General features: G+C 44.1%; 2 long non-coding RNA genes and 1 other non-coding gene across 4 annotated transcripts; 2 read left to right on the top strand and 1 right to left on the bottom strand.

Annotated features, from left to right (window-relative positions):
* Positions 1–20969: 20969 nt before the first annotated feature.
* Positions 20970–21887, top strand: LOC123331145. The gene is made up of 2 exons (XR_006547632.2): positions 20970–21105; positions 21582–21887. It is a non-coding gene; the product is annotated as an uncharacterized LOC123331145 (long non-coding RNA).
* Positions 21044–47465, bottom strand: LOC112581397. 2 transcript variants are annotated; one of them, XR_006547631.2, is made up of 7 exons: positions 45020–47465; positions 44455–44548; positions 40539–40635; positions 30925–30992; positions 25954–26039; positions 25540–25687; positions 21044–21180 (listed from the first exon to the last, which is right to left on the bottom strand). It is a non-coding gene; the product is annotated as an uncharacterized LOC112581397 (long non-coding RNA). The 2 variants fall into 2 exon arrangements; XR_006547630.1 differs by lacking the exon at positions 45020–47465 and having other exon boundaries at positions 44455–44993.
* TRNAG-CCC lies at positions 44897–44969 on the top strand. The gene has a single exon. It is a non-coding gene; the product is annotated as a tRNA-Gly (tRNA).
* Positions 47466–72089: the final 24624 nt, after the last annotated feature.

Below are 72089 nucleotides of genomic sequence, written 5' to 3' on the forward strand. Positions count from 1 at the left end.
CTTTTTGCTTTGCTTTGTATGTTGCTCTTGAGAAGTCTGATGCTAGTCTAATTCTCTTGCCCTTGAAAGTCTTTTTGCCTCGAAACACTGAGGATTTTTTTTTTTTAATCCTTGAAGTCTGATAAGTTCACTGTTATTTCTTGGAATCTACCATTCTGGGTGATTTTTCCAAGGTCCCCAGTAGGATTTATCAACATGTAGATTCAGGCCTTTTTTTCCCTAAAATATTATCTTGGATTACAGTTTAAAGATTAGATTTGCTTTGCCTGTCTTCTATTTCAACCACTTTCTCCATGATCCCCTTTACATCTTCGGTATCTTATTTTCATTTTCTTGATCATTTTTCTGCCTGTCTTCAATGACCCATTATTAAATATTCTCCCAAACCACTTCCCACAGAGGATTGTGGTGCAACCTAGGGAGATGGCTCTGGCAGAATTTAGGGTTGATTTTTATACTGACAGATTATTTGAAGTTTGTTGTTTTTCTGTCCACTGCTTACTTCCTAAAGGTATCTGTTACCTGCGGTTTTACTTGTTCTTCTTATTGATCTGCATACTTTTTTGGAGGATATATGCAGTGATTTGGATTTATGCCTCTGCCATTTTTCTTGGGTTACCTAGAATTCTCAATATCATCTTCTAACTCCTTGAAGAGTTATTTTAAATCCCAGATCTGATATATTAACTATCTGAATCTCCTGTGGGCCTGTTTCTACTGTCCATTGCTTCTTTTATTTTTGGTCATATCGTCTTATTTCTTGTATCCTAGTAATTATTTTTAAGCACTAGACATGTGCTTAAAGAGGATTTACCTTTGCTCCTGGTAGGGAGTTAAGAGGCACTCTCAATTCCAGATCATCTTAATCCAAAAAGAGATTATGAGAATTTGACATGGTTTCAGCTGATATGCTGACTGATCTATTTCTTGTTTATTCTTACTCCCAGGATGTAGTTCATGCCAAAGTCTTGGAGTTTAGCAGAATCTTTTTCTGAGAGAATCTGAATTCCCATTTTATTCCTTCTAGTTAGTGAGTCTACTGAGCTCTAGGTTCTACCTTCAAATAAATGTCTCTGCTATTCTGTCCAGTCTTCTAGTTTGGCCTCAGAGGAAGTGCTGGGTGAATCAACCTACTCTGTGCATGCGTGTTCAGTCGCTTTGGTAGTGCCTGACTCTTTGCAACCCCATGGACTGTAGCCCGCCAGGCTCCTCTGTCCATGGGATTCTCCAGTCAAGAATACTAGAGTGGGTTGCCATGCCCTCCTCCACAACCTACTCTACCATTGTCAAAATACTATGGCATTTTCCTTGTTTCTTCAAGGAATCAAATTAAGACAAGAATCAAAGATAAACCTCCAATTACTAGATAAATAAGTACAGACAAATAATGTACAGTCCAGGTTTGATACGGGATGCTAGGGGCTGGTACACTGGGATGACCCGGAGGGATGGTACTGGGAGGGAGGTGGGAGGGGGGTTCAGGATGGGGAACACATGTACGCCCGTGGCGGATTCATGTTGATGTGTGGCAGAACCAATACAATATTGTAAAGTAATTAGCCTCCAATTAAAATAAATAAATAAAAAAAAGACAAGAATCAAAGTAAGATAAACCTCCAATTACTAGATAAATAAGTGCAGACAAATAATGTACAGCATGATGACACAGTTAACACTGCTGTGATACATACAAAATTTAAGAAAATAAATCCCTGGAGATCTCAACACAAGGAAAAATATTTTATGCACTTTCTCTTTTTACTGTATCTTTATGAGATGATGGATGCTAACTAAATTTATTGAGGTCATCATTTCACAATACATGTAAGTCAAATCATTATTCTATATACCTTAAACTTCTGCAAGTGATGTGTCAATTATATCTCAATAAAGCTAGAAAAAATATATGTATTAACAATAAAAAATAAGTAAGACCAGTTCTGTGAATTTGTCCATCCTGCCTGTCATCCTTCTCTTGTAAATGAACACAGGGCGTCAGGAAATCAAAACACTGCCACCAACTGCAAGTGAACACCACTATCCTTCGTCCGTTGTGCGGACACGGCTGCCCTTTAAAACAGCAAAAGAAAACACACTGATTGCATTACTTTTCTAGGGTTGCTGTAACAAATTACCACAAACCAGGTAGGTCAAAACAACAGAAATTCATTCCCTTAGTTACAGACGTAAGAAGTCCAAAGTCAAGATAAATAATGGAAGGGTCACGGTGTGGCAAAGCCTCTCGAGGAGAATCCGTCCTTGTCTCTTCCAGCTTCTGACAGCCTCTGGCAGACCCTGGCTGGGGCCACATCAGTTCAATCTCTGCCTTCTTCACATGACCTTCTTCCCCATATCTCTAAAGTCTTATGTTTTTGTCCCTCATCTCCCTTTCCTTTCTCTTCTGAGGTCACTGGTCATTGGACATCGAGTCCACTCTAAATTCAGGATGGTCTTCCCTTAAGATTCTGAACATTTGCAAAGACCCTATTTCCCCATAAGGTCGCCCTCACAGGTACCGGGGGTTAGGACTTACATTTATCTCTGGGGGACACAAATCAACCTATGACACTGATCACATCCTATATGGCAACTGCTGTGACCAACCATTTATATGGATTAATCCATTTTTCATTCACAGCAACACTATGAATAGATGCTATTCTTTTGCCTATTTACAAATGAAGAAATTAAAATTATGCTAGAAGCTAAGTAGCTTGGCTCAAGATTCCACATCTCATGATTTAAAGATTTGGAATTCAGACCCAGGCAGGCATAACCCCATGATATTATACCATGTCCTTTAGGCATCAGACTTTGAGGAGCTACTAAATCCAAGGGGTAAGGACAGAGGACACCCAGTTCTCATTCTGGAAACTGTGGACAAAAGATTGTAAAAGGGATCAGAGGAGGGGAACTTCTTCCCCATTCCTCCTCCACTTCCTCTATTCTGTCTCCAAACATCTTATGGCTGCTATTGGTCTCTAGGTCCCAAATATGGTGTGCTGTCAACTTTAGGGGCCCACACATACTTTAGTGGTTGTTGCTTAGATGCTCAGTCATGTCCAACTCTTTGTGACCCCATGGACTGCAGCATGCCAGGCTCCTCTGTCCTTCACCATCTCCAGGAGTTTGCTCAAACTCATGTTCATTGAATTGATGATGCCATCAAACCATCTCCGACTTGCTTTTATTGTAAAGCTCCAATAGGTACACAATACTGGTCTGTTAAAGCACAGGCTATTTAGAGTATAGCTGGCACGTAAGACAGTGATCCTACAGGAACTTTAGAGCAAACACTGAGGCACATCTGGCCACCGCAGGCAATAGAGGTGGGAGCCGTCAGGTCCTAAAGAAGCAGAGGAGCTGTGTTCTCTGCTACTCCCCTGTGGGCCTCAGTCTCTCCTCTTCCCTCTGTCCATTACCGACCATCCCCACCCGCAACTCCCTCCTGATGCTAGCTCCCTCTTTGGCTTACATGGCGAAGCCTGCCATGGCCTCACCTCCTCCATGGCCCCCTACCCAAACCCTGGTTTTTTTTTTTTAGCTCAGGTTATTGGGAAAGAGAGTCTGTGGCCCAGTTCCTTTCCCTACATCATAATGAGAGGGTAACAGGCAGGAAGGCCAGGGGTCTCCAAACAGAGAAAATAGGCTGCAAGTGACAGACATTTTTTTATCTCTCCCTTAAACAGGCAGGAAGGAACAAACTCTCTATTGAAATATTTTTTCCTTAAACTATGTTAATAAAACTATGCATTTGCTTTGGAATTTGCCTTTCTTCAAAACGGTTCCACCTAAGACTTTTTTTTTCTTTTCTCAAACCTTGGGCTGATAATAGCTCAACAAACCAGTATTCATATCAATTATTTTATGATTGTTTATGACACACCTCATGCCAACCTATCTCAAAAACGCATATTATGGGAGAGGGGCCTGGTGAAACAAACCTCTCAGCCTTGAGGTGTCTCTTATCTGATTAATAGCTTTCTAACAGACATAAAGCAGCTTGCTAAAACTAGCAAGGGGGGCACTCTCTGTCCCCCTTCTGATGTCTGTGTCAGAAGCTTTCTCTGTCTCTTTTCACACTTTAATAAAACTCTGCTACACAAAAGCTCTTCAGTAGTGATCAAGCCTGGTCCCTGGCCCCAAAGCTAAATCTTCTTCTTCGGAGATCACAAATCCAACATCAATATCACACCAGAGTCATGGAGAGTATGTAAACTGGTGGCTTTAAGCTATGCATCCATTCCGCCTTAGCAGAAGAGGGGCCTATGACGAGGGGTGACATGTCCCATGAGGCTAGCGAGGCAGGTGTCCTCACAGGTACTATGGGTGTGGGAGTCTTTCCAAGGAAGAGCCCTCTCAGTATATCCACCCCATACGCTCACCCACACCCCACGCATGGACATACAACCACATTTCACCCACCATGATGCTCCCTTCAGGCTGACACAAGTTTGGGTGAGGGACTTAAACTCCTGCCCTGTGAGTGTCTAAGGACCCCCAACCCATTGCATTTCTGGCCAAAACCCCAGGCTGGGCTGAGTCCCGCTGCTGCACACGTGACAGCCCGCCCTGACTCAAGCCCAGGATTGGTTCACTCTGGTCCTTGTTGCCAGTTCCTGTCCTGTGCATAGTTCTGCATGGAGCTTGTATTACTTTCTGTTTTTGCTGTAACAAATTATCACAGTCTTAGGGGCTTGCTGCTGCTGCTGCTGCTAAGTCGCTTCAGTCGTGTCCAACTCTGTGCGACCCCATAGACGGCAGCCCACCAGGCTCCCCCGTCCCTGGGATTCTCCAGGCAAGAACACTGGAGTGGGTTGCCATTCCCTTTAAATTTAGTGGCTTAAAACAATACAAATGTATTATCTTTTAAAAAAAAAATTTATTTATTTAGCTGCTCCAGGTTTTAGTTGAGGCCTGCAGGGTCTTTAGTTGTGGTCTGTGGGATCTAGATCCCTGACCAGGGATTAGATCCAGGCTCCCTGTATGGGGAGCTCAGACTTTTAGCCACTGGACGACCAGGGAGTTCCTCAAATGTATTATTTTACAATTCTGAGAATTTGAAGTCTAACACAGCTCTCAGTGGGTCAAAATCAAGGTATCAGCAGGACTACATTCCTTTCTGAAGACTCTAGAGGGGAATCCATTTCCTTGTTCTTTCCAGCTTCTGGAAGTTACCCTCACTCACTGGCTTGTGCCCCCTTCCTTCACCTTCAAAGTCAGTAAAAGAGGTCGAATCCTTCTTACATCACATCACTCTCACATTCTGCCACTCTCTCTCACTTTTAAGCACCCTTGTGATTATATTAGGCCCACTAGGATAATTCATAATACTCTCCCAATTTTAAGGTCAGCAAATTAGCAGCCTTAACTCCATCAACCTTATTATCCTTGCCATACAACAGAGCATAGTCACAGCTTCCTGGGGTGAGAAAGTGCACATCTTTGGGGGTGCATTATTCTGCCTGACACAGAGGTCAACTAACATTTCATTGCGTGCATGCATATGTGGTCGCTCAGTCATGTCTGACTCTTCAGGACCCCATGGACCATAGCCCCCCAGGATCCAACATTTCATAAGGTCCTATTATATATAAGGAACAGTATTGGGGCCTCATTGTGCCCCCAAAGTCAGTCAAAATTGAGCAGAGAGGCCATGGACCACTAGATGATATAGAACAATACAGAAATACATACACCTTTACTTCCACAACACACATGCACATACTCACACACGCACACACACACAAAGCCAGGAATCAGGAATTCAGTACACAATGTATCCAGAGTTTAGGGAGGGAGAGTAAAGACCAGCCTTAAGGAGACTGTGTTACCTGGACTTTGTGACCTGGAACTCGGTGACTTTAAAAAAATGAGTTTTGGTAGAGCAATTCTGAAGGTAATAAATGGAACAGAGACAGGGATTGAAAAGGAGGCAAGAAAACCAAGGTCTGGTGGGTAACACTTACAGTCCAGAAGTTTACCAGACTAAGAAAGAAACGGCTGTAGCAAGATTCTCTTTATCCCCATTGTTTGTTCCTTTCGACCTTTCCAAGATCATGGCTCCACGACATATGTAAGCTGGAACCTGGGAAGGCTGCAGGACGACAGGCTCGCTGGAACCTAAGCATGGCAGCAGAAGGCAGCACCTGGCTGTCAGGCGACCACTGACCCTCCCACAAGGTAAGGTACCTGATGCTTGCCTTAATCACATCTGCGGCAAGGCCCTAAGTTGTACAGATATGAGTCAGGGTCCTGTCAGCTGATGGCTGCTCAAAATGAAGAGAATTTAAAGAAGGGACTATTTACAGACAGGAGAGTTAAGGGAACTGAGACGCACAGAGAAGAACCAAGGGACATAGAGGAGATGCATTAAATCCTCAAGCCTCAAAGGGCAAGGGGCGGGGGCTGTTAACAGAACCCAGTGAGAGCTGCAGCCATGGCAGAAGGTCTGCTTGATGGGAGCTGAGCTGCTAGGCTGTGGCAGGGACAGAGAGTAAATATCTCCACCACATTTCCTTCTCATCCTCTAATCTGCTGCTGGTGCCACCCACTGACCAATATCATCAGAAGCCAAAGAATAAGATAACACCCAGCAGACACAGCCTATAGAAGTCATCAGAAGTCAGACTTTGAGGGCACAGAATGGGAGGGAAGGGTGGAGCCAAAAAAATGGAAACAGTGGCAGATTTTACTTTCTTGGGATCCAAAATCACTGCAGATGGTGACTGTTCAGTTCAGTCGCTCAGTCATGTCCGACTCTTTGCAACCCCAAGAACTGCAGCATGCCAGGCCTCCCTGTCCATCACCAACTCCTGGAGTTTATTCAAACTCATGCCCATTGAGTCAGTGATGCCATCCAACCATCTCATCCTCTGTCATCCCCTTCTCCTATCGCCTTCAATCTTTCCCAGCATTAGGGTTTTTTCCAATGAGTCAATTCTTCCCATCAGGTGGCCAAAGTATTGGAGATTTAGCTTCAGCATCAGTCCTTCCAATGAATATTCAGGACTGATTTCCTTCAGGATTGACTGGTTGATCTTGCTGTCCAAGGGACTCTCAAGAGTCTTCTCCAACACCACAGTTCAAAGCATCAATTCTTCGGCGCTCAGCTTTCTTTATAGTCCAACTCTCACATCCATACATGACTACTGGAAAAACCATAGTTTTGACTAGACAGACCTTTATTGGCAAAGTAATGTCTCTGCTTTTTAATATGCTATCTAGGTTGGTCATAACTTTTCTTCCAAGGGGCAAGCACCTTTTAATTTCAAGGCTGTAATCACCATTTGCAGTGATTTTAGAGCCCCCCAAAATAAAGTCTGCCACTGTTTCCACTGTCTCTCCATCTATTTGCCATGAAGTGATGGGACCAGATGCCATGATCTTAGCTTTCTGAATGTTGAGCTTTAAGCCAACTTTTTCACTCTCCTTTCACTTTCATCAAGAGGCTCTTTAGTTCTTCATTTTCTGCCATAAGAGTGCTGTCATCTGCATATCTGAAGTTATTGATATTTCTCCCCGCAATCCTGATTCCAGCTTGTGCTTCTTCAAGCCCAGCGTTTCTCATGATGTACTCTGCATATAAGTTAAATAAGCAGGGTGACAATATACAGCCTGACATACTCCTTTCCCTATTTGGAACCAGCCAGTTATTCCATGTTTGGTTGTAACTGTTGCTTCTTGACCTCTATACTGGTTTCTTAGGAGACAGGAAAGGTTATCTGGTATTCCAATTTCTTTAAGAATTTTCCAGTTTGTTGTGATCCACACAATCAAAGGCTTTAGCACAGTCAGTGAAGCAGAAATAGATGTTTTTCTGGAATTCTCTTCACAGTTCACACACTGTTGAAATGGCGACTGTAGCCACAAAATTAAAAGATGCTTGTTCCTTGGAGGAAAAGGTATGACAAACTTAGACAGCGCATTAAAAACCAGAAACATCACTTTGCTGACAAAGGTCAAAGCTACGGTTTTTCCAGTAGTCATGTATGGATGTGAGCGTTGGACCATAAAGAAGGCTGAGTGTCAAAGAATTGATACTTTGAAACTACGGAGCTGGAGAAGACTCTTGAGAGTCCCTTGGACAGCAAGAAGATCACATCAGTCAATCCTAAAGGAAATCAACACTGACTATTCATTGGAAAGACTGACGCTGAAGCTCCAATACTTTGGCCACCTGGTGGAAAGAGCAAACTCAGAGGAAAGGACTCTGATGCTGGGAAAGATTGAAGGCAGGAGGAGAAGGAAGAGACAGAGAATGAATGAGATGGTTGGATGGCATCATCAACTCAATGGAAATGAACTTGGGCAAACTCCAGGAGATCGTGAGCGACCAAGAGGCCTGACGCATGTGCTGCAGTCCAAGGGGCTGCAAAGAGTTGGACACAACTTAGTGACTGCTAAGTCGCTGTAACAACAACAGCTGATACACCCTATAGAAGTGGTCAGAAGCCGTGCTTTGAGGGTGCAGAATGGGAGGGAAGGGGGGAGCCAACAAAATCCCCAGCCCCTACCCACCCTTGGGTTACTCCTATTTCCCATCACTCTAGAAATAAACGGATTTGGCCAAGCTCTTTGAGGGGATGGCATTGCAGAAAGTTTCCATCAGTGACAGTAGAACCCAGGGCTCCCGGAGAGCAGTGGAAGGAAGTTCCAAGAGCAAAGGGAAAGAAAGGCAACAGGAAGGGAGAAAAGGCGGCCTGCGTGGAGGTAAGAGAGGAGCCTCGTGGAGGAAGCTCTTGGCTGTCAAATTATCCTCTGCTGAGCTCTGAGCCTTTGTTTAAAACTTGGTGTGTGGAGCCATTTACCCACCTTGAGCTCTTTCCACAGCTCCGTATCTGTCATTATTTTGGAGCTCATAGAGCCATCTATGGTGCTCTTGGGCCCATTCTCGGTGATATTAAAGCACTTTTTAATTGCCACATTTTCTGCAGCAGAGAAAGCCTAATCTGAAGGCAGCTTTAAAACCAACAGCAATCAGCAGAGATCCATCAATTAGCGTTTGGTATTAAGCAAGGCGGAACATTTGCCAAGGCGCCAAGGGCCTTTCCACACCTGAACATTCTACCAGGTTCATTCTCTCCTTTTTGAATATTTGGAGCTCTTGACTCAGAGTCTTGACTGACAGGTTTTCTTGGCTGCCAAAAGAATAACCAATTTTCTCCCATAACTCTTTTCTAACTCAAAAGGTACAGTGCCAACAAAGTTCTTAACTCTGGTACATACATTTTTTTTTTAAGGGAAAAGTATCTGCTTCAAACCACTAATTATAATTTATTATAACAACACTTCCCTGGAAGCAGGGTTCTTGCTATAATTAACTGCTGAGGAGTAGGATGGAGCAACTGTTTACTGAGTTTCAATCGACTTGTTCAGAATTTGTCACCCCCTTGAAACTTAGCTCACAATCAGATTTAAATTCAAAATGTTAAGGAAGCACTGGCAACTTCACACTTTGTCAAGCACTAAGAGAATATTTCTTAGTACTATTCTCTCTTTTTTAAGACTTTTCTTTAGATTATGCCATTTTTCTCTATTTGAGATAGAAAAAATTTTATCCTAAAATATTGATATACTTCTGTCCTTTCTGTGATGGTGAAACATGACAGTTGGATATAAGAGGTAGTTTCCAAATGCTTTGGCCACTCCTGCTGGGTTGTGAGAATTTCGAAATGTGTGGCTTTACTGGCATTTCTTCAACGAATATCATAACAAAAAGAACTCTCTTTCATTTTTGTCCCATTGTCCTTGTCCTGAGACTTGTACAGATTCTCAGTTTCCTTCTCTATAAAGTGGGAATGATTAGCATATAGTCTACAAAGTTGTTGTGAAGGCTGAATGTAAGCTAAGTGTTTGGCACAGAATTTTGCCTCCAGTAAGCATCTCTTCTCTTCTATTCTTTGCTAGCCAGGAAAACATGGCAATGACTGAAAAGGATGAGAGAGTATTTTTGCTCATGACCAATCTGAGTCCATGATCAAAATGGTCTGCAAATGAAGTCTCAGTGAGCCAGGCTTCTGAAATCCTTGATCCCTAAATTCACAACAGTCACCAGAACTAAATGGTTCTAAATTATGAGTTTCCAGTAGCTAGGGAGACAAACACTTCTTTCAATCACCTTCCTATGTAGCTGTTTGTGATTTTCCAAACATTTGGTGCCGTGGACTAAGGTTTTCTTCTAAATGAAGTAAGAGAGTTGGCTCCTAGTCTTCTCTGGTATAAATTCATGAGACTATTTGTAAAGGTCGGATCATTCTTGGCAAGGAAAGTTATTTATAATGATATGTTTCATCTATAGTTATTGAGAGGCTACTCTGGACAGCTGAAAAGGTTGTTACAGATGAGTTTGAATTTGGTGACATCAAACAATATTAGAAGGCCAGGAGCAAACATTTCTGATGCATTTCCTTTTCTGCAGAATGGAATTAATTACTTTGTGAAGATAAAAGCAATGTGTGGTTATTGCAAAACACTGAAAACAAGATAAGTATCATGCAATAATGAGTTAACTCAGCAGGGGACTTTCCTGGTGATCCAACTGCTAAGACTCTGAGATCCCAATGCAGGGGGTCCAAGTTCAATCCCTGGGCAAAGAACTAGATTCCACATGCCACAGCTGAGTCCACATGCTGCAACTAAAGATCCCAGCACAGCCAAATTAATTAATTAATTATCTTTTAAAAGGAGTTAGCAGACTTGGGCTGCTCAAACCCACACATTCTCAAGCTCTTCAGGACTTGCCTTTGGCCCAGTTCTTAGAGTTGGTCTGTTGAGCCTCTGGAGTAGCCTGCCTGATAAGAGTGTCTTTATATGGCTAAAGCCTTGGGCCATACCAGATCATTTATGCTAACAATGTGATTATGGGATGTGGGGTCTGCATACCTATGTGTCCCAGGGCCTTGGTGTCCCATGACACCAAGACTCAGTGATCTTACCCAGTTCTGAGCTTCCCTGGTTGGTAACACCACATATGCATTGTCACATCTTGTTTCTGGCAGAATTAAGCACTTTCTGTGTGACTTCACTGGGTGAGAATTGGAAGCTTGTCCTGGTTTTTCCTGGACTCCAGCCTGTGTGCTTTTTCCCTTGGCTGACTTTAATATATATCCTTTTGCTGTAATAAACTGTAACCATGAGTATTACTGCTTTTCTGAGCTCTGTGAATCCTATTAATGAATCATTAAACAATATATGGTCTTGGGGATCCTCAATGAAAATATTAAAAATTTAAAGTTAAAAATTTTAAATAGAGCCAGACATCCTGGAGTGTGAAGTCAAGTGGAGCTTAGGAAGCATTACTACAACAAAGCTAGTGGAGGTCATGGAATTCTGGCTGAGCTATTTCAAATCCTAAAAGATGATGCTGTAAATGTGCTGCACTCAATATGCCAGAAAATTTGGAAAACTCAGCAATGGCCACAGGACTGGAAAAGGTCAGTTTTCATTCCAATCCCCCAAAAAGGCAATGCCAAAGAATGTTCAAACTATTGTACAGTTGCACTCATCTCACATGCTAGCAAAGTAATGCTCAAAATCCTTGAAGCTAAGCTTCAGCAGTATGTGAACTAAGAACTTACATATGTACAAGCTGGATTTAGAAAAGGCAGAGGAATTAGAGACCAAATTGCCCGCATCCATTGGATCATCGAAAAGGCAAGAGAGTTCCAGAAAAACATCTACTTCTGCTTCATTGACAACACTAAAGCCTTTGGTCATGTGGATCACAACAAACTGTGGAAAATTCTTAAAGAAACTGGAATACCAGATCACCTTTCCTGTCTCCTGAGAAACCTGTATACAGGTCAAGAAGCAACAGTTAGAACCGGACATGGAATAACCGGCTGGTTCAAAATTGGGAAAGGAGTACGTCAATGCTGTATATTGTCACTCTGTTTAACTTCTATGCAGACTATATCATGCGAAATTCTGGGCTGGATGAAGCACAAGATGAAATCAAGATTGCCAGAAGAAATATCAATAACCTCAGATATACAGATGATACCATTCTAATGGCAGAAAGCAAAGAGGAATTAAGAGACTCTTGATGACAGTGAAAGAGGACTGAAAAAGCTGGCTTAAAACTTAACATTCAAAAACTAAGATCATGGCATCTGATCACATCACTTCATGGCAAATAGATGGGGAAACAATGGAAACAGTGACAGTCTTTATTTTCTTCAGCTCTAAAATCACTGTGGATGGTGACTGCAGCCATGAAATTAAAAGATGCTTGCTCCTTGGAAGGAAAGCTATGACAAACCTAGACAGCATATTAAAAAGCAGAAACATCATTTTGCCAACAAAGCTCCATATAGTTAAAGCTATAGTTTTTCCAGGAGTCATGTACAGATGTGAGATTTGGACCATAAAGAGGGCTAAGTGACAAAGAATTAATGCTTTCGAATTGTGGTGCAGGAGAAGACTCCTGAGAGTTCCTTGGACAGAAAGGAGATCAAACCAGTCCATCCTAAAGGAAATCAATCCTGAATATTCATTGGAAGGACTGATGCTGACATTGAAGCTCAAATACTTTGACCATCTGTTACAAAGAGTTGACTCATTTGAAAAGACCCTAATGCTGTGAAAGACTGAGGGCAGGAGAAGGGGGAAACAGAGGATGAGATGGCTGGATGGCATCATCAACTCAACGGACCTGAGTTTGAGCAAACTCTGGGAGATAATGAAGGACAGGAAAGCCTCGCATGCTGCAGACCACGGGGTCACAAATGTCAGACACAACTTAGCGACTGAATGACAACAACAAAGATAAAATAATTCATTGTCTTACTTAAGATAATGTTTTCTTAAAAATATGTGTATATACTGTTAGTGGGAATGCAAATTGGTACAGCCACTATGGAGAACAGCATGGAGATTCCTTAAAAAACTGGAAATAGAACTGCCATACGACTCAGCAGTCCCACTGCTGGGCATACACACTGAGGAAACCAGAATTTAAAGAGACACACGTACCCCAATGTTCATTGCAGCACTGTTTACAATAGCCGGGACATGGAAGCAACCTAGACGTCCAGCGGTAGATGAATGGATAAGGAAGTTGTGCTACATATACACAATGGAATGTTACTCAACTATAAAAGAGAACACATTTGAGTCAGTTCCAATGAGGTGGATGAAATACAGAGTGAAGTAAGTCAGAAAGAGAAAGACCAATAGTGTATTAATGCATATATATGTAATTTAGAAAAATGGTAATGACAATATGCAAGGCAGCAAAAGAGACACAGATGTAAAGAACTTTGGACTTTGTGGGAGAAGGCAAGGGTGGGATGATTTGAGGGAATAGCATTGACACATGTATATTACCATATGTAAAACAGATGACCAGGGCAAGTTCCATGCAGGAAGCAGGCACTCAAAGCTGGTGCTCTGGGACAACCCAGAGGGATGGGGTGGGGAGGGAGGTGGGAGGGCTGTTCAGGATGGGGGGACACATGTGCACCCATGGCTGAGTCATGTCGATATATGACAAAACATCACAATATTGTAATTATCCTCCAATTAAAATAAATTAACTTAAACAATAAAATTAAAAATTAAAAAAAACTATGTGTATATATACATTCTTTTTTCTATCATTCCAATATTTTGTTAATGGACAATGGATCATATTACATACTCTGTTTAGTAAACTTTTCTCATGTAATATAGAATGGACACATTTCCTTTGCCCTTAAATCTAGATATATTATTTGTACAGCATTCTGTTGTATGGAATTTATGGTTAAATTATTTAATTGATCATGTCTGACAGCCATTTGGGTTATTTTCCCTTTACTGGTATTATAAACAATGCTGCAACAAACATCTTTGTGGATAACTTATTTGCAAGCTTTTCTCAATTGTAATATGAAATAGCTTATAATACAAGCTTTTCTTAAGTGTAATAAGGACCTATGACACAAAGATTTAAGAATTATGTTGAGAATCACTTGAAGTGACTAATGAGATGTGTTTCAGAACAGGTCAAGATTTCAGACCTCTAACCAGAATATTGATATCTAAAATGACTGGAATTAGACTAGAATCTGAAGAGATTCTCTTTCGATAAATTCACGGAAACCTGTGTCTACATCATTTTTCAACTACATCCATATGAGCTCCTAGACCCTAAGACAGGCATTCTGTCTTGGTCCTGAGGAATTACTCTACTCTTTCCCAAAATAAGAAATAGATATATATTTTTCTAACACCAAGCAGCTAAAAGATCAAGAATATCTGACTCTGCAAGTAATTTAACTGCTTGACAGAATAAAACTTAACAATCTTTAGATAAAGACAATATAGCCCAGCGTCTTTACAATGGCTCATTTACAACATTCAGCATTCAGAAAAAATTACTAGAAGATGTGATCCATAATCAAAAGGAAAACAGCAAGCAGACACATGAACGACTCAGATACTCAATGACCAAATAAGGATCTTAAAAATAACCACTATAAATATGTTAACAAATTAAGAGAAAAATATATAAGATAGGTGAACAGATGGCAAATTCCAAAAGAGAAAGAGAAACTCTTAACAAGAGCCAAATAATTCTTTATAGAATTTGAAAATGCAATATCTCAATAAAGAATTCATTGGAGAGTTTAGTTAAAGACTGGACACAGAAGAAGAACTGACCAGTGAAACCAAAGATAGGTCAATACAAGGGATCCAAAATGAACTACATAGAGACAATAATAGTTATAAGAAGCAAGAACATCTGGGGACACTATCAGTCCAATATATATGTATGGAGGCCCAGAAGAAGACAGAATGGGAAGGAAATATATTTAGAGATAGTAAACGAAATTTTTCAACAACTAATGAAATATGTCAATCTACATATGAGAATCTAAATGAATCCCAAACAGGATGAGGCACATTACAGTCAAACTTCAGAAAACCAAAGAGAAAGAGAAACATCTTAAAACAGTCAGTGTGGGGAGGGGGGCATATTACATTCAGGGGAACAATATCAATAACGACTAACTTCTCATCAGAAGCTATGAAACCACCAGGCAGTAGAACATTGTCAAAGTGCTAAAAGAAAATATTAGTTGATTTAGAACACTATACCCAGTTCAAATATCCTTCAAAAATGAAAAGAAATCAGAGACATTTGTGTGTGTGCGTGTGCTCAGTCACTAAGTCATGTCCAGCTCTTTGTAAGTCCATGAACTGTATGCCATCACGCTCCTCTGTCCATGGGATTTTCCAGGCAAGAATTCTGGAGTGGGTTGGCATTTCCTCCTCCAGAGGATCTACCCAACTCAGGGATTGAACTTGTATCTGCTGCATTAGCAGCCAGATTCTTTAACACTGAGCCACCTGGTAAACCCACAGACATTTTTAGACAAAACTGAAATTTATCCCAACAGAACTACACTGTAAAAAAAAAAAAAATGCTAAAAGGAAATGATCCTATAAAGACCTAGACCTGTAAGAAGTAGTCCTGGAAATGGTAAAGATATGGGTAAACATAAAAGATTATTTTAAGTGTTTCTCTTTTAAAAACAAAGGAAGACAATCTTATTCTAAAATGTATATGGACAAGGAAAGGACCTAGAAGAACCAGAACAGTTTTGACAAGAATACAGTGGGAGGAATTTTTAAACTTACTATATAGCTACAGTAACCAAGACAGTGTGGTACTGCTGGAGGAATGAACACAAAGATTGATGACACAGAATAAAGAACCCAGAAATAGACTTGTACAAACATGCCCATCATTTTCTGACAGAAGTCGAAATGCAATTCAATGGAGGAAGGATAGTCTAGACAGCAAATGGTGCTGGAGCAAATGGCAAAACAAAACAAAAAACCTTGATCAAAACCTCACACCTAATTATTGATAATGAGCCATAGGTTTAAAGGTAAAACTGTAAGATTTTTGGAAGAAAACATAGGAGAAACTCTTTGGAATCTAGTGCTAAATTCAGCATCACTAGTGATTACTCATGACATCAAAAGTATAATTCCTAAAAGAACAAATTAATAAATTAAACTTCATCAAAATTAAAAACTTTTTTGCTCTGTAAAAGACCATGAAAAGTGAAAGTTGCTCAGTCATATCTGACTCTTTGCGACCCTGTGAACTCTACAGTCCATGGAATTCTCTAGGTCAGTATACTGGAGTGGGTAGTCTTCCCTTCTCCAGAGATCTTCCCAACCCAGGGATCAAACCCAGGTCTTCCACATTGCAGGTGGATTCTTTACAAGCTGAGCCACAAGGGAAACCCAAGAATACTAGAGTGAATAGCCTATCCCCCTACTCCAGGAGATCTTCCCAAGCCAGGAATTGAACCAGGGCCCCCTGCATTGCCGGTGGATTCTCTACCAACTGAGCTACAAGAGATGACAAGGCAAGACCCAGACTGGAAGGAAATATTTGCAAACTATGTAAGGACTTGTATCTAGAACATACAAAAAATTCACAAACCCAACAGTAGTAAACAATCCAATGAGAAAAATGAGCAAGAGACATTAACAAAAATTTCACTGAAAAGATTTATGGATGGAAAACAAAACATTAAAAAGTTGTTTAACATTATTAGCCATTAGAGCAATGCAAATTAAAACCACAATGAAACATCATGACAAATCTATTAGGATGACTAAAATAAAAATAATAAGTGCTGGGAGGTTGTGAAGAAACTGAATCTCTCATACATGGCTAGTGGGAATGTGAAATGGGACAACCAATCTGGAAAACAGTTTGGCAATTTCTTATAAAACTGAAGATATTCTTATTATTTGACCCAGTACTCACACACTTGGACATTTATTCCAGAGAAATGAAAATTTATGCCCACACAAAAACCTGTATATGAATGTCCATAACAGTTTTATTCAAAATAGCCAAAATACAGAAACAGCCCAAAAGTCCTTCAGTGTGTACATAGAGAAACAAACTATGGTGAAATGAAATACTACTCAGCAATAAAAAGGAGTAGACTACTGATATATGATGCATATTGTATGGCTCTCAGAGTCATTCTTCTGAGTGGAAAAAGCCAATCTAAAAAGATTACATACTGTATGACCCCATTTATACAACATTCTTAAAATGTCAATACTACAGAAATGGAGAACAAATTAATGGTTGCCAGACAACAGAGAATGGAGAGGGGGAGTGTGACTATGAAAGGGGTAGCACAAGGGAATTCCTCGGTATTGATGGAGCAGCTTTATATCTTGATTATATAGTAACACAAATCTATATGTGTGGTAAAACGGCATAGAAACATACATACACATACATACAAACTCATTACTGAAAACTGGTAAAATCTGAACTAGGCAAAGTTAACAGTTCGGTACCAGTATCAATTTCCTGGTGTCTATATTGTGTATAGGTAATGTGTCACTGCTGAAGGAATATGGGTCAAGGATACACAGGATTCTACTACTTCTGCAACTTCCTGTGAGTCTGTAACTATTTCAAAAGTGAAAGATTTGGGAAAACTAACGACTATTTCAAGTAAAAGCAGTAACAATGTATGGAGGGGTTTATAACAAATACAGAAGTAAAATAATACAACAAAAATAGCACTAAATAAGAAACAAAGTTAAATACAATTGTAAGATTCTTATATTGTTTGTGTAGTGGTATGACTGAATTCAAGATCAATTGTCATAACTTAAGGCTTCATACTTGGAGAAGGCAATGGCACCCCACTCCAGTACTCTTGCCTGGAAAATCCCATGGATGGGGGAGCCTGGTGGGCTGCAGTCCATGGGGTTGCAAAGAGTCGGACATGACTGAGCGACTTCATTTGCACTTTTCACTTTCATGCATTGGAGAAGGAAATGGCAACCCACTCCAGTGTTCTTGCCTGGAGAATCCCAGGGACGGGGGAGCCTGGTGGGCTGCCGTCTATGGGGTTGCACAGAGTCGGACACAACTGAAGCGACTTAGCGGCAGCAGCAGCAAGGCTTCATACTATAACCCCTTGAACAGGCACTAAATTAACTATCTGCCAAGAAGTATAGCTAAAAAGCAAATAAAAGAGACAAAATGGAACACCAGAATGAGCTTGATTAATTCAAGAGAAAGCATGAAACAAGAAACAAAGAACAGATGGGACAAATAGAAAATAGGAACAAAATGGTTAAACCAACCATATGAGTAATTAGAGAAACTGTAAATGAACTAGACACTCCAATAGAAGATCATTTGTATTTTTTAATAAGAGAGTCAAATATATTTTATAAGAGTTACACATTAAATATAAGTAGACACAGGTTGAAAGATACATGCTACACAAATGCTAATCAGAATAAAGTAGATGCAGCTATGTTAATAACAAAGTAGACTTCAAGACAAGGATAATCACCAGTGAAAGAGGAATATTTCATAATGATAAAAGGATCCGTTTTACAGGACATGACAAGCCTAAATATATGCACCCAACAACAAGTTTTCACATACAAATAGCTAAAACAGAAAATGACAGAACCAAACAAATCTTTCATCTTACTTGGGTATTCAACACGTCTCTCAGTAATCTTTAGGAGAAGCAGACAGAAATATTAATAAGCATAAAAAATATGAAAAAACACCATCCACAAAGATTTCTTAATTGACACTTATAGAACACCCCACCTAACCACAGCAGAAAACATATTTTTTTCAAGTGCACATGGAATATTCACCAATACAGACTATTTATCGGGCCATTAAACAAGTCAATAAATTTCAAGCATTGCAATCATACCAAATATGTTCTCTGACCACAACGGAATTAAACTGGAAATCAATTTAAGAAAAAAAATAAGTCTTCACCTCTACATCAGCAGAGTCTTCCTGTCTCAAATAATCTAGATAAGATTGTCTCAGACCCTCATCCGCTATCTATGGAAATCTGATATCCTCTCTTGTGTTAGTCAGGGTCTCCAGAGAAAGAAAACCAGTAGGATGTGTATACATACATATATATATAGATTTTTTTTTAATTGGCACATGTGATTGTACAGGCATAACAAATTTCAAATCTGCAGGTAGGCTAGCAAACTGCAGACTCGGGGAAGAGCTGTCACTCAACTCCAAACGCAGTCTGCTGGGAGAATTCCTTCTAGCTCAAAGGAAGTCAGTCTTTGTTCTAGTAAGGCTTCAAGGAATGGATGAGGCTGACTCACCCTGAAAGGGTTACTGGTTTGAAGTCCACGGATTTAAATGTTAATCTCATCCAACAAAGACTCTTTCACAGAAACATCTAGAATTTGACCAAATACCTGGTCACCGCTGCTCAGCCAAGTTGACACATAAAGCTAACCACCATGCCTCCCCACCAAGACTTCTTAAATTTCTTGAATGATGAGCATGCCTCTCCAAATTAACATCTGTCCTAAATTAGTTCAGTTTACAAATCATCAGGCCACCCCACATGTACCATGAATGTGAAACCCGGCCCCTTCCTCCAAGTTCCAACAAAACCGAGAAACTAACAGAACCCCATTCAGATGAGGCCTTTGTGGGTGTAACAGACATTAGTGAACACCAGGGGATACAGGCTGGGTTCTTCTTTAGCCACGCAAACCGCTTCAGATTGTACAATAAAGCCTCCGCCATGTGACCTATTCTCTTTGCTTCTCCTTCCTTTTCTGTTCTTCCCACCTCCAAAGAATTGTTCATTTCTAATACAAGGTAATCTAGATGTTTCTACTGATTCCTTGATGTCTGGCCAAACCACTTTCCATCCCAAGGTATTTTCCTAAATAAACGCATTGCCTGGGAAGAATTCCAGGACCAGCTGAAAACCACCATTTCATCTCAACCTTCTCGGCCACCTGGTTTCCCCTTCAGTTCATTTAAATAGAGTCTCTCACTTTATTCCTCTGCCCTCCAAATCAGTCAAGAGAAGGGAAAATGTTGAACCTATTACATTTAAAACCTAGTAACTTCCTTCTAAAATAGGTGGCTTTATGAGCACCATGAGGCCAGCAAAAAAGTGAAGGCATGAACAGATGATTTGTACTGAGGACTGGGTGGCTGTGGAAGAAACACACCCAGTTGTGGGGGGCTGGGGGGCAGGGGGGCGGGGGTGGGGGGCGGTGGGAGTTAATCAGATCTGGCTGGAAGCCACTACTTGGGGGGTGGGGGGGGCAGGTGCACTGCAGAAATGTGACCCACAGACCCCAGCTTACAGCTCTCTGGGCCCGTGTCCACAGCTCCAGCCTGTGCTGAGATGGTGAAGGCGCTTGCCTTTGATACCTCCCACCTCCAGTTGGAGGGTCCTCTGTTGGAGCTTTTTCCCTATGGAAATTCACCATCAGATTCCATTTCCGTCTCAAGTCCCTGCTATGTTGGAGAGGAATGTAACCAATGAAACCCAGCTGATGCCTGCAATGGTTTAATCTACCACCTTGCAGGAAAATACATTTAAGAAACTAAAAAAGCAATGTCTGTTGTCCACCAGCAGGAACGCGGGTTTAACGGTGGGCTTTCCCACCAATGCGAGAGACGTTGGGGGAGAAACTTTCTTGAGGCCCTTCAAGCCTCACTGTGGTCACCTGAGCTGGGTTGGGGGCACTGCGTGTAAGGAACAGAGAGCGGCCTCAAAGCCCAGCTCGAAGCAGGCTGCGCGCCACAGGCAACCGGCACGAGGGACCCAACGCGGACTAGGGGTGAACGAAGCCCTGCACCGAGACTGATCGCGGACCGAGAAGGGGTCCGAGCAGGGGCTGCCCCCAGGCCATCCTGTAGAGCTCACACCCACCTTCCTTCCCGCTGCCGAGTCCCGCGCGGATGGGGAGCAGGCTCTGCTGCGGACTTGCGTCCCTCCGGCTGCAACACAAGACACGAGGGGTCGGAGCAGCGCCCGGGTCCCGTGTTGTAGCCCGAGGTTTCACACCGTGTCGTGGGGAGCCCGGCCGGCGGGCACCTGCCCCGCTTCCTCTTCCAGCTGGGCCGCCAAGAGTGCCTCTCGCTGGCTATCCGGACGAGCACGCTGTATAACAACAGAGGCTGCATCGAGATGGAGCGCTGGGACGGTCCTCCGGGGAAGTAGAAAACCAGTGGAAAAACCATTGGTCTCCGTGAAAGGCAGCCTGGAGCTGAGGAATCCGGCTGCGGCCTGCACGAGCCCCGCGCTCCAGGTGCGCGTCCAGCTGATGGAAATGCTCCAGCGAGCAGACCGGCTCACAAATATTTAGCTGTCCACATGCCTTTTCCTTCCAAAAATGAATTACGGCTGTTTACAACCCACTAATTACAGTTTATTACAACAATACTTCCTAGGAAATGGGTTCTTACTCTAATACTATGATGAGAATTTTATAAATGCCAGACAAGTACAATGAATTGCCCTGAATTATAATAAATATCTGTGCTTTGGGAGTGAGGCAGTAAACAACATTATTGCTATCCATTTTCAATGGGCCTATCGAGGATTTATTACTTATTTATGGCTTATTTTTATTCAAAAACTCCTACATATCATTTTTATGTGGATTCTTTTTGGTGAGTCATTTCTAGGTTTTCTTACAAAATAAAATGAGGTCTGTCCAGAATTTTTTTAAAAGGGCCCAAGTTCAATTTCCCCAAAGGTGACCTATTGAAATTTCTCCTCCAGAGCCCCTGTCAGCTAAAGTCTTCGCGGAAATTATGGATTGACGTGAGAATAAACTGAGGCTTTGCCCATTCTACTTCTGCTCCAATAATGCAGACCATCAGCCTTGTTCAAGAAGGCAATGGGCTTTGAACACAGTTTAGATGTTAAGTAAAACTGCAGAAATTCGATAAGACACGGTTTTCTCTCAGTGAAAGACAAGAATCCCACAGATTCACCAGTTAGGAGGAAGAGAAATAACAATATTATGTCCACATTTTACACAGAAACTTAAAACTGAATTGTTGTTGTTTAGTCACTAAGTCATGTCCGACTCTGCAACCCCATGGACTGTAGCCCGCCAGGCTCCTCTGTCTATGGGATTTCCCAAACAAGAATACTGGAGTAGATTGCCATTTCCTCCCCCTGGGGATCTTCCTGACCCAAGGATCGAACCTGGGTCTCCCACATTGGCAAGCGGATTCTTGACCACTGAGCTACCTTGGAAGCCCTAAAACTGAATATTTTAAACGAAAAAAAAAAAATCCCTTTTCCTGCCTAAAGGACCTAAAAAATTCACAAGGGCTCTTTCCAGTGACCTGAATTCTCACCATTGTCTTCAAGTGTTTGTGCACGCAGAGCACACATTACCCAAATAAGTTTTTTCCCCAGACTCCTTTCACTTTCTGTCCTGTATCTCCTGGAATCATTCACCTTTTAAGACTTTGCTATGTTCTTAGGGCCCAGGACAGGACCTCTGAGAAAAGAGACCTGTCAGGGGGCCCAGGCCTTGCCTGCTGCCTGCTATTGGGAGAAGCTCCCCCACCCCAGAGAGTCCAGACACCCCATGTCAGCCGTGTCCCCCAGCAGCCAGGCTCGAACTAAACTCAGAAGAAATGGAAATTCTGTATGCGATGATCTGGCTTTTGAAAAATAGCAGAAGTGTGTTTGCATTAAGAGTTCTGTTTTAAGAAAGTGAAGGTTTCCCAGTGCTCGTCAGCACGTCTGACTGTGCGCATGTGTGGCACCCTATGGTGTATTTTGAGAAACCAAGGGACATGGAGGCAGGATGAGCCCTGAAGCAAAAGCCCCGTGATGAGGCAATGGCGTGGGGAGGTCAAGCCCCAGCCCTGCCGGACAGTGGCTGGGGGTGAGGCCACTCTGTGCGACCCCGAGAAACAGACCTGGAGGCTGCAGCCATGCCCTGCCTGTTTGCAGGATGCTAGGAGAGCTGGTCCCCACGAACCAGCCAGTAAAAGTGTGGGCCAAGCAGAGGCAGAGCCTCAGTCCACAGGAGCCCCTGCACCTGCCCCCTGGCACATCCTCCAGGTGCCCTGAGCCAGGCCTTCCACCCCCAGTCTGTCTCACGTGGGGGCTCAGCTGGAACAGCAGAGGGGCAGGGGCCCCACCCTGGTCAGGGGAGAATGGGGACCACCACAGGAGACAGGACTGTGGGAAGCTCCGGGCGCTGCCGGGCTGGAAGGCGAGTCCAGGCAGAGGGAGCAGGGAGGCCTGAATAGTGGAGAGGGGCGATGTTGCAGGAAGATAAAGACAAGACCAGCCTCCTGTCTCCTCACTGCCTGGGCCCTTCCATCCCCATCCAACCCCTCACAGCCCTGGAGGGAACCATCGTCTCCTCCAAGCCCATGCTGAGATGGGGCTACCTGGCTTGTCTGCGTCAACAAGAGGTCAGAGTGAAGACAGAACGGGACAAAAAAGCTGAGAGCAAAACTCAAAACCCCCAGAGCCCACCTGCAGGACGGGAGACCCTGAAACCAGCAGGCTGGGAGGGCCGCAGACAGAGAATAAAGGAGAAAAGATGCTTTAGTTTGATCAAAGAGCGGCTGTAGCAGGTGGACACTGTTGTGAAAGAGTTAGTCGCTCAGTCATGTCTGACTCTTTGTGACCTCATGGACTGTAGCCCACCAGACTCTTCTGTCCATGGAATTTTCCAAGCAAGAACACTGGAGTGGGTCGCCATTCCCTTCTCCAGGGGATCTTCCCTACCCAGGGATCGAACCTGGGTCTCCCACATTTGCAGGTTTCTTGCAGGTTTCCCACATTTCTTTACCATCTGAGCCACCAGGGACAGGGAGACCATTGTAGGTGGCAGGTTAGTGGCCTCCTGAGGACAGTGAAGTCTGGAGTGAAGCAGGACTTGGGGAAACTTGAGCCGAGTTTACGTCCTGCGAGGTCTTGGTGAAGTGCAGCTGGAGTTCAGGGCTGACATGCCTGTTCAGAGCGTCCTGGCAGCTTCCCTCCAGGGCAGGGCTGGGATGGGTCAGGCAGGGCAGACTAAGGCCTGCCACAAGAGGGTGGTGGGCAGAAGCCCACCCTGGCTATGCCTCTGGGGTGCAGGTCCCTGTGTATCTCCCGGCAGAGTTCAGAACAACCTGCCCAGGGGTGAGGGAGGGGAAATAGAAGGGGATAGGGTGGCAACCAGAGACCTGGGTGTGTGAAGTGAGGATCTACAACCTCCTGGCTTCCTGGGACATGGCTCCTGCCCACAGAGCGCCCCCAGCTGGTCACGCAGATGTCATAGCATCATGGACTCAGGCGCACAAGTTCCCATCACCAAGCCTGGCCCAGGGTCTGACTTCAGGAAGAACCTTAAGGGAGGTGGTGAAGTAAGGGAAGGAAAGACAGGCCAAACACACTCCTGGAATTCTAGAAATCTCTTGAGGACTGGCAAATAAGCAAGAGACAGTGGAGCTACTTGAAAAATGATGAAGTCGGAAATGTTAAAAATGGCCATCATTACGCAGGGAGGTGGGCTGCAGCAGGAGCGCCGTGAAACAAGGCCAATCCACTTTCCATTTTCTGCAGGTTCTACTTGCGCTCTATTTTCTTCTATTTATTTTCATACCCCTTTAAAATAAAGCCTCTACATTAAATAGTCACCTTTCATCCATTTGTAATTCTCTCCCTCTGGGGCACCATAAATTTCTTTTATATTATTATCATATTAGAGAACCTAATACATTTTCTCCCCTTGCCTCCAGAGCACAACTCACAGATGCTTCCAGAGCAGGACGAAGACCACACGAATCTGCTTTATGGCATTTTATGCGATGGGCCCACTGGCGCCTGTTTTGGAAAGAATGCTAATGAGGAAAGAAAGACTCTGCACTTTGGCTTCTACCTCATTACTAGAGGAAGAAGCACAGCCGTGGAGAAGGGGTATTGAGCTAAAGTAAAAAAAGAAAAAAAAAAAGGCTTTTGAATTCTACATCGTGATGCCCTTACGCTGGGACTTCAGGCAAGTCAGTTAAACTTCCTAAGCCTCAGTTTCCTTCTCTGCAAAATGGGGCTATTAAACCTGTCCTGGCCTTTGCACGGGGTCATTTTTACAGGCAGAGCAGGATAGGATCATGTTTGTTACCCCTGAAATCTGAGCACTAACAATAGAACATGACACTGATGCAAAGAAATTATGCATTCTTATATATTCATTTTACAAACACTTCATGAGCTTTTATGGAAATAGCTACCTACTCCAGTGTTCTTGCCTGGAGAGCTCCATGGACAGAGAAGCCTGGTGGGCTGCAGTCAATGGGGTCACAAAGATCCAGACATGACTGAGGGACTAACACCCTCACCAGTGTGTGCCTGACCCTGCGCAAAGCACCGGAAGTAAGGCGGTGAACCACGTACCCGTTCAGGCCATGGTGGTCAGGTTGTTATCTGTCTTTAGGGGACAGTAAAGAGGTTAAGAGTGTGGGCTGGGCCAGGGCCTGAGCTTTGGAGCCAGAATGTTCTGGGTTCGAATCCAGATTACAAACTGTGTAACCTAGGCAACATTACATAGTCCTTGTGAAAACAAGTTTCTCCATCTTTAAAATCAGGATGATAGGGCCGCATTCACTGGAAGGTCATGACAGGCATGAGGTGTGATGGTAAAGAACTTGTGCCTGGCACAGACGGAGACCAGGCTTCCCCAGGCCTCCCCCAGCCCCCCTCTCCCCTTTTCCCAATGCAGTACCTGCTGTTGCTGCCATATGCACCCGCGATGCTGCTCCATGCCTGGGGACACGTTTAGACTTCATGGCTTACTCCCCACAAAGGCGGCCCTCAACCCTCTCCTTGCTGGTGAACCTCTACTCCCTCCCACCTCTGGAGGGAAGAACTTGCTGGTGAGGAAAACAGAAGAGAGGAAGAGGAGTTCAGAGAAGGGGAAAAGCACGGAGGCAGACAGCCACAGACGTGCCTGGCTCCTGCACATAGTAGGGCTCGGCATACTCGGCCAAGTGAATGAACCAATAAAGGAAGGTCTGATTTGAGCTTGGTCTTTCATAGGAACCACGGTTATAAACATCTTGCATTTGCTGTGCTCCTACTGGGTGCTAGGCACAATCTTAGGGTCCTGACCAACTCTAGCAATAGGTTTGAGACTCACCGACTGGTGTGGGTTACCTTCTGGGGAGATTCAAGGCACATCTCATGAAACTACATAGGGTCAGTTCAAAATTGCAAAATGTCAACCTGCAGATAAGATAAATTTAGTACATTAGTTCCAAAAGGTAATAGGGAAGAAACTTTTTATTCTGTTATAAATTAATTACTAAAGGGATGTTGCTTATAAGCTTAAATTATACATAATAGCCCATCTCTGGGAAACCTGCCTCCCCAGGTAATGAGCATTAAGCTAAAATACCCTTGCTTAGCTCACAGTAAACAACCTGACCAGACCCACCTGTGAATGACTGCAAGGAGGAGGAAATTAACACATCTCTGGTGGCTGATGGGAGCCAGGAAATAGTTGACTTTCCTCCCTCCCCTTTTAGTATAAACAAAGCCTGAATTCTGACTCAGGCAAGATGGTTTCCTGGGGACACAAGTCTATCATCTTCTTGGTTTGCTGGCTTTTCAAATAAAGTTTCTATTCTTTGCCCCAGCAACTTGTCTTTCCCTTTAATGGCCTGTCATGCGGGCAAACAGTGCAAGATTGGACTCAGTAACAAAAACAATGAAGTTGGGCAAGCCTTTTGGGGCAGGAATGCCTTGGAAGCTGGGTTCCCTCCCGATGAATCCTGTACAGTCTTATCAAACATTTGCTTTCCCTATCGCTGCCCATGACCAAAAATGAGGCTCGCCTCCCTCCAGACTGACCTGACATGGTCATGCCAGATTCCCTGAAACTAAAGTTTCACTTCCCCTCTTCAGGCCTTTGACCTGGGCTCCTGCGGCGGCCTCCTAGTCGGGTGGAGATTGCTCTCATCCATTCTAATTGTCCCCACTAATACTACCGCTACTGGTCACTCTACTTCCCAAAGAATAAAGCTTAACTGCTTAGCCCGGCATTTTAAAAGTGCTTTACAATCTGGTCTCTGCCCATCTCCAGCTACTCTTCCATCAGGATTTCATTGTCCAGAGAAACTCACTGCTTCCTTACCGCCAACCCCCACAACTTTGCCCACACCATGCCCTCCATGGAGCATGCCCTTGCCCATTCCTGCCCTACTGCACTGTTCATCCTTCTGGGGCAGCTTGGGGGTGCCTTCTCATTACACATCCCCACTTCTTGCCTCTTTGGTCACTAAGATTGAACTCCATTTTTGCACAGCTAATTCTTTTTTTAATAGTTAATTCTTCTTTATTTTATTTATGTGTTTATTTTGGGGTCTTCATTGCTGCCCATGGACTTTTCTCTAGTTGCGGCAAGCAGCAGGTACTCTCTGTTGGGCTGTGCAGGTTTCTCATAGTGGTGGCTTCTCTCATTGCAGAGCATGGGCTGCAGAGCATGGGCTCAGTAGTTGTGGCATACAAGCCAGCTCAGTTGCCCCTTGGCATGTGGGATCTTCCAGGACCAGGGATCGAACCTGTGTCCCCCGGATTAGCAGGCATAGTTTAACCACTGGACCACCAGGGAAGTCACTGAACTACATCTTTGACACTTCTTTATATGGTAGGACTTTGGAACAATAAATCTTATTTTAAACTCCCAGGTTATAAACTCCGTTAGATCAGGAACTGAATCATGTATGGCTTTGTGTACTCTGTGGTCTCTAATAAGGCATCTTGAACACTGAAGGCATGTAATAAATATTTGTTGGATAAATTAATATTTAATCACTTCATAAAAGTTCCCCTGTTTGTCATGGAAATGGCCTTCTTTCTTCCACAGTCACAAAACAATTCAGATCTCAGAAGCTTCTGCTGGTACCGTTTTCTCAAGCACAGTTATTAATAATTTGTCTTAAAATGTTGGTGGAAGTGCCTAACGTGAAGATAAGAGGTCTGCTTTCCTGTTGGTGTTCATCCTCAGCTGTAATTATCTGTCATAAGAGGCATGAAGAGGTGTGAAGATGAAAGCTTGAAAGGTCGGATGTGCCACCTTGAAATCCTGAAAAGGGGAGCAATTATCAGCAGCCCTGAGAGCCCATGAAGTGGGGGGCACAATTAATCGCATGTGAGGCCATTTGTTCTGCATGTCATAGAATTCCATCTCCCTCCCGCGTCCCATCCCAACACACAAGCTCAAGCACAGATGCCCACAGCGTCTGCCTTCTTCCTACTGAGAAAGAGTTGCCCATGGATGCTCAGGACTGCGGAAGACAGAAGTGTGCTTGTTCAAGGACCAGAACTCCAAAACACATGAGGGTCCAGGTGGGACCACCCAGTCTTCCCAAGCGTGAGCCTCTCAACTTAACTCAACCTTCCATTCATCACTATAAGCATCATTATCATGAACATTATTCGGTGTGCTGGGCAGTCGGACTGTGATTTTCTCAGAAGTTCTGTGCCTTTTCCTCACAATCACTAAAATAATTCGTTTCTGTATCTGCTTTTTATAATTTTCCAATCTCCCCATGATTGTCACATTCTCTGTGGTCATTTCACGAGGGGATAGCCTGCAGAAATAATCCTTGTATTTGCTAAGGCCAGGAAACAAGCTAACCAAGCTGGTCAAGGATATGTCTGAGCACGAAAGTGTACTGTTAAGAAGATTTAAGAACTAATGGTCCTTGTTATATTTATCCCAGAGGAGCTGAGGCCTTTTCCGACGTGCGCCCTGGCTTCCTAGGAAGTTCAAGTTGTAAGCAAAGTAGCCCCAGTTCTGAAAAAAAATGGTAGCAAGCCCTGTAGCAGTGTGTGTATAATCGCCACTTTGTAATCAACCAGTTAGTTTCAACACAGCAGCATCATTCATTGCAGTAAATTAATGGCACTAATTTGAATTTTATTGGTTTTGTAGTTTTTATTATATTCAGTTAGAAATCTGTATATGAGCTTGCATGTTTAACTGGCATTACAATAATACAGTCAACCCTAGGGAGCCAATAAGAATGTTTTTCAGTTCTGCCTTGCAGAATCTTTCTCTGACACTTGGCCTGCTCACCGGGGAGGCTTGTCATTGATTCTGTTCTTGCCAAGATGTTGTTACTTGTGCAAAGTGACTGGCAATAAACATTCATTCCAAACAAAGCACTGATGATCCACTGGGGAACTAGCTTATAAGGCTATAAAGGGGTCACTCGGATCATCCAGAATGTACAGATACTTGTCTTTTTATTACCATCGAAATATTCACATAATTTTTAATTAAACTTGTTTTGAGGTAATTGCACAGTCACATGAAGTTATCAGAAATAATACCAAGGGCTTCCCAGGTGACTCTGTGGGAAAGAATCCACCTGCCGATGCAGGAGACATGCGTTCGATCCCTGGTCCAGGAAGATTCCACAAAGCAACTAAGCCTGTGCACAACAACAATTGAGCCTGTGCTCCAGAGCCTGGGAGCCACGACAACCGAGCTGCAATTACTAAAGCCCGAGTGCCCTAGAGTCCATGTTCCACAACAAGAGAAGCCAGGATGATGAGAAGCCCTCAGGGCAATGAAGACCCAGTACACCCAAAAATAAATAAATACAATTATTTTTTTAAAAAAAGAAAAGAAATACCTAGAGATCTCACACATCCCTCAACCAGTTTCCCCAATGGTAACAACATCTCACAAAACTATAATAAGATTACAGCCAGGATATTGACATTGACGATGACTATGGCAAAGTACCAATCTGAACCAGATTTCCCCAGTTTAACATGCACTTACTTATTTGCGCTTACTTTTGTGTATGTTTAGTTCCCTGCAAGTTCATCCCATGAGCAACTTCCGCCACCACAGTCAAGACAAGGACCAGTCCCATCACCACAAGGATCCCTGGAGCTACCCTTTTATAACCACACACGTCTCCCCTCTATGCTGTACCTACGCCACCCCCAAGCCCCTGGCAACCACGGATCTCTTCTCCATCTCTATAGTTTGGCCATTTTGAGAGTCTTATGTAAATGGAACCATACAGTATGCAGCCTTTTAGGACTGGCTTTTGTACGCAGTATAATTCCCTTAAGCTTCATCCAAAGCATAGTGTGTATCAAGAGTTTGTTCTTTTCTTTATTGCTGGCTAGGATTCCGTGGTATGGATACAGCACAGTTTGTTTAACCATTCACCTGCTGAAGGACATCTGGTTTGTTTCAAGTTTGGGGGATATTATAAATAAAACTTCCATGAGCATTCATGTACAAGTTTTTGTGTGAACATAAATTTTCATTTCTTTGGGATGAAAGAAGTGAGAGTGAGAGTGCCTACAGGTGAGAGTGCCGGATTGTATGGTAATGACATGTTTAGTTTCATAAGGAACCACCAAACTTCCCCAGAATTTTTTACCATTTCACCCAACAAAGCATTTTAAAATTCTCCTCAAGGACCTATAGATTTCAGTTCACAAAACACTCATTGAGTGACTGACATCAGATAACTAAAATATCAGCAAGGTGTCCTTAAGGATGTAAAAAGGGAAATGGCTAGTTCTGGATGAAAAAAAAATTAACTCTTAATGAATTGTTGCTGTTCAGTCACTAACTCATGTCTGACTCTTTGCGACCCCATGGACTACAGCACACCAGGCTTCTCTGTCCACTCTCTCCTGGAGTTTGCTCAAATTCACGTTCACTGAGTCAGTGATGCCTTCCAACCATCTCATTCTCTGTTACCCTCTTCTCCTCCTGCCCTCAATCTTCCCCAGCATCAGGGTCTTTTCCAATGAGTCGACTCTCTGCATCAGGTGGCCAAAGTATTGGAGCTTCAGCTTCAGCATCAGTCCTTCAGTGAATAGTTAGGGTTGATTTCCTTTAGGGTTGACTGGTTTGATCTCCTTGCTGTCCAAGGGACTCTAGATACTGGAAAAAACTTTAAACTTTCAAGTATAATAGTTTTCTGGCTACCAAAGAGTAGAGGCTTAAGTTTTGAGGCAGTGTCCCTTGTTATAGGAAAAACATTCTAAATAGCCTATTGGCTATTCAAATGTAAAACAAGTCCCCCTTGCTCGGGTCTGGAGGACTATGTGCACAGCACAGGGGCAGTACCTTCAGCCAATGACACCTCTGAAGCTCCAGCTTCAGGGCCGTTCTCTTGCCAGGTTGCTTCACAGACCCTGGAAACAAAGTCATATGTTTCTGTAAATATTTTAAACTAAGATAGTCTACCATCATTGCATAAGACCACTGCCTACATCCACTCCAAAGTCCCCTATGTCATACTCTCCTAGAGGCCAGGTGACAGGGGAACGTCCATGGCATTTGGGGGATCCAGCATGGGAAATGAGGTTGGGGGGCATTTACTTTAAGTGGTGGTCTGCAGTCACTTCCATGTGTAGCTAAGTTTCTGCCCTGGCACAAGAATGTTCCCCAGGAAGGGTCTTGCCACTCTCTGGGCGGGCTCCTCGGGCCTGGCCATGAAGGTTGAGGGCCCAGGGCCATATTATAACAAGAATATGTCTTTGGCACCCAGCAACAGAGCACTGTGGGGAGAAGGATAAACAAGGTTTAAAATGTACCCAGCCAGGAGCTGGTCTCTGGAAAATTCCTTGCCTCACCAGATGTGTAGAATTGCAAGCAGAAGATTCAGCTCTCATCAACAGCAATCAGAAGGGCCATTCTCTCCTGTCACAAACAGTCTCCAGACTGAAGTGTAGACAATTATAAATATACCATGTTCTTCTCTCTCTTTTCTGATAAACTTTTATCAAAACCTCTGTGTTTAAAAGACACAAACCTATAAATACTCCCAACACTGAGCATGTACGTCTCCGTGGAAGTCACACGTTTTCTATATCCCAACATATCAGATCCCATTGGAAGTATCAGACACATCTTGCCCTGTTTAAGTTTGTCATTCCAGATGCAGTGAATTTTGATCAATCAGGCTCAAGGAAATTATGCTAATGTGAAATTATGCCAAACAGAACGTGTTTATCTTTTGAGTCTCTCCAGAGAATATGACGGGTGATCAAAGAGCATGAAGCCAAAAAAAAAAAATAATAATAATAATAATAGGGAAAAGCATAGAGATATGTCAGGTTGTCAATGAAAATATTAGGTCATTTTCCTGGATTTGGTGCTCTTGAAGGCATTTTTTGGCATTTTAAAATTAGAAGTTTGCTGTCCTTTTTTTCTCATCCTCTATAAATATTCATTTTTTGTGACTAATTTGTAACCACAAGAAAGAGCTCCTCCCTGAAGCCTTTCTCTGGGAGACACATGGCCACTGTCTGGATGGACTCAAGCTGTGAATCGTTGCCTGTTATCATCTGAGCTATTGGGGTGTTGTTTCCTGGCTTCCCTGCATTCTAGGTCGCTTCAGTCGTGTCCAACTCTTTGTGACCCCGTGGACTGTAGCCCACCAGCCTCCTCTGTCCATGGGATTCTCCAGGCAAGAATACTGGAGTGGGTTGCCAATTCCTTCTCCAGGGGATCTTTCTGACCCCGGGATTGAATCCACGTCTCATTATGTTTCCTGTACTGATAGGCGGATTCTTTACCACTGGGCCACCTGGGATGCCCAAACAAGCAGTCATATGGTGAAGGAAACAGTCCTGAATCCTGCCCTCTGCTCACCGCTGGAGGAGACAGTCCTACTCAGACTCCTGAGGCCCATCTACCTGGAAGGGCGGACGTTGTACATTTGTTGGATGTCTCTGGAGGACATCAGGGGACTGTGGATGAGGACGGGCTTCCCTCCAGAGAATGTACCTTCCTTCCCGCTGTCCTGGGGCTGAAGGTGGGGCTCGGGTCAGACCTTAGAGCTGGCTGACAGATCTGGGGTCTGCTCTGTGAATGCTCGTGATATCCAGAGCATGGCTGGGCAGGGGACAAGCTGGTCCCTCTGGCAGGGGATTGAGTCGCCCTGGGAGAGTCCCCAAGGACAGGCCTGGCCCCGTGGGCCCTGCGAGCCACCTCATCCTGGTTGCTTCCCATCCACTGTCCTGGGGCCTCAGGAAGGCCTGGGTGCCCTGCCCCACTTCACAAGAGGGCCAGTCTTACACTTGGAGCCATAGCTTTAGGGAGAGCACCATTTCCTGAGGCCAAGGTTCCAGAGCAGGAGGCAGGGGCCCAGCGACATGGTCAGGAGGCAGGGGCCCAGCAGCATGGTCAGGAGGCTGTGCTGGAAACTGTGGGGGCCCTGCCCCAAGCCCTGGAGGAACCTGGGACACAGCTGGGGGATCCTTAGAGAGATCAGCTTACAGGTGATAAGCTCATGGGGCTACTCTAGCAGGGCCCTCAAGTGCTTCTCCAAATCCCAGTGCCCAGGCTGCCTCTGGACAAGTCAAGTCAGGGGTAGGACCCCTGTGGGGTGGCCCACAAGCCCTTGCCCAAAGCTCCCCAGGTTATTCCAGTATCTAGGCAAGACTGGGGCCACTGAGCTATTGGAATTTGGGCATTTAAAAGGAAATGTGATCTTATTTTACAGCCATAGCAGGACTTTGCATTAGCTGTATATTGCTGTGACTATTAAATTTGTCTGTGAGGGTGGCGGGAAAGGTCAGCCTCAAGCCATTCTTTATGAAACACAAGGCGACGCAGGCTCAGAGAGCTGGATGCTTTGGTCAGGATCACACAGCACATTGGGGGTTGTGGGAGGCAGAATAATGGCTCTGTCTCATTCCACTGCCGCTGTCTTGCTCAACTTCCAGAAGCTGCCTTCACTGACATCCCTTCCCTCTATCCCTACCAGCCCTAGCTCAGTTCTTAAAGCAGTCCCAGCTGGAAAGGGAAGTGATCAGTCATCCAGCCTCCCTACCTAGCCCTAGGCTGAGTGGCCCGCACTGACCACTTCATCCCCAAGTCTCATTCACTGCCTTTAACACCAGTGACCTTCACGGGCACTTACACATCCTTGCAGATCTGGCCCTCCCACCAGACACCCCATTCATTCCTGCCCTGGCTCCAACCCAGGAGCTTGTCCAGTGCTGAAGTCCCGCTCCCCCACTCCAGGGGGCCTCTGGACACCAAGTCCACATAGGCACAGAACCCTCAGTGGCCTCCACAACTCTCAACCATTGACCACCCTGGACTCTAGGTCTCAAAACTCTGGTAGCTGTCCTTGTCTGAACCACACCTGAACTGGCCACACCCTTTGGAAAGAGGCTTCCCCACCCAGTAGACCCTCTGTCACCTGCTAGGCCTCTGTCACAGCACAGGACTCAAGCCAGGGCCCTGTGGGGCTTTCCACCTGCTCAAGGAATCACCCTGCTTCATCACCAGCTCAGAACTGTGGCAGGAAGTTCAGGGGAACAGGGCTTAGAAGGTGGGTGCTTTAATGGGGCTTTACTACTGGATTCATTTCCTATGTTGCTTTAATAAAAGACTGCCCAACTGAATGACTTAAAACAGCACAGATTTACTACCTTTCAGTTCTGGAAGTCAGAAGTTTGATATGAGTCTTGTGGGGCTAAAATCATGGTGTTGGCAGAGATGCAATTCCTCAGGTGATGGGGAGAATTTGTTTCCTTGCTTTTTTCAGTTTCTAGAAGTTACCTGCCGGAGAAGGCAATGGCACCCCACTCCAGTACTCTTGCCTGGAAAATCCCATGGATGGAGGAGCCTGGTGGGCTACAGTCCATGGGGTTGTTGAGAGTCGGACATGACTGAGCGACTTCACTTTCACTTTTCACTTTTATGCATTGGAGAAGGAAGTGGCAACCCACTCCAGTGTTTGTGCCTTGAGAATCCCAGGAACAGGGGAGCCTGGTGGGCTGCCGTCTATGGGCTTGCACAGAGTCGGACACGACTGAAGCGACTTAGCAGCAGCAGCAGCAGAAGTTACCTGCATTCCTTGGCTCATGGGAGCATCACTCTGATCTCTGCTTGCATGATCACATCTCTCTCTTTGACTCTGGCCCCCTTGCCTCCTGCTTACAAGGACCCCTGTGATGATACCTGGGTACTCCAGGATTCTCTCCGCATCTCAACATCCTTAACTTAATCACATCTGAAAAGTCCTGCTTGCCCTGAAAGGGAGCATCATCTCAGGTTCTGGGGATGAGGATGTGGACATCCTCAGAGCCATTTTTCTGCTTACCACAATCCCCAACCTGCTGTGTGATCCTAATCAAACCATCCACCTCTCTGAGCATGCCGCATGTTGTGCATCATAAACCAATTCATGCCTTTTAGCTCTAAAACTATGATTCTATGATCTGGAACTAAGCAGCTTCCTTTAATGAGATGGGAGCTCAGGTCAGGAGCAGGGTCTCTGCTTAATGGGCAGAATACTACTACTAGTACTACTAAGTCGCTTCAGTCGTGTCCGACTCTGTGCGACCCCATAGACAGCAGCCCTCCAGGCTCCCCCGTCCCTGGGATTCTCCAGGCAAGAACACTGGAGTGGGTTGCCATTGCCTTCTCCAATGCATGAAAGTGAAAAGTGAAAGTGAAGTCGCTCAGTCGTGTCTGACTCTTAGCGACCCCATGGACTGCAGCCCACCAGGCTCCTCCATCCATGGGATTTTCCAGACAAGAGAACTGGAGTGGGGTGCCATTTCCTTCTCCAATGCATAAAAGTGAAAAGTGAAAGTGAAGTCGCTCAGTCATATCCAACACTCAGCGACCCCATGGACTGCAGCCTTCCAGGCTCCTCCGTCCATGGGATTTGCCAGGCAAGAGTACTGGAGTGGGGTAATGGGCAGAATAGGCCCATGGAAACCAAAGAGCACGGTGAGGAGACCAAGGTCTACATCTTCTCAACAAGTTTCTGAGCACAAATTCACATGTGTGTGCTGAGTCACTCAGTCGTGTCTGACTCTTTGCGACCCCATGGACTGCGGCCCGCCAGGCTCCTCTGTCTATGGGGATCTTCAGGCAAGAATACTGAAGTGGGTTGCCCTGCCTTTCTCCAGGGGATCTTCCAAACCCAGGGATCAAACCCGGGTCTCCTGCATTGCAGGAGGATTCTCTACATCTGAGCCACCAAATTCACCTAGTGATTTAAATTTTGTCCTGAAGAAAGCTGGAACAACATCTGAAATATTTTTAGGAAATTAAGTTTTCTGCTTTTTTATCTCCCTTTATCTTAAGTAAAGCTATCTCATGAAGCAAAGGTGATTCTCTGCTGTTGTACATGGATTTAGATCTGCAAGCTCAGTCCTCAAACATTGTTCCTTTTCCCTCCGGTGCTTTACTGAGCTCACGCCACACGCTGCTATCTCCTGTGGCCACTGCTGTCAGCCGCGCTCGGTGGAATGGCTCTTTTCCCCCCTCAGTGATATTCTGGTAGGCCTCAGGCCTTGCCCTTAGCTTAGTCCACTTCACAGCTTCCAGCATGGGCCCTCCTCCCCTGTCTGGCCAGGCTTGCTCGAGACTCCAGGGATGGGGAAACATCTGCTTGGAGCACCTGTTCCCCTCGCTCCATGTACTGGGTCTCCACTGCACAGGCAGGGTATAGAAGAGTGGGCTGGACAGAGCTGGGCAAGTGGCCTCCTATGTCCGAGGGCTCAAGGTCAACCCTGCTAGCTGCTGATGCCCTCTAAGGGGTCATCCAAGCCCGGGTATCTTGAGGGCTGAGACAGGCTTCAGGGCACCCTCAGCATTCCTTCACCTGAGCCCTTAGCAGACTTGCCCCATTCAGACTCTTCCAATCCCACCCCAGCTCTGGCCTCCAGGAGATCCCTCACCCCACATGCCCATTTACATACATTTTATATATATATATATATATATATATATATATATATATATATATATATGGATCACTTTGCTATACACCAGAAACTAACTCAATATTGTAAATCAATCATACTTCAGTCAATAAATTTTTTTAAAAGGAAGGTGACATCTGAGCAAAGTCTTGAACGAGGTGAGGAAGTAGGCCCTGTGAATCTCTTGGGAAAGAACGTGCCCAGTAGGGGGACTGATGCCAAGACCCTGAGGCAGGGGCCTCTGTAGGATGTTAGAAGAAGAGGGAGGAGGGCAGGATGGCAGGAGCAGAATGAACAAGGGAGAGCAGTGGGAGGTGAGGTGGGAGATGTGAGTGGGTAGTACTAGTGATAAAGGATCATAGGGGCTACCGTGAGGTCTTTAGAATTTACTCTGAATTCAAACGAAAGACACTGGAGGGGCCTGGGGAAAAGAGTGACGTGATCTGACTTTAGCAGGATCCCTGCAGCTGCTCTGCGGATAATAGACTACTGGGAAGCAAGGTGAGAAGCGGGGAGACCAGTTAGGAGGCTGCTGTAGTGACCAGGCAAGGGATGATGGTGGCTTGCACCAGCATGGTAGTAGTGTAGATGATGAGAAATGGTTGGATTCATGATGTATTTTGAAGTAGAAGCAACAGAATTTCTTGACCCATTTGATGAGAGAAGTCCATATTTTTGATGGAAGCCACAGGAAAGATGGAGTTGCCATGGAGATGGGAGGAGGAACAGACTGGATGGTGGGGAAGGAGATCATATTACATGTGGACGTGGCCAGTCTGAGATGCCTGTTAGGCATTCAAGTGGACGTACAGGAAGGCAGTGAATATATACGTCTGGATTCCAGGGGGGCAGTCCAGGTTAGACATATACATTGAAGAGCCTCAGCAGTGATATTTAAAGTTATGAAACATGCAAGAGAATAGAGTTCAGAAGCAGGCCCACACAAGGATAGTCAACTGATCTTTGACAAAGCAGCAAAGTCAATTAAGTGAAGAAAGGACAGTCTTTTCAATAAAAACAATTGCTGGAACAATTGAATGTCAAAATATAAAAAATAAACTTAGATATAGACTTCCTTACACTTTCCCCAAAAATTAACTCAAAATGGATTACAGGCCAAAATGTAAACTTCAAAACCACAAAACTTCTAGAAGAAAACATAGGAGAAAATCTACAGTGACTTTGGGTTTAGTGATGAGTTTTTACATGTAATCCTAAATGCATGATCCATGACAGAAAAACCCAGCTGGACTTCATTAAAATAAATCTATAAGACTGGATGTGAGGGAGTGAGGGAGTACAAAGAAGAAGAGAAGAGGTCCAAGAACATGGTCCACTGAGCCCTCTCACATTTCTAGCATCTCCATGTACAATTCTCTTGAACTCCCATAGTTTTAGGATGGGAGGGTTAGAGATACAAGTTTGGAAGTCAAGAGCGATAGTATATAAAGTACCCACCATCCTGCATGAGATCACCTCAAGAGGGTTCCAGGCCAAGGAGAGAAAAGGAGAAGAAGAAAGCCGTGGGACTCTCCAACACAGATATGCTGGAGATGTGAGGAGCAGCGGCCAACACAGCAGACTGAATAGGAAGGACCAGTGAGGCACAAGAAAAGCCAAGTGACAGAGATGTTCCAGGGTCTAGAAGAAGGGAATACTTCAGGAAGGTGGGGATCAAGGTGTCAATGCAACTGATAAGCTGCACTGAGAGGCTGAGGGTCAATTATGGGATCAGCCACATCGGGTCACTGGCAACAACACCATGGGCCAGTTTGGTGGAGTGTCACCTGCAAAGAAGGATCGCTCAGTCACGTCCAACTCTTTGTGACCCCGTGTGCTGCACTCAATATGTCAGCAAATTTGGAAAACTCAGCAGTGGCCATAGGACTGGAAAAGGTCAGTTTTCACTCCAATCCCAAAGAAAGGCAATGCCAAAGAATGCTCAAACTACCACACAATAGCACTCATCTCACATGCTAGTAAAGTAATGCTCAAAATTCTCCAAGCCAGGCTTTAGCAATATGTGAACCGTGAACTTCCTGATGTTCAAGCTGGTTTTAGAAAAGGCAGAGGAACCAGAGACCAAATTGCCAACATCCGCTGGATCATGGAAAAAGCAAGAGAGTTCCAGAAAAACATCTATTTCTGCTTTATTGATTATGCCAAAGCCTTTGACTGTGTGGATCACTATCAACTGTGGAAAATTCTGAAAGAGATGGGAATACCAGACCACCTGACCTGCCTCTTGAGAAATCTGTATGCAGGTCAGGAAGCAACAGTTAGAACTGGACATGGACCAACAGACTGGTTCCAAATAGGAAAAGGAGTACGTCAAGGCTGTATATTGTCACCCTGCTTATTTAACTTTTATGCAGAGTACATCATGAGAAACGCTGGGCTGGAAGAAGCACAAGCTGGAATCAAGATTGCCGGGAGAAATATCAATAACCTCAGATATGCAGATGACACCACCCTTATGGCAGAAAGTGAAGAGGAACTAAAAAGCCTCTTGATGAAGGTGAAAGAGGAGAGTGAAAAAGTTGGCTTAAAACTCAACATTCAGAAAACGAAGATCATGGCATCTGGTCCCATCACTTCATGGGAAGTAGATGGGGAAACAGTGGAAACAGTGTCAGACTTTATTTTTTTGGACTCCAAAATCACTGCAGATAGTGATTGCAGCCATGACATTAAAAGACGCTTACTCCTTGGAAGGAAAGTTATGACCAACCTAGATAGCATATTCAAAAGCAGAGACATTACTTTGACAACAAAGGTCCGTCTAGTCAAGGCTATCGTTTTTCCAGTGGTCATGTATGGATGTGAGAGTTGGACTGTGAAGAAGGCTGAGCACCGAAGAATGGATGCTTTTGAACTGTGGTGTTGGAGAAGACTCTTGAGAGTCCCTTGGACTGCAAGGAGATCCAACCAGTGCATTCTGAAGGAGATCAGCCCTGGGATTTCTTTGGAAGGAATGATGCTAAAGCTGAAACTCCCGTACTTTGGCCACCTCATGTGAAGAGTTGACTCATTGGAAAAGACTCTGATGCTGGGAGGGATTGGGGGCAGGAGGAGAAGGGGATGACAGAGGATGAGATGGCTGGATGGCATCACTGACTTGATGGACGTGAGTCTGAATGAACTCTGGGAGTTGGTGATGGATAGGGAGGCCTGGCGTGCTGCGATTCATGGGGTCGCAAAGAGTCAGACACAACTAAACGACTGAACTGAACTAAACTGAACTATATGATCCAGGCCAGAATACTGGAGTGGGTAGCCTTTCCCTTCTCCAGGGGATCTTCCTAACCCAAGGATCAAAGCCAGGTCTTGCGCATTGCAGGTGGATTCTTTACCAGCTGAGCCACAAGGGAAACCCAAGAACACTGGAGTGGGCAGCCTATCTCTCTCCAGCAGATCTTCCCGACCCAGGAATTGAACTGGAGTCTCCTGCACTGCAGGTGGATTCTTTACCAACTGAGCTATCAGAGAAGCCCAAAGTCAGATGCAAAGCCCTGCCCAGATGAGTTTAAGAGGGAATGAAGAAGAGGCAGGGATAGCTATCTTAGACAATTCCATTCAATGATTCTCTGAAAAGGAAATCAGAGATGATGGGCAGTACCTGAAGAGGAAGCCAGGTCAAAGGTAGGGGTTTTGTAAATGAAAAGAATTGTGGCAGATGTGCATCCTGATACCAGTGGTGAGGGAAAACTCCACAGCACAGGAGAGAGAGGAGAAAGCTGCAGGAGGAAAGAAAGGGTCTATCAGAGAAGGAGAGGGAGGGCCCACACATAGACACCCGATCCTACCGGACACATGGCAGGATTCGAATGGGGTTGTGATGTTCTAGCTTCCCGATTCTGAGGGGTTCAAACACTGGGCCAACTTCCTCATGAAATCTGCCTTGTAACAGCAGTTCATACTCTGAGAAGCCCCCCAGAATACAAGTTAAATGAATGATATGAATTTCAGAGGGAAAAATGGTAACAAACAAATCTAGGCACGCACCCTACAGTCTCCAGGGCAGCTCTATGATCATCCAGCAACATGAAAGTTTGAATCTTCAAGTCAGCCAGCAATTCACAGCTGATCTTTCACAGAATATCTTCAAAGACAAAAAGCAGTAGGTTATTGCATCTTTTAACACATTAAATTATTATACCTTAAAGTTACTGAATTCTTTTATTTTTCTGAGACTATGAAAAATAGTCAACTAGTCTGTGTTTTGCTTCATCCCAAATGCAGGGCAGATACTGTTTGCAAGACATCCCCTGTTTCATCCGCATATAAAACTGTTCAGAAAGAAAGCAGATCAGTGGTTGCCTGGGCCTGGGGGTAAGAATTGGGTGTGAACACAAATGCACAGGAGGCTTCTTTCTGGGGGGAATGATGGATATGTTCTAAAATTAGATTACAGGATATGTACAACTCTTTAAATGCACTAAATACCATTGAATTGTACACTTAAAACAGATATTTTTGTGGCATATAAATGATACCTTGTTAGATTTCTAATTAAAAAAAAAGATATGCAACAAGCAATGAAAGTTTACTGTATATTACAGGGAACTACAGTCAATATCATATAATAACCTATAATGGAAAATAATCTGAAAAATAATATATGTGTTTGCTGCTGCTGCTACTAAGTCACTTCAGTCATGTCTGACTCTGTGAGACCCCATAGATGGCAGCCCACCAGGCTCTCCCGTCCCCAGGATTCTCCAGGCAAGAACACTGGAGTGGGTTGCCATTTCCTCCTCCAATGCATGAAAGTGAAAAGTGAAAGTGAAGTCACTCAGTCGTATCTGACTCTTAGTGACCCCATGGACTGCAGCCTACCAGGCTCCTCCATCCATGGGATATTCCAGGCAAGAGTACTGGAGTGGGGTGCCATCGCCTTCTCTGATATGTGTATATTAATATGTGTATATTTATATGTATATTTATATTGTGTGTATATTTATAACTGAATCACCTTGCTGTGCACTTGAAACATTGTAAGTCAATTATACTTCAATGAAATATATATACATATATACACATATATATATAAATAAAAAAATTGTTTTTAAAGACAGAGAAAACTGTTGGTGAGGACTTGGTCCTGTGGGAAGAGGCTGGGAGAGGATGCTTCAACCCTGCAGCTCCCTTCTTGGCAGCCAGAACTTGCCTTCGGTGCTGTTGGATCTGGAAACAACAAAGACATCGAGTGAAAGTCAGGGTTCTGTCCAATGTGCAGCCAAGAGCTCCTCAACCAAAGTCTAGCCCCAGTGCATTTGTGTGGTGGTTTAATCTATAACTACTTGACCAGCAAGCCACAGAGATTCTTATCAGCTGGTAAAGAGTACAGTGTCTACTGGCCTTTGGTCAGAAATAACGGTCCTCAAGACCAAAAGAAAGAGTTCATGTAAACCAATTTTTGGCAGTCACTCGTTCCAATGACATAAAGGTTGCCATTTGCTCCCTTAAGGGTAAGATCAGTGTTTCTATAGGTTTGCTCCTATCTTAGAATCTTTGAACCCTTGTCCCAATCCCCTGCTCAAGAAAGTCCTCTATGTGATGAGAATCCACCTCTTGGATTACAGGTCATTACTTCAGATGTGCAGCTCAGCATGCATGCTCCCCTCTACAAAGTGCTCTAAACCAAAGTAACCCCTCAGTTCCTACATCCATGGCTGCCTTTAACAGTATATAGATTCAGCAACAGTCTGATAAATGGTGCTATTTGGCCAGTAGAGAGCAGATCTGTCTAGGTTTTCTATGTGGGTTCCGTCTCCTTCTGATTCAAGGCTCTAGGTCTCCTGAGTTGGGAACTGGGCCCAGTCCTGTCTCCATCCTTCAGTCTGCCACTGGTCTCTCTCTTTTGCCTTTCTTACAACCTCCCTCTTCACTAACCTGCTCCCTGTGCCCTGATCACCACATTTCAGACCATCACTGTTCACGCAAATCTTTCTTTCTGTTTGATCTGAGCAGTTGAAAGCAGACACTCAGATCCTGGCTCCTTCTCTTGGTCACTGAGCACCTTGGGCAAGTGACTTCAGCCACCTATGCACCAGCTTCTTTGTCTGTTGTGAGAATGGGCTATACAAGGAAGTGTTTACCAGCAAGGTCCTGTACCTGGCAGTCAGCACGCAGACATCATTAGCTCTACCGTGGTCAATGAATGGTCCTGCTGCAATGCTTTTGGGAGAGCTTCAGCTTTGGGGGTGTTTTCCAGTGGTATCATTTGTGGCCCAGGAATTGCCATCTTACTGTCAGAGAACTTATCTTTCATGCTGTCACTGAGGTTTGCAATTGCTGGGCTGCCAACTCTGCATAACAAACATGCTTTCTGCAGCTATTTGCACTTACTCTGAGGCAAGCTGAGACCAGAGGAGCCTGGGACCTGCCAGGAATGATGCAGCTGTCCCCATCCCTGCTCTGTCCCCACTCCTTGGCTCTCTGTTCCTGGACTGATCAAGCGGCCAACATTTGTCACTGCAAAACCCTTGTCCTCTGTAGGGAGTCATTTTCCCTTCCCAGCCCTAATTCTTTGCCCTTTTAAACCAGAGCTATTATTACTTCTAATTTGCATTGAATGGTCCCTTAGCAACCATTGCACACTGAATGGGATATCAACTTGCTTCTAATGCTGCTAGATTTACCAAAACCTTAGCTCTACCAGAGTACAACTCAAAATGTGACAAACAGAAATGTAAACAGCTGTCACTACATCCACGTACATGAATATCCTCCTTTACAGAACAGCCGCACCACAGGCAAGTGGACCAGAAGGCACGTTCTGGATGAAGCCCGTTTTTCCCTCACCATCAATAAAAAACAACCTCATAAATTCATTTACCCTAGAAACATTTTTGGACCCAAAACATTGGCACTGTTCTTAAGATTTAAAATTATAAGCAGTATTTTTTAAAATTTTATTTAGTTTTTGGCTGTGCTGTGTAGCAGGAGGAATCTTAGTTCCGCCACCAGGAATCAAACCCATGCCCCCAGTTGTGAATGCGCAGATAAAGCCTTAACCACTGGACCACCAGGGAAGTCCCAACATATGCGATATTTAAATGTGATAGATAATTTCATAGTACTTTTAAAAAACACATTAAATGTTTTAATTGAAATATAGTTGATTACAAGGTTGTATTAGTTTCTGGTACATGGCAAAGTGATTCAGTTATACATACACATTCTTTTTCAGATTCTTTTCCATTATAGTTTATTCCAAGATATTGAATTTAGTTCCCAGTGCTATCCAGTAGATCCCTGTTGTTCATCTTTTTTATTTACAGTAGTATATAAAATATACTTGCTAATCCCCAACCCCTAATTTATCCCTCCCCTCCTTTCCCCTTTGGTAACCATAAGTTTGTTTTCTGCATCTGTGAATCTGTTTCTGTTCTGTAAATAAGTTCATTTGTTACATTTTTTTAGATGCCACACATAAGCAATATCATACAATATTTGTCTTCGTCTGACACTCCACTTAGTATGACCATCTCTAGGTCCTAAAACACACATTTATTAAGATTCCACCATTTCTAGATAAGATATAAACAGTAGTATGCTGGTAAACTAGTTCCCTGGAGGCAAAGAAAGGCCTATTTGTAGTGTCTGCCTATATCCATGGTGTAAATATTCCCACTATGGCTAATTTCAAGCTATCAGCTGTGGCTCATAAAATGCCCAAATATTTAACAACCACAAAGGTTCTGGCACAGCACTGGAAGGCAACGTAAAAGTGTACATAACATGCATCAAGGAAACATAAGCAAAAGTAAGTGAAAAAGAAGCAATGAAACAAGGATAAAGGAGTACAACGGAGCCAGGAATGAGTAAACATGAAAATGTATACTACAGAGCCCTAGACACAGGTCGAATACTCACATTTAGCTTTAAGAAACTTCCCACACTGCAAGAAGCTTACCTGACTCACAATGTCCCTTAGACAAAAATAAGTCTCATGCTGAGAAGTGCCAGTTTCCTGTTCTTCAAGTAGGTCACATTTCTCCTGAGGGTGCCTGTAAAGCAAGGGCTGTGAATGCCCTCATCAACATCAGGGTGATAGCCCGACCTTGAGACTACAGTCAAGAGAAAGCAACGCTGCAGGATGCTGGGCCCAGTCTGGGTCTGAGGACCAGCATTCCCACATTCCCAGTTTAATCCCTGGCAGGTGGAGCTGTGGGTGTACTCCACAGCCTTTGAGTAATCTTCCAGGCTTTTGCTAAAGACCAGACTGTGCTAAGTTTAAAACTCCTCTCCCAGGCAACTCTCCCTACCCGAAGGTCTTTCTAGAAATTCTAGTAGTCACAATATTCTAATGATGAAGCGTCTGCCTCAGGGCCCTGATCAACAAGGCCCTGGGGACTTCCCTGGTGGTCCAGTGGCTAAGACTCTGTGCTCCCAATGCAGGGGGCCTGGGTTCAATCCCTGGTCAGGGAAGTTGATCCCATATGCCACAATTCAAGAGTCTGCATGCCGCAACTACAGACCCCACATGCTGCAATGAAGACAAAAGATTCTGCGTGCCATAAGGAAGACCCAGTGCAGCCGAATAAATAAATAATAAATAAAATAAATATTAAGGAAACCAAACAAACAAGGCCCTGATTTGGGGCTGGGTTCCAAGAACCGGAGCTTCAACCAAGATTCAGGTCATGTTCCAGCGCAGTCAATCTTGGCACCTTGTCATATGAATGGCTGACCACTCCCTTTGAGAGTGAGGCCTCTATGTGTCTGGCCCCCCAGCCCCAGCCTGCCCTTCCTAGTCCTCCCCTTGTCTTCCTTGGCACCACCCTTGGTAAACTCAGATAATTGCCTGCGCACAGCTCCACCAGCTGGCTCCATTTGAATGGAGATTTGCCTTTATCGTTGACACGGGCCTGCACCAGTGTTTCTCAAGGCAAGAAACAGTCCTGTTCACTCGTGTCATGACCTGAAACACACTGGATTCAACAAATGGCCTTTTCAAGTTTCTCATTTCTGCTTTTTGAGGTAGAAGTGAAGACAGGTGGGAAGAGGTGTTAAGCAGTTGACAGTAATTACTGAAGGGATAACAGCAACACCTAGAACACACACACCGATCCTGTTATAGAGAGAACCTCGGGCCACCTTGGCCTGGTTTTCCTTGCTGAGGACAAAGCCATCAAGATTTGTACTTCCCTCCAAGCCCCTGGCCTCCCCCAGCAGTGAACAGGTTCTCAGGGCAACTGGGTAAAGAAATGGCACAGCTTGTTCCATCCTCCCCCAGCCAATATGCCCATCGCTCTACCCTCAAGTCATTTTACTCTCAAACCCAAAAGCACACGCGTGTATGCTGCAGCATATGGCCAAGGGAGCCCAAAAGTCACAGTGCTTCTCCAGGAAAAGGCCTTTCACGGAGGCCATTGCCTTACCCATAGTCCAGCAATGAGAAAGATGCTTGATGTAAAGGGAAGCCGCCTGTGGGTCAGGGTGTGTGTGTACTTGTGTGTGCACTCACAGCCTTTCTTCTTTTCCATAAATTCTGATGGTCCTCTGTGAATCGCTAACTTCAGACATAAATTATAACCAGATACAAGAAAATATAGGAATTGGGAGAGAAAATGGTTATTTCTAAAAAGAAGTGGAATATTTCTTGATTAATTAAAAGGAAAAGTATCCAGAACCCTTTTGAGCCCTCTTTGCAGAAATATATTAATTCCTCTAAGAATCTTTGTCCTGTAAAGCAATTGGTGGACACATTGAGCCAAGCACCAGTCAGTTCCCAGGGCACATGAAACCCACCTCTCTTTCTCTGGTGCACTAAACTTACATCTCAAACCCACTATCAATTGGTTGATGGATCCTACAAAACTGCAAATGTCTGGTAGAGAAATAAGATATGTAAGAAATATACTTGCAGGAAGTTTTCCAAATGCCCCATTCTAAAGGCATCTCAAGACAAATATTTACTGGAGGCTAACAAGCGTGAGAGAGTTTTGATAGAACTTACAAGATCTGTCAAGGTACAATCTGGCGTTGTTCATCCCAAATAAATACATGTGCGCACAGTTTTTTTTTTGTAGCTCTCCTCACAGTGGGTAAATGTCCTTCCCCTGATCTCTTTTCATTGGCCCTGTCAGATGGAATAAGCAATAAAGCTCCCTCTCTGTCTTCCACTCCGCCTCCACCCTACCGTGCAGCTCCTGGGGACTTTGTTGAGGGGGTCACAGATACAGGCAAGGTCTGACTAGTCCAGCCCACTTAGAATATCCTTGTTCTCTGGTTTAGGAACAGGCTCCCTCAGGGTGTGGCCCAAGCAGAGTAAAGCACAGGGCCTGATCAGAGGCAACCGGCAGCCCCTACCCCTGCTGAAGGAAGCCAGACTCGAGAAAAAGCCAACACAGAGGCGCACAAGCTAGAAGAAATAGAGCCATCAGCAGAACCCCGATCAAGTCACACCAGAAATTCAACAAGCACCTGAGTCACAAGACTCGGTGAATCTCCTCTTAATGCTTGAGCCTGTGCATTAGACGGGATAACCTGCAAAAAATGTCACGTGTCTTCTGAAGTGTTAAACAATTGATAGAATGGAAACTACCACATCTTGTGTAACAGACTTTAGAAATCCTGGTTTTGAAAGGTCTATATGCAGAAAAGACCAAGCAACCAATAGTGACTATATTTTAATGGGGACAATTCTAACAATTCATGCATCACTTTCTACTTACACACTGCTTCTAACAGGATTTGAGTCAGCTTACAATACAAAGACCTATAAGAACAATTAAAACAAGAATTAAATATCCAGGGGAAAATACGGATATATCAGAAAACAACAATGAAGTAAAATTGTTACACTGGAACAAACAATTAAACTCAGAGCATCCTGGCAAACAAAGTAAAAATAAAATAGTAGCTTAATTTTACATAACTCTTACCATCTGAAAAAACTTCACTGTTTGCCAGAAGATATGACATTTTTTTCCTAGCAGTAAGTAAACTCTAGAGTGGTGGAGTCAATCTGGAAAGTTTAGGCCCCTGAAAGCTGACATTAGCTGAATCACTTCAGCTTATCTGTCTTTAGAAGGTCAACAAAAGTGTCCACACTAATCTAAGTTCTGGCAGTAATAGAATGTTACCAGATTCTGGCAGAGAAAGGTTTATATCAGCACTTGCAAGAAAGTACAGGGAGTTGCAGGGAATTTTTGAAGAAATTACAGTGTGACACCAGCCCCACAGGGGTGCAGCCAACAGCAGCAGGAGGGCACATGGAGGGCTTGAGCTCAGAGGCCCGTCTGTATCCAGACAAAGGAACATGGCAGTAAGGTGGAGAAGCAGAGGGATGGGAAAGCAGAAGGGAGGCCACGTGGGAGTCTTTGGAGACGCAGTTAAGCTGCAAGACCCTGAGGTATGCGGCATGAGACAGAAGGTGTGCTTCGTCAGTTTGTGCTGACACAGGGCTCCACAGTTCCCAAGAAAAATATGGAAGCACAGAGAGGCTGTGCTCACCTTGAAAGAGAAAAGGGAACTCTGGACACGATTTAGACTAGGAGACTGTGGTTGGGTAACTATAGCTAATCTTTATTGAGCACAACACTCCATGAGGTAAAGCATTGTAACAGGGAAGAACAAATCTCACTCCATATTAGATCAGTTTCTTCTACTTTAACTTTATATTCTTATTGCCTTTGCTTGGAGTTAAGAATAGTGTCTATAACCTGTAATATACAGGCGAGCTCATTCTCAAGGCTCTGACCTTTAAGGTCATAAAGGTCATTCAGAGACCTTTCCCATTCATATAGATAAAAAGTTGCAAAACAGTTGCAAAATATTTATCTTGTTTGAAGTTTACAGGAACATCTGGACCTGAGCTATGAGGACAGCTGCAAGAACCAAGGATTCCAACACCAAGAAAGTTGCAATCACCAACCATGACCCTCTCTCATTTTGCCATTAAAATGCTTTGCTGAAACCCTTCTAGGAGATTGGGGTTTTCTGGGGGCACGAGTCACCCATTCTCCTTGCATGGCCTTATAATGAACCTTTCTCTGCTCCAAACTCATATGTTTCAGTTTTGTTGGCCTCACTGTGTGTTGGGCATACGAACTTGCATTCAGTAACAATACTATTATTATCTCCAAGGGGACAAAAACATCTGATGATGAAAGTGATGTTAGGCTTTTTGACCAAAATCCCACAGCTAATAAGTGATGGAGTTGGGAATCTGATCTGAGGTGTTCTGGCTGCAAAGACAGCTGCTTACCTCTGGTGAGCATGTCCATTGCATCCCTCCCCTCTAACCGGAGCTGCAGCTGCAGGGGACAGCTTCAAATAAGCTGTGACAAGCCCTCTGGCTTATGCCACACCTTTCCACTTCCCCACACCACCCCACTCTACCTGCAACCCAGAGATGCAAGACAGGGAAGAGACCAGGGAGCCTTCAACCACTGGGCAACGGGAGCTAGTGGAGAAATGTTCTGGGATCTGGCCCTCACAGACAGCTCTGAAGGGCACTGAGACAGAACTGAGCCCTCTACCCAGAGAGAGAACCCCTACTCTTCTCTGATTCACTCTCTCCTCTCCCAGAATGACCTCCCAAATCGACTGTCTGCAGCAAAGTCTTTGTCTCAGACTCTGCTAAACAGCAAACTTAAGCAAGAGAAGAAGGCATCAAAGATTGGAAAGGACAGTGCATCTGATTCTTCACAGGCCCAGCCTCTCACGGTGAGAGCCATTGACCGCTGCCCTGCTCGGGAGAGAGAGGTTTTCAGGGATGGATCGGCTCAGTGCACAGCCAAAGGCAAAGATTTCAATGGACAAGTATGTCTGACTACACTATATATTTTCTGAAGATGGACTTGTCCATTTCAAAGTGAGTCGTGACAGGAATCATCAGACCATGGAGTCAGTGGACAACGTGAGGTGTTCTCAGATAAATGCATTTCAAAGTACTCTTTCTCGTGTGCAGTTGTACAAGGATGATAAAATGGATCTTTGTAGTGTCACTTGCCAGTTTCCTCATAAGTGGAGTGTGTGCCCCTGATCTGAAGCAGAAAAAAATGGACAGATAGACTCTTTTTGCATATTCTAATGCTACGGGCATTCATTTTAAAAAAAGAAGAAGAAAGAAAGAAAAATGTTGGTGCTTGGAAAGAAATCTAACCTTCTCCAGGTTCTCAAGAGTGTCACATTTTGCAAAGCCTAAACCAATGCACTGAGAAAGAGACTTTTCATGACTGCATTCAATTTATGCCAATGTATCCAATGGTCACTGCAGAACCAGGAGTCTGTCTGAAGACAGCAAAGGAGTCTACTGCTAGAAGAGACATGGTTCTCCCCCTGAGCAAGAAACGGGTCTAAGCTTTTATTCCCCCTATCCATTACTCTTTCTTGCAGCTCAGCTGGTAAAGAATCCATCTGCAATGTGGGAGACCTCGGTTCGATCCCTGGGTTGGGAAGATCCCCTGGAGAAGGGAAAGACTCCCCACTCCAGTATTCTGGCCTGGAGAATTCCATGGACTGTATAGTCCATGGGGTTGCAAAGAGTCGGACACAACTGACCAACTTTCACTAATCCATCACTCTTACCTCAGTGAAAATCATAGTCCAAACCATTATTCAAAAAATAAAGTGCTATTAAAGAATGAGTTTTACAGAAAGGGAAGACTAGTTTCCTCAGACACAAGAGGGCAAGTTGCTTCCACTGATACTGGTGTTTCTGAGCTGCTCAGAGAAGGATAAGATCCAAAGCTGGGACCCAAAACTCTGAAAAGGGAGCTCTGATCCGTTGGTGCTGGAGGCTCTGTGCTTGGATGAAGGCCCAGTGTCCCTGGAACTCAGATTTCTGGAGGAGACACTAGTGGAATCTTGCCAAGGGGAATGATGAGTCTGTCTTTGCAAGTGTTGGAAAAACTACAAACAGGATCAAACAGGATCCTCATTGGAAGGAACTGTAACTGCCAGGGTGAGCAACCATTGTTGGAGTGAGGTTCTCAGGAACCACAAACAGAGAGAAAGGGGCTGGAGCAAGCCCCTTCCTCCTGCAGCCTTGCCCTTTCCATCTAGCGCCACCTATTGCCAGAGCCTAACTCCAAGCCAGGCTTCAACAGTACCTGAACCCTGAACTTCCACATGTTCAAGCTGGGTTTAGAAAAGGCAGAGGAACCAGATATCAAATTGGCAACATCCACTGGATCATCAAAAAAGCAAGACAGTTCAAGAAAAACATCTACTTCTGACTTATTGACTGTGCCAAAGCCTATGACTGTGTGGATCACAACAAAATGTGGAAAGTTCTTAAAGAGGTGGGAATACCAGACCACCTTACCTGCCTCCTAGAAATCTGTATGCAGGTCAAGAAGCAACAGTTAGAACTGGACATGGAACAACAGACTGGTTTCAAATTGGGAAAGGACTATGTCAAGGCTGTATATTGTTACCCTGTTTATTTAACTTCTACACAGAGTACATCATGAGAAATGCTGGGCTGGAAGAAGCACAAGCTGGAATCAAGATTGCTGGGGAAAATATCAATAACCTCAGATATGCAGATGACACCACCCTTTATAGCAGAAAGTGAAGAAGAACTAAAGAGCCTCTTGATGAAAGTGAAAGAGGAGAGTGAAAAAGCTGACTTAAAACACAACATTCAAAAAACTAAGATCATGGCATCTGGTCCCATCATTTCATGGCAAATAGATGGGGAAACCATGGAAACAGTGACAGACTTTATTTGGAGGGGGCTCCAAAATCACTTCAGATGGTGACTACAGTCATGAAATTAAAAGATGCTTGCTCCTTGGAAGAAAAGCTATGACCAATCCAGACAGCATATTAAAAAGCAGAGACACTACTTTGTGGGAAAAGGTCCATCTAGTCCAAACTATGGTTTTTCCAGTAGTCATGTATGGATGTGAGAATTGGAGTATAAAGAAAGCAGAGCACCAAAGAATTGATGCTTTTGAACTGTGGTGTTGAAGAAGACTCTTGAGTCTTTTGGACTTCAGGGAGATCCAACCAGTCCATCCTAAAGGAAATCAATCCTGAATATTCATTGGAAGGACTGATGCTAAGCTGAAATGAAATACTTTGGTAACCTGATGTGAAGAACTGACTCATTGGAAAAGACCCTGATGCTGGGAAAGATTGAGGGCAGGAGGAGAAGGGGACGACAGAGGATGAGATGGTTGGATGGCATCACCGACTCAATGGACAAGAGTTTGAGCAAGCTCCAGGAGTTGGTGATGGACAGGGAAGCCTAGTGTGCTGCTTCCATGAGGTCCATGAGGTCGCAAAGAGTCGGACACGACTGAGAGACTGAACTGAACTGAGCTGAACTGGGTGTCTGCAGGAAAAGCTAGAATGCAGTTTGCAGGGTCCCTGCTGTCTGGGGAGGCCTTACAAATAGCTGAAAAGCCTTCACAAATAGTGAAAAGAAGAGAAGCGAAAAACAAAGGAGAAAAGGAAAGATATAAGCATCTGAATGCAGAGTTCCAAAGAATAGCAAGGAGAGATAAGAAAGCCTTCCTCAGCAATCAATGCAAAGAAATAGAGGAAACAACAGAATGGGAAAGACTAGAGATCTCTTCAAGAAAATCAGAGATACCAAAGGAACATTTCATGCAAAGATGGGCTCAATAAAGGACAGAAATGGTATGGACCTAACAGAAGCAGAAGATATTAAGAAGAGGTGGCAAGAATACACAGAAGAACTGAACAAAAAAGATCTTCACGACCCAGATAATCATGATAATCTAGGTGATCACTCACCTAGAGCCAGACATCCTGAAATGTGAAGTCAAGTGGGCCTTAGAAAGCATCACTATGAACAAAGCTAGTGGAGGTGATGGAATTCCAGTTGAGCTATTCCAAATCCTGAAACATGATGCTGTGAAAGTGCTGCACTCAATATGCCAGCAAATTTGGAAAATTCAGCAGTGGCCACAGGACTGGAAAAGGTCAGTTTTCATTCCAATCCCAAAGAAAGGCAATGCCAAAGAATGCTCAAACTACCGCACAATTGCACTCATCTCACATGCTAGTAAAGTAATGCTCAAAATTCTCCAAGCCAGGCTTCAGCAATATGTGAACCGTGAACTTCCTGATGTTCAAGCTGGTTTTAGAAAAGGCAGAGGAGCCAGAGATCAAATTGCCAACATCCGCTGGATCATGGAAAAAGCAAGAGAGTTCCAGAAAAACATCTATTTCTGCTTTATTGACTATGCCAAAGCCTTTGACTGTGTGGATCACTATCAACTGTGGAAAATTCTGAAAGAGATGCAAATACCAGACCACCTTAGCTGCCTCTTGAGAAACCTATATGCAGGTCAGGAAGCAACAGTTAGAACTGGACCTGGACCAACAGACTGGTTCCAAATAGGAAAAGGAGTACGTCAAGGCTGTATATTGTCACCCTGCTTATTTAACTTATATGCAGAGTACATCATGAGAAACGCTGGGCTGGAAGAAGCACAAGCTGGAATCAAGATTGCCGGGAGAAATCTCAATAACCTCAGATATGCAGATGACATCACCCTTATGGCAGAAAGTGAAGAGGAACTAAAAAGCCTCTTGATGAAAGTGAAAGAGGAGAGTGAAAAAGTTGGCTTAAAGCTCAACATTCAGAAAACTAAGATCGTGGCATCTGGTCCCATCACTTTATGGGAAATAGATGGGGAAACAGTGGAAACACTGTCAGACTTTATTTTGGGGACTCCAAAATCACTGCAGATGGTGATTGCAGCCACGAAATTAAAAGACACTTAACTCCTTGGAAGGAAAGTTATGACCAACCTAGATAGCATATTCAAAAGCAGAGACGTTACTTTGCCAACAAAGGTCCGTCTAGTCAAGGTTATGGTTTTTCCAGTGGTCATGTATGCATGTGAGAGTTGGACTGTGAAGAAAGCTGAGCGCCGAAGAACGGATGCTTTTGAACTGTGGTGTTGGAGAAGACTCTTGAGAGTCCCTTGGACTGCAAGGAGATCCAACCAATCCATTCTGAAGGAGATCAGTCCTGGGTATTCTTTGGAAGGACTGACGCTAAAGCTGAAACTCCAATACTTTGGCCACCTCATGCGAAGAGTTGACTCATTGGAAAACACTCTGATGCTGGGAGAGATTGGGGGCAGGAGAAGGGGACGATAGAGGATGAGATGGCTGGATGACATCACCGACTCGATGGACATGATTTTGAGTGAACTCCGGGAACTGGTGATAGACAGGGAGGCCTGGCATGCTGCAATTCATGGGGTCACAAAGAGTCGGAGATGACTGAGCGACTGAACTGAACTGAACTGAACTGCCCCAGCATCCAGCACAGCATGGGTTTGCAGCTCAGAGACCACAACTTAATGACTGACACAGCACTCCATGAGACTTTCAGCCTCAGAATGCTAAAGCCCCAATTTCTAATATTTCCTGTGCTTGGAATTCAGTGAAAAAAAAAGAAAATATGGAGGAAGCTGTGGAAGACCTGTAGTCTTGTGTATGTTGGCAAAAGTGCGCTCGGCTCAGAAGGTGAGCTTTGGATAAAACCTGAAGACTGTGAGGGATGCCTATCCTGCATGTTTTAGCCACTTCAGTAGGAGTGAGGTGGGCTGAAGAGCTGCGCGGCTGTAGAGGCATAAACAAGAGACAGGGATACCAGTGGAAATCTAAGGTCGTGGATAATGGCAGAGAAAAAGGAAAAGGTGGGGTTTTCTGGTACTGAAGAAAGTGCTCTTGGGAATTCCCTGGTGGTTCAGAGGTTAGGACTCTGTGCTCTCACTGCCAGGGTCTGGGGTTCAATCCTTGGTCAGGGAACTAAAAAAAAAAAGTGTTGTTCATTGCAGGGAAAGACTGCTTTTGCCTTTTTGAAGAGAACAGGCACATCACTTTTTGAAGAGAGCAGGCACATTAAATTGCCTCCAGATCTGCAGTCCCACACCTCCATTTGCTCTTTGGTGAGGAGGCAACGTGGCAAGGAGGCCACTTCTTGAAACTCTTCTAAGCCCACCTGAGCTCCTTCCCAGGGAATTAACAGACAGCAGTTGCCGGGGTCACTCTCTATCCCCTTGAAACAAGACAGTCCATTCAGTTGAGTAAGCAGAGAATATGTGTTGCATTTCTGGAATGATTTCTGTTCAAAGGCACAGAATCCATGGATGTAAAGGATTGACTTTGTTAATCTAGGAAACTCGTGTTTGGAGACCCTGGATATCCAAGGTGTTACTGACACCCGAGAAAAGAAAATCAAATCCTCGGGAAATGACCTCCGGGAGAAGAGTTGCACTCACGGTCAAGGCTGCGAGTGGGAGGACTTTTTGAAAACCTCAGGATGGAAACTAAGGCCCCTCCATGGAGAGGAAGACCCTACCCCAACCTCCCAGCCTCCTTTTCTGGCCTCGTGGTTGTACCAGCCTCAGGCTCACTGCCTTCACAAGAGGGGTTCCTGGCCTCCGGGGACAGGTGCCCTGCAAAGTCTTCTCCTATCAAATGACGATAAACAGGATGTTGAGGCTCAGGACAGGAAAACATGACAAAGCATGGAATAGATGTACAAGAATGCCCTGAGGGTAAATGGATCATTCACCTCATGAGAAGCCCCCACAGCTCGAAATGCCTACGATTATAGTTCTGAATTCTGTTTGTTTTCCTCAGGTTTGACTCTGGCCACTTCTGTGCAGGGTGGATGTTTTTCAAGTTCAAAGTGAAAACTCTGACTTTTATTTTTCTTATAAGGTTTTTCTAATCTTCACCTGGCATTCATATGCTTCTTGTAAGAGACACTTCTATCCCCTGCCTCCTTACGGTTCCATTGTGACTCAACTCAGTAAATTTCAATGCTTTGTGGGAGCTTTAATTAGCTTTGGGGGAAGAAAAGTAATTATAATCTGGTAATAGCCCTTTAAGAAGTCAGATACCTCTAGGATAACTTTCCTCGTTTGAGACCAGAGGCAAAGAACCAAAGAACTTAGAGGTCTCTGGCAATTGATGAAGCACCCCCCACCAATCCCCAGAAAATTGTATATAAGCCTTTTGTGTATATAGGGGATGCTTTCAAGAGAAAAGTCAATAGCATTCACCCAATTCTGAGAGAATTTCCTTACCTCCAAAATATTGAGAATCCTGAATGTGTCTAAAATCTGTTGTGTGAATTAATGGGAGAAAATTAACAAATGAATTAAATGGCTTTTGTTGTCCATTCAGCTTCTAATCCCCACCCCCACCCACTCACCTTGCACTTCTCCCACCCACCTATACATACTTAGCTCCTTTTCCCATAATAGCTTATCATGATTGTTCTGAACTCAGTCTTTGGGGTTCAGCCAGTTCCCTTCAAACCACACATAAGTCAATGGCTGGTCTGCACACCCATAGTCCCTGAGAGAAATACTCTGGAGAATAACTGGCTTCCTGTAACGCAATCCTTGACCTTGTGTACAAAAAGCCCTCGAGCTATGGGTAGGAAGGTATTCTCAGGAAAGGAGAGTGACTCCTACAGAAAGTCAGAAAGAGAGAGAACAACAGAGAAGGGTCTTAGGGGCCACTATCTTAGATGGGGGCTTCCCTGGTAGCTCAGATGGTAAAGAATCTGCCTACAATGTGGGAGACCAGATTCGATCCCTGAATCGGGAAGATCCCCTGGAGAAGGGACTGGCAACCCACTCCAGTATTCTTGCCTGGAGAATTCCATGGACAGAGGGGCCTGGCAGGCTACAGTCATCCATGGGGTCACAAAGAATCGGACACAACTGAGCGACTAACCACATACACATCTTAGATAGAAGTGAGTAAAATGGGGGGGAGTGGGGGGCGGGGAGTCCTCTGGCCTGTGGAGCACCTCTCCTCTGTGCTCAGACTGAGCTTCCGAGCAGCAATCCCTACCTGAAGGCCAGCCCTCGTGCCTGATGTTCATGTACTGATACACACTCACAAGCCATCACCTTCACCTAGCACTTTCTGGGGCCTATCAGCTCTTGCAGACACTTTTATTCACTCCATCAGCTGGTACTTTCAGTTAGGCCCCATTATGTACCAGGCACTATACTAGGCTTTGAGGATCAAAGTTTTGTAAGCATGGAGTCTGAAAAGATGGCCAAGCAACCATCACACAGAGGTCATGGTGCAGCTGAGTGCTGGCAATGCGCAGCTCAGGGGCACAATCCTGGGAGCCTGGGGACTCTTACTCCCCCCCGGTACTCCATTCATCAGGTGAACATGGCCCCTGGAGCTGTGCCACCCAGAAGCCCTAGCGGTGACCCAGGGACACACAGGTAGGTGGCGGTTGTTGTTGTTATTGTTGTTCAGTCACTCCGTTGTGTCCGACTCTTTGCAACCCTGTGGACTGCAGCACGCCAGGCTTCCCTGTCCTTCACTATCTCCCAGAGTGTGCTCAAATTCATGTCCAATGAATTAGTGATGCTATCTAACCATCCCATCTTCTGTCGCCCCCTTCTCCTCTGGTCCTCAATCTTTTCCAGAATCAGGGTCTTTTACAGTGAGTCAGCTCTTCGCATCAGGTGGCCAAAGTATTGGAGCTTCAGCTTGAGCATCAGTCCTTTCAGTGAATATTCAGGGTTGATTTCCTTTAGGATTGATTGGTTTAATCTGCCTGTAAACCAAGGAACTCTCAAGAGTCTTCTCCAGCACCATAATTCAAAGGCATCAATTCTTCAGGGCTCAGGCTTCTTTATGATCCATCTCTCACATCCATACATGACTACTGGAAAAACTACAGCTTTGACTAGACAGACCTTTTGGAGGAGGTGCTAACGGTGGGCATCACCATCCTACTGTGATAATGGCAGCTGCCCAGAGGATGTGATTCTACCCTGTGACACCACAGATTTGGTGCCTGTGCTGCCTGCTCTGTTCTATTCTGTCCTACTCCAGCCTTTTAAGGGCCACTTTTCTTGGGCTCCAAAATCACTATGGACGGTGACTGCAGCCATGAAATTAAAATACGCTTGCTCCTTAGAAGAAAAGCTATTTCAAACTAGACAGTATATTAAAAAGCAGAGATTACTTTGCCAACAAAGATCCATATAGTCAAAGCTATGGTTTTTTTCAGTAGTCATGTATGGATGTGAAAGTTGGACCATAAAGAAGGCTGAGCGCAGAAGAATTGATGCTTTTGAACTATGGTGTTGGAGAAGACTGTTGAGAGTCCCTTGGACTGCAAGGAGATCAAACCAGTCAATACTAAAGGAAATCAATCCTGAATATTCATTGGAAGGACTGATGCTGAAGCTACAATCCTTTGCCTACCTGATGCAAAGAGCTGACTCTTTAGAAAAGACCTTGATGCTGAGAAAGATCGAAGGCAGGAGGAGAAGGGGATGACAGAGGATGAGATGGTTGGATGGCATCACTGACTCAATGGACCTGAGTTTAAGAGAGTTCCAGGAGATGGTGAAGGACAGAGAAGCCTGACATGCTGCAATCCATGGGGTCACAAAGTCGAACACGACAGAGTGGCTAAACAACAACAACATTAAAGCCTATTAACCACATGTGTGTCAAGGCTGTATATTGTCACCCTGCTTATTTAACTTATATGCATCATGAGAAACGCTGGAGTGGAAGAAACACAAGCTGGAATCAAGATTGCTGGGAGAAATATCAATAACTTCAGATATGCAGATGACATCACCCTTATGGCAGAAAGTGAAGAGGAACTAAAAAGCCTCTTGATGAAAGTGAAAGAGGAGAGTGAAAAAGTTGGCTTAAAGCTCAACATTCAGAAAACGAAGATCATGGCATCTGGTCCCATCACTTCATGGGAAATAGATGGGGAAACAGTGGAAACACTGTCAGACTTTATCTTTTTGGGCTCCAAAATCACTGCAGATGGTGACTGCAGCCATGAAATTAAAAGACGCTTACTGCTTGGGAGGAAAGTTATGACCAACCTAGATAGTACGTTCAAAAGCAGAGACATTACTTTGCCAACAAAGGTTCATCTAGTCAAGGCTATGGTTTTTCCAGTGGTCATGTATGGATGTGAGAATTGGACTGTGAAGAAGGCTGAGTGCTGAAGAATTGATGCCTTTGAACTGTGGTGTTGGAGAAGACTCTTGAGAGTCCCTTGGACTGCAAGGAGATCCAATCAGTCCATTCTGAAGGAGATCAGCCCTGGGACTTCTTTGGAAGGAATGATGCTAAAGCTGAAACTCCAATACTTTGACTACCTCATGCAAAGAGTTGACTCATTGGAAAAGACTCTGATGCTAGGAGGGATTGGGGGCAGGAGAAGAAGGGGATGACAGAGGGTGAGATGGCTGGATGGCATCACTGACTTGATGGACGTGAGTCTGAGTGAACTCCAGGAGATGGTGTTGGACAGGGAGGCCTGGCGTGCTGCGATTCATGGGGTCGCAAAGAGTCAGACATGACGGAGCAACTGAACTGAACTGAATTGAACTGAACCACATGTGCAAAGGATATGAACAACCAACCCACACACCTGTCCTGAGCTACCCAGGGCCACTAATTATAAAAATAATGTAAATTAAAGCAATACCAACAAATGGGTAAATTTTTAAAAGACTGCTAACATGCAGCACTGAGGATGTGGGGAATGCACTTCTTACACGTTGTTGGTGAGGGTATAGATCCTTACAATCATTTGGAAAGTTCTCTGGCAATATCCAATAAAATTAGAAATACAAATCACCTTTGACCCAGGAGACCCACTTTGGGGGATTTATCCTACAAGAATAAAAGTGCCAACATTGTTTATAATGAAAAAAAAAAAAAACTGGAAACATCCTCAATATCCACACTAGAGGAATGGCTGACTACATTATTATATCTGCACCAATGAATATTGCACAGTCATGAAAAAGAATGTTAAAATTATACATATTTGCCAAGAAATATACCAGTGGTAAACTGTTTAGCAGGAAGGGATAAAAGAAAATTATGGAGAAATGTATAGAGAAGAGGCTTATTCTTGAACAAAAATATAGGGGAAACCCAGATACATTTTCATAAACACACACAAACGAACACATTTGAGCAAAGAGAAAGGTGCAGAAGGTTACAAATCAAACTGTTCAGATTAGTCACTGCCAATGGTACAATTAGAGACAGGGATGATTATTGAGTTTTTCTGAATATATCTCTGCTTTGTAACACTTGGTACAATGGACATGATTTTTTCAGCAGTTAAAAAAATTCTAGTCAAGAAAATGAGAAGACAAGTCACAGACAGGGAGAAAATATTTGCCAAAGATATTATCTGGTATAGAACTGTTAAAGAGAACACTCAACAATAAAAGAATAAATGACCTGATTAAAAAATAAGTGAAAGATATGGTCAGATAATTCACCAAGGAAGTTATTGAGATGGAAATTAAGCATATGAAATGATGCTGAATGTCATATGTTGTTCAGATCAGATCAGTCACTCAGTCATGTCCGACTCTTTGCGACCCCATGAATCGCAGCACGCCAGGCCTCCCTGTCCAACACCATCTCCCGGAGTTGACTCAGACTCACGTCCATCGAGTCAGTGATGCCATCCAGCCATCTCATCTTCTGTCGTCCCCTTCTCCTCCTGCCCCCAATCCTTCCCAGCATCAGAGTCTTTTCCAATGAGTCAACTCTTCGCATGAGGTGGCCAAAGTACTGGAGTTTCAGCTTTAGCATCATTCCTTCCAAAGAAATCCCAGGGCTGATCTCCTTCAGAATGGACTGGTTGGATCTCCTTGCAGTCCAAGGGACTCTCAGGAGTCTTCTCCAACACCACAGTTGTTAGGGAATTGCAAATGGAAACAACGAGATACCATGACATATTCACGTTGGCGGCGGTATTGTTTAGTTGCTAAGTTGTGCCTGACTCCTTTGTGACCCCATGGACTGTAGCCCGCTAGGCTCCTCTGTCTATGGGATTTCCCAGGCAAGAATATTGGAGTGGGTTTTCATGCCCTTCTCTGGGGGATCTTCATGACCCAGGGATCAAACTTGAGTTTCCTGCATTGGCAGGCAGATTCTTTACCACTGAGCTGCCAGGGAAGCCCACATGCTCATTAGAAGGCCAAAATCCAAAACACTGACAATAAGAAATTTTATCAAGGGTGTGGAGCAATAGGAACTTTCATTCATTGCTGTGGGGATGCAAAGTGGTAGAGACACTTTGGAAGATAGTTTGGCAGTTATTTTACAAAACCAAAGATACCCTTACCAAATGACCTAGCACTCCTTGTTATTTTACCCAAATGAGGTGAAGTTTTAAACTGTGTGCTGTTTTGGGTAGCGTGATGAAACCTTATGTCTTCCTGCTCTGTCCTTCTAGGACGGGAATCACCCTTGGACTAGTGTACCCACACTGCACGTGGGAGCAGTCCATCAGCACAGGAAGAAACTTTTAGTATAGGCTTGATACTATTTGAGGAAACTTCGTATAGGCTTGATACTATTTGAGGTTTCAGGTATGCACTGGGGGTCTTGGAATGTATCTCCCTCTGATAAGGAAGACTGTTGTATATGACATTGTGGAAAAGGAAAAACTATAAAGACAGTAAAAAGATCAGTAGTGGTCAGGAACTGAAGGGTAAGGGAAATGCCTAGGCAGAGGACAGGATTCTGGGGGCAGGGAAACTCTTCTGTATGACACTATAGTGACAGATACATATCATTATATATTTGTAAAAACCCACATCATGTACAAAACCAAAAATGAACCTTAATGTAAACTACAAACTTAGGGTGATACAGATGTGTCAATGTAGGTTCATCAACTGTAATAAACGTGCCACTCTGGTGAGGGCTGTTGATAATGGGGGCATCAGTGGGAGGAGGGAAGGACAGAGTTATAAGGGAAATTTCTGCACTTTCTGCTCAATTTTGGTGTGACTCTAAGACTGCTGTAAAAAATAAAGTCTAGTAAAAATTGTTTTAACAACACTCTAAAAAGTCTAGTTTAGTATTTAGTTTTAGATACAGCCTATTTGGAAATGCCTATCATATAGGATTGATCAGTCGTGGTCCTGACTTTCAAGGGGATGCTAGGGAGCAGTTACAAAGAATGAAATGGAGCTAGGTATGCTGCAGTAGAAACACATCCCAGGCCTAGAGATAAGAAAAAGATGACAAAACAATACATACAGCATGACACCATTTGTGTTAAAATAGAAATAAATCACGTGTGTGTATGTTTGTTAATACACAGAAAATTGCTAATTGGAGAATGAGACTCTTAGCAGATGCCTATGTCTGATGGACGGTGGAGGGCGGTATTAGGAGGGAAGTCTTATACCTGCCTGAGCTGTCTGAACCTTGTAAGAGTAGATTAGCTTATAAATAAGTTAAAAACTGTTTTAGGAAAAACAGCTGCTTTCCTTGCCTCATACCAATATACTGCACTAAGGTGTGAATGGATACCCTGCCTAGCGGTTATAGAGCCCACATTAGCCTCAAGCTCACAAAATTACTTATTAGTTTCTACGTGTGGTACCACCTGACCCTCAGGTGTTATAAAAAGAAATGTCATAACCAAGAAAAGGTGTGTCTAACTTAAAGAATTATAGTGATACTAACATTTATATAGTGTTTTACAATCTAGGAAGGGCAAAAAGTCCTCTGTGAGGAATTCGTCTTTATGGAAGTAATATTTAATGCAAGCAGTAATTTTAAAGGTCCATCAGAAGCAGAATGGCAAGGCTGTCCTCACTATAAATGGCTACAAAAAATATCAAAACATGCATCAACAACCTGCAGCATCCCTGCCCATAGCTATTACATAAGCAATTATGAGAAAATCCACTCTACCTTATTTTTAAGACCCTCCCCACATGGAAGATCACAACTTACCTTTGGTTAAGGCACAGCTGAAAACAAATTCAAAGTGTGTTTTCAGAGCACCCAGATGTCACTGTTTTTTCTCTCAAGCTGCCTTTGTCTCGGGGGGCAGTCCAAGCCCCACCTGAAAGCCGCACGGGGGGATCACATGTCACAGAACACGGAGGAACAAACCCCACACTTCCAACCTCTCCACTTACCCCCAACAGAGCAAAACCAGGCACAGACAACACATTACGGGGAGACTTGGGGCTAACTTTGGTATATAATTAGATAATGTTCCTCTCAATCGAGGATTTTGAAAAAAGTTTTGAAAAGAAGTTTTTTAACGTAGTAACAGCACTAAAAATAAACTTTTCAGTGGAAAATGATTCTCATTTTATGACAGACGTCTATGGGACGGTATCGTTTGATCAATAGCTAACTTTTCAAGATCATCGATTCCACACAGGGAGCACACAGTAGCTTATGTAAGTTAAGACAACAGTAATGGCTGCCATTTACTGAGCACACGTTAGTATTCACATGCACCCTCTTTAATTTTCACAATAACCCTATGAAGCAGGTACCGTTAATCCCATTTCACAGATGAGAAAACTGAGGGAGAGCAATAAAGCCTGTCAGGATCACACAGCCAGAAAAGGGTGTAGCCAGGACTTGACCCAGTTCTTCCAGAACTCAAGGGCCATGGCCCTCTCCTGACAAGGCTGACTGGGTAAGGGAGAGAGGCATTGGGGCAAGGGATGGGCAGCCAACTCAGAGCACGGCAGGGACTGTGCAGCAGCCTCTCTGGACAATCTGGTTCAGTCAGACCTCCTCTCTGAGAATAGGAGCCAGGCAGTCTGCCAGCAGAGGGGAGCTGCCAGTTCACAATGTGCACAGAGCAGGGGCTGGGGCAGCCTGACACCATTCAGGACAGAAGCTTTGGAGCAGAGAAAGAGGGTCAAGGCCAAACCCAGGGGCAGAGCCCACCTGGGTGGTTCAATCCCATTTATGCCAAAGTCTCCAAGTAACGATCCCATAGGACCTTGCTCTTGAGATCCCATCGGTGGCTTTTCTGTCCCAAGCTGCCACCAGGCAACTGGTGACTGTGGACAACTATTCCCTCCCCTCCCCCACTGGGCTAGCCATCTCCTTCCTCTATGATAATAGACTTCTAATAGATAGTAGACTATAATAGATAATAGACTTCTACCATGTTCAGTGCAGCCAAGGACCCAACTAATGAACCTCACTTCTTGGCCATCCTGGCATTTGCAGATAGGAGGCCAGCTAATTGTATTTCCACACAATTCAGCAGTGATTATTATTTCTCACAATTCTGTGGGTTGGCAGGGCTTAGCTGGGTGGTTCTTGTGTTCCACATGGTATCTGCTAGAGCTAAGCTGGTCCTGGTACAACTAAGATGGCTTAATGCACATGATTGATACCTCAGCTGGGGTAGATAGAATACCTGGGGACTGGCCAGGCCTCCTTTCAAGTGATTGCTCATCATTTAGTTGTGTAATCCAAGTCTCTTTACACAGCAGCTGGATCCCAAGAAACAGCAAGGCCTAGTAAGGCCTTTCAATGCATTCTATTGGTCAAAGCAAGTCACAGGGCCAACCCTCACACAAGGAGAAAAGAAATAGACTCCTCTCCTTGATGGGCAAAGTGACATGAAACTGAAACTGTTAGTCACTCACTTGCGTCCGACTCTTTGGGACCCCATGTACTGTATATAGCCTGCCAGGCTCCTCAGTACATGGAATTTCTCTGTCAAGAATACTGGAGTGGGTTGCCCATTTCCTTCTCCAGGGAATCTTCCTGACCCTGGGATCGGATCTGGGTCTCCTGCATTGCAGGCAGATTCTTTGCCATCTGGACCACCAGGGAAGCCTGGTGACATGAGCATACAAGAATTATTGGCAGCCTTCTTTGTGGACAATATACCACAAAATATAGACAGGCAAGACACTTGTCACTAAATAGTGGAAGTTGTTGAATCTTAGCTACCAAGTGCCGTCTGCTCTTTTCTCTTTCCTCTTTGCTCCTTCGTAGAAGGTGGATGTGATAACGGGAACTTTAGCAGCCATCTTGCAACCATGAGGCAACCTGGCAAATGCAAGCTACACGCTGAGGATAACAGAAAGAAAGAAGGACATCAAGTCCCTGGTGAGACAGCAGAGCTGCTACAACAACCAAAGACTGCCGACTTCCAGAATATTTACACATTAAAAAATAGATAGACCTCTATCTTACCTAAGCAATGATTATTTGGCTTTTTCAGTGACACAGGCTCAGTGGGAACAACCAACAGAAGAAATCACATAGTCCACAACACAATATTTCTTATTTTTTTAAATATAACCAATAGCACATAATCTAATTAATCACAAATTCCATTATGGTGGTTTAGTCGCTAAGTCGTGTCCGACTCTGGCAACCCCATGGGCTTTAGCCCACCAGGCTCCTCTGTCCATGTGACTCTCCAGGTGAGAATATTGGAGAAGGGTTGCCATTTCTTTCTCCAGGGGATATTCCTGACCCAGAGATCGAACCCAGGTCTCTTATGCTGCAGGCAGATTCTTTACCAACTGAGCTACTAGGGAAGCCCAAATTCCATTATAGCCATATAAAATATACTCAGGCAAGATTCAAGGTAAAGGTTTGGTGACAAACACTTTTGTGCCTCAAAGGTACTAGACATCACTCACTGGGGCTTATGAGAAAGTGCTAAGAGATTCTTTGATATCAATACTTCCATGTAAACCATTCCTGAAGAAAAGACTTTAATGCTTTTCAGCCAAAATGATGCTTGAGTGCCTATCCTGAATTCCTCAGCATTTAGGAAGAAATAGTATGTAAAGTTCGAACAGGGTCACCACATCCTCCTCCAAGCCCGTAATTTCAGTCAAACAATCCCTTCACCAATAATTGAGGTTGATTCATGAGCCTTTCCTCCCCGTTCCAAATTTTCTTAAATGCCAAGCAAACAGGCAAGTTTTAAAACACAGGATTGGTTTTGTTTTGTTTAACAGCTGTGCATAGGAGGACCCTAGGACTAGTACATTGAGAAGTGGGAAGGACAGACAGGTATCTCAGGCCTGACTGGGGCACATTGATAAAATCTGCAGTAACAAATACAACCCTCAACCCTCAAATACAAGGACAGGGGAAATGGCTGCATTGTAGCATAATACATCTCTTCTGAAAAGTAGCTGAACTTGGCTATGTTATGATTTCACTCATTTTCATGTAGAGCTTGGCAAATGTTTTGTTTGACTTTTTGCATATATTAAGGATTGGAATATTTTAGAATCCTGTCTATTTTAAACTTGTAATTAGCTATCTTAAAAAGAACACATTCTTGAAATATTTTAAAATATAATTAGAGTACTACTGCTGCTACATGCAATATTATTAAGACAGTAATAAAAATTTTTTTATTTTGTTCTGCAACACTTTAATCTTGAATTCTAATTATTATTTACATGAAAGGCATTTCCAGAGAGTCCTCTGTGAATGTTCATCCGGGTGTAGAAACACACAGCACCTGGCAGTTTATCCCCTAATCCAATTAAATCTGTACATTTGATTATCTGTCAGAAGAAAACTTGCTGCTGACAAGGTGCATAACCAGTGATAACCAGCGAGTTCTTAACCAAAGATCTCCTTCCTCTGACTCCAATCGTCTGTCCAGTCAGGCTCTTGACAGACACATGTCAATCCTGAGACACTCCTGAGGCTAACCCGCGCGCCTCACCGAGCTGGGGGGTCCTCCCGGCTGTTTCCACGCTGTTCCTTTTCTTGCCTGCCCACATCTTTGCTCATCTTTCTGTTTGCTCATCTTTGCTTTCCGTCTCCAATCTCTCTCGCTGCTTCAGCACCTTCTGACTTTCAATCTTAAAGACCCCTAAAGTGAGGCTGTTTCCTTTCGGCCGCAGCTCATCACCTGCCCACGCGGTTATTGTGGAGCACAGACCCAAGCTCTACAACTGGTCACCAAACACACACTTTAGCCAAGGTCCTGGAGGGCAGGACATGCTTAACGTGCAGCGCTAATAAAATGACCGCTCTCAGGTCCCTTTCACACACATCCTCTCAGGTGCAGAGTTTATTTTTAAGGCTAATACTGTGAACCCACTTGGCAGAAGACTGTCCTTACCGACCCCCTGACCCCCGCTCTGCAAGATACAACTGTGCCCAGGCAGGTATGCCGAATAACTGGCCGGCTTCGCTCTCCGTTTCAACCCATTTTGCCTACTGGCTGCTTGAGTCCTACGACCCGACTCTGACCGAGACCCCAGAGTCCCTGGACGTGGGCTCACCTGGTCACCGGCGGACCCGGGCGGACGCTCACCTGGCTCCCTCTCGGACTCGGGAGCGGGCTCACCTATCCCCCGCGGAGGGCGCGCGGCCCCACCTGGGTACCCCTCCTGCCCGGGCCGCTGCGGCCGCTCTGGAACAGGCTTTGCGCCGCTGCAGCCCTGCACGCCCGGCTGAGCGGTCACGGGGAGTTCCAGCCAACTTACTCCGCGTGCCTGAAAAGACAGAGCTGCTGGGAATGTGTATACTCGGTTTCGCGGGTCCTCGCCTTTCTAGTGACCGCTCTAGGCCAGTCCCCTCCGAGCACTGACCGAGCTCTCCCCGGCGCTCTTCCCTTCTTTCCCTTCGGTTAAGGAATTAGCCTCGAGGAGCCCGGATCCATCGGAAAAAGGAAACTACTTTTTTCCCCCTGCTGGTGACTGTGGGGAACTGCACGTGGTAGATTAAACCCATAAACAAGGTTTTCTTCCTTCCTTGTTCAGCCCCTCAGTGGTCTCCGACTCTGCGACTCCATGGACTGCTGCACTCCAGGCTCCCCTGTCCTTCACTAACTCCCAGAGCTTGCTCAAACTCATGCCCATGAAGTCGGTGATGTCGTCCAACCATCACAGCCTCTGTCATCCTCCTCCTGCCCTCAATCTTTCCCAGCATCAGGGTCTTTTCCAGTAAGTTGGCTCTTCGCATTAGGTGGCCAAAGTATTGAAGCTTCAGCTTCAGTCCTTCCAGTGAATATTCAGGATTGATTTCCTTTAGGATTTACTGGTTTGATCTCCTTGCTGTCCAAAGGACTCTCAAGAGTCTTCTCCAAGTTCAATCACAGTTCAAAAGCATCAATTCTTACACGCTTCCGTGATTAGTCATCTGCTTTATGGTCCAACTCTCACATCCATACATGACTACATGGCTTTGACTATATGGACCTTTATCAACAAAGTAATGTCTCTGCTTTTTAATATGATATCTAGGTTGTCATAGCTTTTCTCCCAAGGAGCAAGCATTTTTTAATTTCATGGCTGCAGTCACTGTCCTTAGTGATTTTGGAGCTCAAAAAATCTGTCAGTGTTTCCACTTTTCCCCCGTCTATTTGCCAATGAAGTGATGGGACCAGATGTTATTATCTTAGTTTTTTGAATGCTGAATTTTAAGCCAGCTTTTTCACTCTCCTTCTTTACCCTCATCAAGAGGCTCTTTAGTTCCTCTTTGCTTTCTGCCATTAGAGTGGTATCATCTGCATATCTGTGGTTGTTGATATTTCTCCCGGCAATCATGATTCCAGCTTGTGATTCATCCAGCCCAACATTTCGCATGATGTACTCTGCATAGAAGTTAAATAAACAGGGTGACAATATACAGCCTTGTTGTACTTCTTTCCCAATTTGGAACCAGTTCGTTGTTCTGTGTCTGGTTCTGCTACTTCTTGACCTGCATACGGGTTTCTCAGAGGCAGGTAAGGTGCTCTGGTATTTCCATCTCTTTAAGAATTTTCCACAGCTCGTTGTGATCCACACAGTCAAAGGCTTTATTGAAGGAGATCAGCCCTGGGATTTCTTTGGAAGGAATGATGTTAAAGCTGAAACTCCAGTACTTTGGCCACCTCATGCGAAGAGTTGACTCATTGGAAAAGACTCTGACGCTGGGAGGGATTGGGGGCAGGAGAAGAAGGGGACGACAGAGGATGAGATGGCTGGATGGCATCACTGACTCGATGGACATGAGTCTCGGTGAACTCCGGGAGTTGGTAATGGACAGGGAGGCCTGGCGTGCTGCGATTCATGGGGTCGCAAAGAGTCGGACACGACTGAGCGACTAATCTGATCTGATCTGAACTGATGAAACAGAAGTAGATATTTTACTGGAATTCTCTTGCTTTTTCTATGATCCAAAGGACGTTGGCAATTTGATCTCTGGTTCCTCTGCCTTTCGTGAATCCAGCTTGTGCATCTGAAAGTTCTAGGTTCATGTACTGTGTAAGCCTTGCTTGGAGAATTTTGAGCATTACTTTGCTAGTATGTGAAATGAGGGCAGTTGTGCAGTAGTTTCGCATTTCCTTCTATGAGGTAGGATGAAGATCATTGTTCTTCCCCAACTCCCACCCCGACATATAAAAACTTTTGAAAACTTTCCTTTTTATTAATTTTATTGTATTTTAAGTGCCATATTAAGGGGAGGCAAATAATTTTTGGCCTTAGAATTAATGCAAATAAGAAAAATTAAGATATTCCATGCAGTCCTTTTGTGTCCTTTTTTTCTAATAATAGAAAATGACAAACTTAAAAAGATGCAGAAGAGCACAATGAGGTTCTAGCTTTTAGTAATGGTGGACTAATCTTCCTGAAGATAAAATTTCTAAAATCTGAGCCAAAGATTTTAAAAAATTATTTGAAGGCCTTAGGAATTGACCAAAAGAAAGCAGAAGCTGGAGAGGAGAGTACATTTGAAAGATGAATGGAAGTTGTTGAGATTTGTGAGGATGTGAATTTTTAACCTGAGGGCAAAACCCGCAATCCATGAGCAACTCCAGCCAAAGAGTGCTGCAGCCTGACTGGCTTGAAGGAGACACAAAACAGAGTTCGAGGCCAGTAGAAGAACTGGAAGGTTATGGGGGAAATGCAGAAAAGAATCTTGGAGCGGATGGACTCCAAAATACGTGTCGTATTCGTTTTCTATTGCTGCCACAACAAACTACCACAAGCTTAGAGACTTAAAAACAATACAGATTTATTATCTTCCAGTTCTGGAGGTCAGATGTCCTGTGCAGGTCTCACTGGACCAAAATCAATGTACTGACTGGCTGGATTCCTTCCTAGAAGATGTGGGGGAGTATCTACTTCCACATCATTCAGGTTTTTGACAGAATTAAGTTCCTTGCAGTTGTAGGACTGAGGTTTCTGCCTTGCTGCTGGCTGTAAGCTGAGAGTCATTCCCAGTTCCACTGCCACATTCATTGACCTGAGGCTTCCTTCTTCCCTCTTCAACGCCTGCGGCTCCAAGTTCAATCCCCTTCACACTCTTCACAGTGCAGCTGGATTGGTCACACCCAGATTATCCAGGATAATTTTCCCATTGTAAGCTTAATCCCATCGGTGAAATCCCTCTTGCCATAAGTAACATATGGACATGTTCTGGAGATCGGAGCATGGACATCTTCAAGGATGCTGCCTAGGACAGTCTGCCCTCTAATCTTTCAAAGATGGCTCTTCTTAATATCAATAATCACATTAAATATAAATACACTAGGCATGCCAATTAAATGACAGAGATTGTCAGATTGGATTAAAAACTAAAGAAAACAAGACCAAATTGTGTACTCAGATGGTAAAGAGTCTGCCTGCAATTCAGGAGACCCAGGTTTGATCCCTGGGTCAAGAAGATTCCTTGGAGAAGGAAATGGTTACCCACTTCAGTGTGCTTGTCTGAGAAATCCCATGGACAGAGGAACCTGGCAGGCTACAGTCCGTGGAGTTGCAAAGAGTTGGACATGACTGAGTGATTATCACTTTCACTACCAAATAAAAAAGGAGTTTACAAAGAAATAGATTCAAAGTAAAAGGGTGGGGCTTCCCCAGTGGCTCAGTGGTCAAGAATTCACCTACCAATGCAGGAAGCATGGGTTAATCCCTGGTCCAGGAGGATCCCACATGCCTCGGAGCAACAAAGCTCATGCACCGCAACTACTAAGCCTGTGCTCTAGACCCCAGGAGCCACACTGCTGAGCCCTGGTGCTGCAATTATTGAAGGCCAAGCACTCTAGACCCCATGCTCCACAACAAGAGAAACCATTGCAATGAGAAGCCTGCACACCGTAACGAAGAGTAGCCCTTGCTTGCCGCAACTAGAGAAAGCCCTGCAGGGGAAAAAAAAAAAAAAAAGACCCAATACAGCCAAAAATAAATACATAAATGTATATAAAAAAGTAAAAGGATGGAAAGATACACTATGCAAACAGAAAGAATAAGAAATCTGAAGTGGCCAACAAGCATGTGAAAAGATGCTCAATAGCCCTAATCATAAGACATGTGAAAGTCAAAATCACAATGAGGTATCATCTCACATCCAGTAGGATGGTCACTATTAAAAAGCAAACAAACACACAAAAACAGACAAAGACAAGTGTTAGTGAACATGTGGAGAAATTTGAACCTTTGTGCACTGTTGTTGGAACTATAAAATGGTGCAATTATATTGGAAAACAGTATGGAGGTACCTCAAAACACTAGAACTAGAATTATTATATGATTCAGCAATCCCACTTCTCAGTGTATATCCAGAAGATTTCAGAGCAAGATCTCAGAGAGATTTGCATACCCATGTCCAATGCAGGATTATTTAAAATAGTCAAGAGGTGAAAGCAACCCAAGTGTCCATCAACAGACAAATAGATAAAGAAAACCTGGTGTGGTTTACATGGTGGAATATTATGCAGCATTTGAATCAGTTATAATGAAGTGGATGAAACTGGAGCCTATTATACACAGTGAAGTAAGTCAGAAAGAAAAACACCAACACAGTATATTAACACATATATATGGAATTTAGAAAGATGGTAACAATGACCCTATATGTGAGACAGCAAAAGAGATACAGATGTCAAGAGCAGACTTTTGGACTCTGTAGGAGAAGGCAAGGATGGGACGATTTGAGAGAATAGCATTGAAACATGTATATTATCATATGTGAAACAGATCGCCAGTCCTGGTTCAATGCATGAGACAGGGTGCTCAGGGCTGGTGCACTGGGATGACCCTGAGGGATGGGATGGGGAGTGAGGTGGGAGGGGGGTTCAGGATGGAGAACACATGTACACCCATGGCTGATTCATGTCAATGTATGGCAAAAACCACCACAATATTGTAAAGTAATTAGCATCCAATTAAAATGAATAAATTAATAATAATAATAAAAAAGAAAACCTGGTGTGGTTTACATGGTGGAATGTTATGAAGCCTTAAAAAAGGAAATCCTGTAACATACCATCACATGGATGAACCCTAAGGACATTAGGCTAACTGAAATAAGCCAGTCACAAGAGGGCAAAATACTGTATACTTGCAATCATTAAAATATCTAAAGTAGTCAAAAATCATAGAAACAAAGAGTAGAAAGTTAGTTTCCAACAGCAAAGGAGAATGGAAGGGGAAATTAGTGTTTAATGTGTGTAGAGTTTCAATTTTGCAAGATGAAACAGTTCTAGAGCTTCGTAGCACAATGTGAATATACTTAACACTATTGAATTAAAAAGCTGTTAAGATGATAAATTTAATGTTATGGGTTTTTTAACCCACCCCTCCAAAAAAAGAAATCAGAAGTATCTATGTCAATATTTGACAAAATAGACTTTAAGACAGAATATTATTAGAGATAAAGAGGGAAATTTCATAATAATAGAAAGGTCAATCCAGACAGAGGAAGATGGAAGACAAATACTATATGATATCACTTATATGTGGAACCTAAAAATAATAGCAAACTTGTGAATGTAACAAAAAAGAAAACAGACTCACAGAT

Source organism: Bubalus bubalis, chromosome 22 (assembly GCF_019923935.1).
Source record: "Bubalus bubalis isolate 160015118507 breed Murrah chromosome 22, NDDB_SH_1, whole genome shotgun sequence".
NCBI classification, from domain to species: domain Eukaryota; kingdom Metazoa; phylum Chordata; class Mammalia; order Artiodactyla; family Bovidae; genus Bubalus; species Bubalus bubalis.